Below are 72,089 nucleotides of genomic sequence, written 5' to 3'. Positions count from 1 at the left end.
CTATGCACACAACAATATGTTGATGATGCCATTTCAAAGAGGCATACTCTATTCATCCAGCAGTCCCACCATCACTAATAAAGATCCAAATGACACCTCTAATTGCTCCCCCGATGACTCCCCAAATCTAGATCCCATCGGCATACACTCTATGACTCTGGAAAACCCATACAACATGAAGCAACTCACCGATTTAGCAAATCAGAATAGTGATGGCCTTACCCCTTACAACATGAATCATCCAATCATCCTGCACTCCTTCCTCACGAATGCAAATGACGAGGAGACGTGTGAGGAACAACCTTCTTTATTGTGAGCCCTCACAGGAATGCCAATGGCTCCTGCCCACTCCCTATGGCAACATTCCACACCATGCGGCAGGCTCCACACACACACACACAAGAGGTGGGAAGGAGGTGGGAAGGGACAGAAGACAAGGTAGTCAAGGACAGGTAAAGTTAAGACATTACATCTTCTCCCTTTTTTGAAGACAAGCCAAGAAACTGCAAGGTCTTTGAATCTGACAGGGGAACAATTCTTCTTCTGAGTTACGATAACTAGCACATTAATAGTCTTTAAATCTGACAGGAGGAACAACCATTCTCTTCTTCCGAACAGTGCCATCAGGACTGGTTACACGCCTAGGAGGAGATACATTGATGTGATTCCCAGCAATGGCTGGCGCACTGCTTGCACCACACAGTTCACTGTTATCTGCATTTCCTGAAGATGCTAATCCTTCGTTATATAACTTATCAGGCCCGCTCACTGGTTCTGGGGTACAGCTACTAACAACATTCGATCCATTCCACCACTGACCATGGTTGAGTAGGACAGCAGTAGCCTTGGTTTTGAACACACGCCTAGGCTCACTGTACTTGCTCACGTTTGTTCTTCTTCTAGGATACTTCACTCTCACCACATCGCCTGCCTTCACAGACATCTCCTTCACCACATTCCTAGCATCGTAGTTGGGGCGCTTGCGCTTCTGGCATTTAACCCCCAGACTTCTCATCTTGATCTCTTTTTCTCTGTAATTCTCGTTCTCCCATTTTTTCCAAGCCAAAGACCAATATGGCTGCAATTATGTGATTGCTGCTCTACCTCTGATTAGCTCAAACGGGGTCCTACCAGTGGTGTTGTGTGGACATGTGCAGTATGATCATAACCTGGTACGGAGAGCTGCCTCAATAGGAATGTGATATTTGAAAGCCATTTGGATGGTTTCTTTGACTAGGCGACTGGCCCGCTCTACCTGGCCATTGCCTTGTGGGTGGTTGAAAGACGATCTCACATATTCAATGCCATTATTGTTTATGAATGAAACCAACTCAGAGGATACAAACTGCATATTGTTGCCGGTGACTAAGTGATGCAAGAAACCCTCTCTGCATCACGTGTTGTAGGTTGTGAAACAAACTTGACTTCCATCCACTTGGTACCTGTCATCCCTACAAGGCCTTCGTGAGATAATGTTACAAACCTTTTCCTCAGGGACATCGGTGCCACCAAGGTCTCACCATGGAAAATTATATCTTCGAAAACACTGACGTCTTCTTTGATTTTCTAGTACGATCTAAGTGCCTCATCTAATACTCTTTCTCGAGGTCATCCTTTGACTACATACTTCTTGATTTCAGCAAACACATTGTTACTCTTCATAGCCTCTAACCATTCTGGTTTGGTTAGGGTACCATTGGATTCCTCGTAGTCAAGCAAGCACGCAACAAGCAAGTCATCTTTTTCACCCTCATCACAATTAGATTCACTCTCACAAGGGGCACATGACAAGTAATCTGCAGACACATTTACACTGCCAGGAATGTACTCCATCTAAATCTGATACCTCTGCAACTTTCACGCTAAATTTGCTATTCTTGGAGATGGTCAACTAGAACCCTTTCCTTCTAGTATGCTGACTAATGGCTTGTGGTCAGTGGGGATGGTGAATTATTTGACCCACAGAAAACTTTCAAACATTGTAACTGCCCAAAACACAAGCCAATAATTCCCGCTCAATTACTGAGTATTTTATCTCTGGGCCTCTTAACTTTCATGATGCGACCACAATCACTTTTTCCCCTTTTTCTGTTTTTTGGCTGAGCACTGCCCCTGCCTGATTTGGCTGGCATCTGTGGTCATAATACTTTGCAATTTTTCACTAAACGATTGCAGTGATGGTGATTGCTTGAGTTCTCTTTTTATGACCTTTATGCTTTGCTCGCAGTTATCATCCCAAATGAATTCTGCATCCCTTTTTATCAGTCTCCACTCTCCGCAGTGGTTCAACCTTAGTTGCATGATGTTGTATGAACTTGGAGTGGAATTCACCCATGCCTAAGAGGGATAAAAGTTCTTCTTTATTTGTCGGGTTTGGTGACAAGGAGATTGCAGATATTAAGGGCGGTTTTGGTCGGACTCCATTTTTGTCAATGAGGTGACCTAAGTACTCTACAGTTCCTTGGAGAAATTTACATTTGTCCTGTTGCAAGGTGAGTCCACACTCCTAAATCCTTTGCAGGACTTTCCTTAGCACGGCTAAGTGTTCTTCTTCCATCTTACTGTAAATCAGTACATCATCCTGGAATGATCTCACACCTTCCATGCCACAGAACAGTTCATTCATTATGCGCTGGAAAATGGCAGATGCTGAACATAGCCCGAAAGGCAATCTGCAAAATTGATATGTGCCTTCAGGAGTGAAAAACCCTGTATATTTTTTTGACTCCTCATGTAGTTGTATCTGGTGGTATGCTGCGCTAAAATCTAGTGTTATAAAGATCTTTGCTTGGTCCAACATCATCACCATCTCGTTTATTATGGGAAGAGGTTATCAATCTGCTACCACAAGATGGTTTAGTTCACGAAGGTCGATGCATAAGCGGATCGTTCCACTCTTTTTCTTCGCAAAAACCATGGGCGAAAGACATTCAAATGCATTGATTGGCTGGATTATTCCTTCTTGGCACCAACTTCCCAGAAAGACTTTAACTTCAGTGGGGGCAGATAACGGTATGTTTCTTACAAGTTGTTTCACAGGGTAAGCATTCCCCTTCAGAATGATCTTGTGTTGGAAATCCTTCAGCATCCCAATCGCTCAATGAACACTCCCTTGAATTTCTTGAGAACGGTTTGCAAGTCGTCCTCTTGAATACTAAACACATAGGGAGGTTGGCATGGGTTGATCATCATCTTCAGTTTTTGTTGTTCTAACCAACCGAGAATGTTCACTTTATAATCTACTACAAACATCCTTGTGTTGGGTTTCTTTTCTTTGAATGACAAATCTACTGTGAATACTCCTTCCAGTTTTATTTTGTGTCCGCCATAGGCACCTGGAACTATTCTGCTGGCCTTGCACTTTAAATCATTGTAGGTATGCTTTGACAAGATTGTAATTCTTGATCCAGTGCCCACCAGTATCTCAATATTTTCTCCGTTCACACAGACATTGCATCTGGGCTGATTCTGCACGTCTTCGCTGTTGGTAATGGCCACAAGCAACATCAAGTTTTCTAACAGCTCACTCTTGTCAGAGTCTTTTTCTGATTTGGATTAATGCACTGTGTATATTTTTTTAATGGGATGTTCTGGAAACCTTAAGGAAGTGTCCCATTTTTCTGCATCCCTTGGAGACCTTGCCCCACTCAGGACATTATTTGTTGGACGCCACATGCGTACTGGATCCTCAACGATAACAGCTGGACTTGCCATTTCTGTGCTGGGGGTGTTTCTTGAGTAGTTCATCCGAGTACAATACGTTTTTGACTCTTCTTCATTACAAACTAGATTCACACTCACTTGCTGACTGTCAGGTTTGCTCAGCAACTTCACTCCCTTGGCTGACCTTTCCATGCTCTTAATGGTCGAAATCACTTTCTCCAGGCTCGGGTTTCTATGACAGAATAACTTCTCTTTTGCCTTGACACAAGTAGTGCGCATCACCACTGATCATCACTGATTGCGTATCATTTCATCCATGTCTTTGAATGCGCATGTTCTGGCTAACATCCTTAGCGTTCCAACATAGGATTTGATTGCCTCACTTGGTTCCTGGTAACCGTAGTAGAAAATATATCTTTCCGTTATAACGCTCATAGTGGCAGCCCAGTAATTCTTCTCCTCTTTTTCCACAGGAATTATGTGATCAAACAATCTTCTTCCCTCTGCCCCCAAACAATTATACATCATGGTTTGTTTCCTGGCTGGGTTGTACTCAGTCCCATCAATAACCTCCACATGTTTTTCAACCCACTGAGTCCAACTTTCGGCATGTGGGCCAGGGACTTCCAAAAATATGCTGGCATAGTCACTGTATTCATGTTACTAGCCCTGCTGATGCAATTCCACTAATACTACTGTAAATGTGGCCACAATGTCTTTATAACACTGTTTAGAGTTAGTGTGAGGGTTTGGCACACTTCGGTGTCTGCTTGAAATATCACCCTGAGGACAATATTAATGGAGCCTGAACTTACCAGCAGTTTGCAACTCCTCCCAGGGACAGGCAGAAGAGAGGCAAGGCAAATCTGGAAGAGGCAAGGGGATGGACAGCCAGGAAGGGTGTGGAACTGCTGGTGGTGGGGAGGAGTCGACTGACACTCCTCCTGCCTTGCAGCGCTGAAGAGCCAATTTGAGGAAGGATCGAACGGAAACCATCCTTCACATACTGCCACGATTTACTCCGTAAATGTGGAAGGAATCGTCTGTATCCTCTATTTGTCTCCAGAAAATTGTGTGTAACGACGAGGAGATGTGTGAGGAACAACCTTCTTTATTGTGAGCCCTCACAGGAACGCTGTTAGTCAATGGCACCTGCCCGCTCCATACCTCAACATTCCATGCCATACGACAGGCTCCACGTACACACACACAAGAGGTGGGATGGAGGCGGGGAAGGGACAGAAGATAAGGTAGGCAAGGACAGGTAAAATTAGGACATTACACCATGTCTGAGCCAAATGAGTGACTAACACACATAGAAAACCAAGTAGATAAACTGCTACAGAGTCTCACCAATATTGCAAAGAACCTACACATTCGTTCACATAACACCCATCATCCCCACCACCCCCATTCTTGCAAAATCACACAACCTCTAAGATGAGCTATGACACAGCCATTTAGCTGGACCACAACTCCTATCAACAACGAAGCTCAGAGACCTGAAAGTACCGACCACCACAATTTCTCTGAGTGAAGCAGCAGAGCTAGCCAAGTCTTGCAACCAGACATCTAATAGTCACATCCCCTCCTCTATATTCCAGGTTATCATGGGACAAGGAAGAAACCCCATACTAACGAGAACAATTTCACCACCATCTCACCTCATCAAGAGATCCCCATGACCTACTCCCCCAAGAGATCAAGAACTGCAATAAGACCAAATGCGTGCTCATTGGCTGCAGCTCTGCAACCAAGCATGTAACAGAACTAGCACGAACAATCCTAAATTACAACACGTAATTTTGCATTCATTATAGAAACATGGCTAACTGAATTCTCAAACCCAATGATGGACATGCTAGTCCCACCAAGGTTTTCAATCGTAAAGAAAGACAGGAAGGTCCGCCCCGGTGGCGGCATCACCATTATCCACAAGAATATCAACGTGAGTGAAACTGACAACTTCTCCTAGAATTAATTTAAACAAATCAGCACCACCATAATGTTGAAAGACACATAGCAATGAACTGTCACCCGCTCTACCACACTCCAGGTAACACAATATCCTTTGGCGAACAACTAACAGACATAACACACTGTTCACTCTCACTAACTAAGTAAATCATCCTAGGTGACCACCTCAACCTTCACTGGAATGAAAAAATCAATACTCTAATCCAACCATTAAGTGACCTTCTTCTCAGTAACAGCCTCTTCTAGCCCTGTAAAGGTCAAACCCACAATGAAGGCTCAACCCTGAATGCTATCTTAGCTCATGAAGAAACACTAACCAATGACAGCATCCTCCCCCATCGATTGGTCGGACCACCACATCCTTTTGTTTCACATCAACAAAGCGTCTCCTCACCCAACTTGTGTGCAAAAACACTCCAATAGATGAGAAACATAAGACAAGTTCCTCTACAGGCCCTTGAAGAAATAATTATGTCACTTCTACCCCATCATCAGACAACCTCTCAACAACTGAACTCCCACCCACTACAACTCAATGATGTCCTCCATCTTGGACCAATTAGCCCCTCTGAAACTGAAAAAGGTGAGAACACTCTCTCAAGATCCTTGTTCAATAAAGACCTCAACACTGAAAGAAGACAGTTCAGTACAGCCAAAAGACTCTGGTTAACAATTCCATCTACAGCCCACCTGGACCAGCTCAAGAATGCAGGACATATAAAAAAACAGATCACAAATGAAAAAGCCTCCTTCTTCTGGATACTGCCAAGAATTGCTCTAAAGAGCTTTTCAAAATCATCAATCAACAAACTTCCAAGCCAGCCATAAAAAGTCCTCAGATATCTAAAGCAAGGTCTGACAACTTTGCCATCTTCAATGAAAGAAATCATGAATATCGAGCTCTCCCTTGATCTCAAGCAATCATCTAATGGGAAGCCCCCCCACCCAGATATGAAGGCAACAACCCTCCCATACTCCACAGCCTCTCTAGCGAACATCAGCCCACAGGACAACAATGAGTGCAATAGAACCCAAGCATCCCACATAAAACCGAGAACATGGAAGGGTTTTAGCCCACTTGCAGAGGTGGACATATCTGCCTTGATGGTTACGTCCAAGCCCTCCTACCACCTTGTGGACCCCTTCCCTGGCAAAAAACTCAAGCACGCCCTAACACCCTTCTCGACTAAGAATATAAAGAACTCCCTAAGGACTGGGGTGATACCAGACTGTCTCAAACTCGGGCAAGTAACGTCACTGATCAAAAAAATGGGAGTAGACCCGAATGACCTCAATAATTCCAGACCAATCTTCAATCTCCCCTTCCTAGCCAAAACTCTAGAGAGATGTGCTCTCACACAACTTAACCTACACATCGAAAACATCAATCTCCTGGACCCTCACAAATGGGCATTCAGAAAAGGATGCAGCACAGAAATAGCTATCCTGAACATAGTTCATGACCTATGCAAATCTCTGGATACATACCGATGCTACCTACTCATACTCCTATACCTATCGGCAGCCTTCAACACATTTCACCACAAGCTTTTCTTGGATTCTCTCCAAAAAAGAATTGGTCCAGACTGGTTTACAGCCTTCCTACAAAAACGCACCCAACAAATAAAAATGAGCAATCAGACCTCAGATGTAATGGCAATAACCCGGGATGTCCCCCAAGGCTCTGTCCTCTCAGCCACACTGTTCAATATTTACATGGAACCCCTTACCATCATCTTCAACTAAGCAAAGGTCTCATTTCACTTATGCACAGATGACACCCATCTCAACATGGAAATCTCCTCACTAGAAGACATACACTGATTAAATGCCACCCTCAAAGAAGTCCAACACTGGCTATCTCACAACCACCTAAAACGTAACCAAGACAGAATGGAAGTTATGCTCATATTATAGAAAGAGCAGCCCCCCAAATGGAAGAATGGATAAAATCCATAGATGCCATTAACTGCACTCTAACACTAGCTGACTCTGTCAAATCTCTAAGTATTACACTGGACTCTGAACTGATCAGGAAAGAATAGTGCAAAGAAGGCCTTCTACTGCCTGAAACTTTTAAACAAAATCAAACCCTACCTACCACAGATGGACCTCAACTCTGCCACACAAGCGCTGGTGTTGTCCGAATTGGACTATGAGAATGCCACCCTCACAGGAACTGTTAGATCACACATTGCACCCATGGGAAGCATTTTTAATGCATCAGCCAGAATGGTCATAGGATTAGAAAAACGTGACCACATCTTACTGGCCCTGAAAGAACTGAAATGGCTCCTGATTGAAGATCTCTGCAGCTTCAGAATGACTTGTCTTACCCGCAACGCCCTAGACAGTGGAAAACCAATATACCTTGCCTCTGAACTGAAAAAGGCAGGGCAGACGAGAAACCTCAGAAGCTCAAACACCCTACTCCTCATCCCGCCCAAAGACCACAAACAAAAACCTCTGAGACACTGCTTTTCAAGCGACGCCCATAAAATCTGGAACTCCATACCAGTACATATCAGGACAAACCCCTTCTTCTTAAGCTCACAGAGACAGCTAAAGGATCTTCTCCTCAACCGTCACCACAATTAGCAAATCATCATTAACCCATCAAGACACCATCTCCACCCTCAGTACTCCCTGGACCCTGTCCCTGTTATTTGTCCTCCCCTGTGCCTAAATATTGATACTACTTGTTATTTTGATGTTTGAACATACATTGATGTAAAGAGCTCTGATACCCTCAGGTTCTGCCAGTGCTATGTAAAGCTCTTAAATAAAGAAATAAGGGCCATATGTAGGTAGGCAAATACCGTTACCGAAATTTGGTAATTTCGGCCGTTACCGACCGGTATTTGGATAATGAGATGTAAGTGGACATTTTACTGATTCTGTAATTTACCGAATCTGTATTTTAAGGAATCGGTAAATTACCTATTCCTTAAAATGTCGAATCAGTAAATTACCGATTTTGCTATGTAGGGAGCACTCAAATGAGTGCTTTTCCCCTTTTAGGATTCGTTATTTACCACCAACTAAAAGTTGGTGGTAAATAATGAAAACCTTGGAAAAAGCATTTTTTTTGCTTTTCCAACAGTGCCATGTTGCAGACATACATGCCCTTAGGGCATGTATGACTGCAACATGTGCACCCATACACAATTGAGGGGTGCAACAGGGTGTCAAAGGGACACCCTGCCACCCTTCAATGTTTCCCCCTATTACCGAATCAGGCCCATGGGAATGAATGGCAATTACCGAATCGGTATTTACCGATTCGGTAATTACCGAAACTTACTGATTCGGTAATTTTTTCTGTAAAATTACTTACATCCCATTTGCCTGTTCTTAAATACCGAATCGGTATGATTCGGTATTTAAGAATCGGTAATCTGGGATTACCTACATCGGGCCCTAAGTCTCTTTGCCGTCCTGTGCCTATGGTGTTGTGTAGGAATGACAATGAAAGCACCTCTAATTACTGTCTTCAAGGAGTCACAGAGTAAGTCAATGGCAGTGTCTGGGGTTATCATTGACGTCTAGGAAGGAATGTATTGCTGTGGCAATCTCTGTGGTTACTGTAGTGTGCTGGAGGAGTATGGAATTTAGACGCCAGGTGCCGGATTGCGTAGACTGGCATGGGATGCGTAAAGGTATGAGAATAGGAGAGTGGTCAGACAGTGCAGCCGTTCCTAAGTCTACACCTACCACAGCTGCAGAAAGACATGGGGACATCAAGAAGAGGTCTATGTGGGCGTATGTTTGATGAACTGCAGGATAAAAGGTATATGCATTATCAGTGGGATGCTTAGTGCATTGCACATCTTCAAGCCCTGTATCCCTCATCCACTGAAGTCCTGCTGCAATAAAGGCTCCTGTTTGACATTTTCTGTGGGCTGATCTATCCATAAGGGCATCTGGCACCAAGTTAAAATACACGCCTATCAGGATGTCAGTGTGAGGGGACGTCTGAACCAGACCCATAGTGTCTAATAGGAATGTCTCTTGATGATCATTAAAGGCATATAGCATGGCTTTTGTAAATGTGTATGTTTGTAAAGCAAGGAGGAGAGCGAGCATTCGGCCAGTGATTTCAGTATGTGTCTGTAGAAGCCAGCCTGAAAAGTGGGAGGCTAGGAGGACCGTCACTCCAGCTCATTTCTGAGGCCCAGAGGAGAAAAACCGGCGTTTGAACCACTGAGAGAGTAGAAGGTGCCAGTCCTTCTGGAGGAGATGTGTCTCATGGATGAGACATGTATTGCATTTGGTTTCTTTAAACATGGATAGAAGTGGGGAATTAAGTCCTCAGACATTAAGACTAAGAGTTTTTATCAGGGTGTTGGAAATGGCTCTTTTTTCAGGGTTATCCCCAAACATTTTGCTTCTTCCTCCTTTATTTTTCCTGACCAGTGGTTGTTGGCTATAGGACTCTCTGCACTTTACCACTGCTGATCAGTGCTAAAGTGCATATACCCTCTGTGTAAATTGTTATTTTGATTGGTTATCCATGATTGGCTTCTTTGTTTTACCAGTAGGTCCCTAGTGAAGTACACTGAGTTTGCCAGGGCAGGTAATCCAAATACTACTAGTGGGCTTGCAGCACTGATTGTGCCACCCACCTGAGTAGCGCTGAAAAGAGGTCTCAGGCCTGCCACCACAGTGCCTGTGTGCAGTTTGTTAACTGCCATGTTGTCCTGGCCAGTGTACACACTTCAACAACATAGAATCCACGGGTCCCTAGGTAAACATATATATATACAGACAAGTAACTAGGGCAACCCAACAGGAAAGCACGAATAAAGGAAGTCCTATTTCAGAGGACGGAATCCCATCACCCACCAAGGTGGCATGCTTCATCATTTGGGATCTCTTCTTTTTCAGTGTACACACTTTCCAGGCCTGATCCTTCCCTTTTCTTACACATTGGACACCCCTATAGTAGGCCCAAGGTACCTCCGTGGGCAGGGTGCAGTGTATGTAAAAGGTAGGACATGTACTAGTGTGGGTAACATGTCCTGATAGTGAAATACTGCCAATTTCGTTTTTCACTATTGAAAGGCTATCTTGCCCATAGGATAGAATTGGGAATGCTGTGTAACATGTTTACCTGCATATCTTCCCATATAAGCAAGATAGAACAATGAAATCTGGTACCCCTGAACTTAGAATTTAATAACACATCTTTTAGGAAGGATGGGTTTTAAATGCAGTGTTTGAAAATAGCACTTTTAGAAAGTGGCTATTTTCTTGTTCAACCTTTCTGTGTGCCTCTGCCTGTTTGTGGATTGACTGTCTTGTTTGAGAGTGTCAGGGGCTGAGGTGGCTCCAGGTGTCTGGGTGAGTCAGCACTAGGCTGAATAGACCTATCTGCATTTGGAGTGGTGGGAGGAGTAGCACCTGGGCCTGAATAGGGCTGTGCCTGCCTTCCACAATGCGGGCTTCACCTCCTGTGGTGCGTCTGATGATCCTCGTCCACACTGACAAAGGAAGAAGTTGTGCATAGGCAGAGTGTCCAGGACCCCTCACACATAGAGAACAAATACGTTTTGGGGTATAAATATGAGAGCTGAACTCCATGAAAGTTAGACTCATTTTGGAATCAAGGAGGAACCTTACCTGAGGAGAAAAGCTGAAGAGCTGAAGGAAAAGTACTGCCCTTGCTGTGTGTCTGGGGTTGGCCTGTAGTTGCTATTTCTGCCAATGGAAGGAAACACCTTTACTGTGTGCTGTGTTTCCTGCTTGAAGAAAGGACTGTGCTGTGTGCTTTGTCCTGAAAAGAAAGTCCCCAAGGGCCTGAGAAGAGCTGGCCTCCTGTTTTGGAAACACAGGGAAATAAAAGTTCCCAAGACTACTTTGTGATCAAGAGGAATCCCTGCCAAAGAAGATCAGCTGAAGAGACTGAGGAGAAGTACTGCCCTTACTGTGTGTCTGGGGTTGGTCTACAGTTTGCTGTTTCTACTCAGGAGAGAACTAAAGGACTTTGTTTTGTGCTGTGTCCTCTGCTTGAAGAGGGACTTAGTTGTGTGCTGTGTCCCTCTGAAGAAAAGTCTCCAAGGGCCTGAGAAGACCTGGCCTCCTGTTTCTGAAGTCCCCGGCACAAAAGGACTTCACCCCAGCTTCCCTGAACTTCCTTGCTAGGAGTTCCAGTCTGCCAGGAGGGACTGTGTGTGAGGCCTTTTTGCTGAAGGGGGCTGGAAGGGCGAGCCAATGAGAATAGCGTGAAGCCGCCGCCGCAGCCACTGTCAAATCATCGAGAAAGCGTGTAGCCGCTCCCGCTGTTCACTGTTGCATCACCAGAGAAGCGGGCCGCAGCACAGAGGGTGCCGTCGCATCATCAGAGAACCAAGTCTCAGGGCCATCGCATCGCTAAGGAAGCGCGCTGCTGCTAATCGTTGCCGCGAACCGGAGAAACATGTCGCCGTCACGGAGGGTGTCGTCACATCACCGGAGAAGCATGTCGCAGGGCCTGTCGTGGCTCAGAAAACCACAGAGTTTGCTGGACGGCCATTGGGCGTGCACGCATCGCCACTACGATGTTGCATCGCAGCCAAGACACCATTTTCTCGCATTGCTCCGGATCGTCTCAACGCATCGAGGCGCCATCTTGTCGCATCGGAACCGGAGCGGAGGAAGCATCAAAACATCGCCTTCTCTGTGACCCTTTTGTTCGTTTTTGCATTACGCATCCCAGGTACTTTGTGAGTAAAGTGTCACATTTCATCATCTACAAGTTTATTTTTGTAACAACCTTTCTAAGACATTCTACTGAGTTTTTGTATGTTGGATTTTTGCCATTTTGGTCTTGTGTAGTTTAGATAAAGATATTTTATTTTTCTAAACTGGTGTGGTGTCCATTGGTGGTGTTTTCACAGTGTTACTGTGAGTGTTGGTACAAATACTTTACACATTGCCTTTGGGATAAGCCTGTCAGCTCATGCCAAGCTACCAAAGGGGTGAGCAGGGGTTATCTAAAGTGTGTATCCCCCTCACCTGACTAGACGCATGGGAACCTATATAGGACAAAGGTACCTACCTCTGCCAACTATAGATCCCCATTTAAAACACAGGGTATGGGGGGGTCCGGAGAGGCGGGCTATTAGGTATGAAGAACTAGTCATAGGGCATGTACCACCTAAGACCCCAGAGGAGCAGGAGGATGGCATTGAGTACAACAGAAGTGGATGTGGGAGAAAAGTTGAGGAAAGGGCAGAAAACAATAAGAAAAACAACATAACAATATTGTTCCCACTCCTGGCAACCAACAATACTAAGGAACGAGGGTCTATGTTCCAGACAGCCAATCATCCCTGTAACAAATCATAGAGGAGTGGAGGAGCCCTGCCGCATGAGAGTACCAGCGCCTGGTTGCAACAGTGCCATCCAGACCAGCCAGGAAGCAGGGATTTAATCCTCAACTGTTAACGTGCACCAGCAGAGTTTGACTGATCCAGAAAGCACAGAGTCATTCAATTTCAGTCTCTGGCACACTCTTCTGTTGTTGTTGTTGTAGTTGTGGCAGAAGGGCTGCCCTTTCTTTATGACTTTCAAATGCCAATGGTTTTACAGTTGATGACTTCATGTTATGTGACTGTTGTTTTAATCTGGTGGTGGAGCAAGATGGCGACCAGGGCTTAAGGTGGCGAGTCTCATCTTCTGAGGCAAAATTAAAGCCCAGAACAGATTGCGACTGCAAGAGGGTGCGAATTGTATGGTTTTCTTGGTTCCAAACAAAAAGAAGACGGAAAGGGTGTCCCCATCAATAATTAATCCCTTTTTCACACGGGAAGGCCATGGCTGGCCGCAGTGCTCTATATCTTTGGAGAGTGAGTGGAGAGGGATCCTGGAACATGCTAACCTTTGCACCCTCGAAAGTGATGACAGACAGATCTCAAACAGCAGCCATAATCAGCTCCTTTTGCTTATAATAGTGGAGGCACATAAGAATGTCCTGAGGCCAGCCTTGTGTTTTTTTCTGGTCTTCCCACCCTATGTATGCATTCCAGCAGAATGTCTTTGTCCCCTAGTTTTAGCGTTTCTTGCTTGAAGAGCCGTTTCCGTGAGTCTGCTTGGAGTGGCGCCCTCCCTAATGTGGATGCTGGAGCTGTGTAATCTATTTTCTAGATCTGCAAGGCAGTAGTATAGTTCTTCATTTATATCTTTCAACTCTAAAAGTTCCCGGTTGTGTTCATGAAGTTCTTCCTCCTTTAGATGCTTACCATACATTGGGACCCACATTTATCATATGCCGGCTGACCTGCCCGAAGGTAACGTCCATAGAGCTATTCGGAGTCTCCGGGGCAACCTGGAATTCAGGGGGACTTTACCTCTCTCTTTAGCAGGCAGAGTTGCCTTACAAAAAATGGTGGTTCTCCCTCGGTTATTGTATTATTTTCGAACTCTGCCAATCTGGATACCTGCGTCAATCTTCAAACAACTACAATCCATGATCACTGGTTTTCTCTGGGCAGCTGGCAGGCGACGGGTGGCACTGAAAATGCTCATGAGGCCGGAAGCTGATGGTGGGCTGGCGGTCCCTGATTTCGAGACATATTATCTGGCAGCCCAATTGCAATGGCTTACTCAAGCAGTGGCGCTGGAATTTCGGGGCCCAGCTGAGTGGGATGTAGAGCAGGGCTCAGGTCAGGTGCTGTACTGTATTATTTTACAACAGCCATTATGGCTCCAGACACTCACGAGTGAGCTACAGACGTTTTGGCGGTGTTGGAACAGGAGTCTGCGGACGGTGCAGATTGACTGTCCGTGTGCCCCGGAGATCCCTTTAGTCATGTGCGCAGTACTTCCGCATGGACTCAATTGGACCGCGTTGGCTGATTGGGGAAAACGGGGTCTACATATGGTAGGTGATTTATATGAGCATGGCACCCTCCTCCCCTTTAATGTACTGAAGGATAGATATGACCTCCCTTGTGGGGACTTTCTGCTTCACTCGGCCCTGATTTCGGCTGTCCAAAAGCGTTGAAGAGAAGGGTTGTCAGAACCACAGACCTCCATGTCTTATCAGTATGTGGTAATCGCGGCGGGCACCTTTAAAGCAGTTACGTGCCTATATCGGCGTATGACGTGCAAAGCGCTAGCCCCGCTGACAGTACTCCAGCTGAAATGGGAGGAGGACTTAGGTAGGGAGATCCCAGAGAAAGTGTGGGCTGAATTAATGCGGCGGGCGTGGAAAAGTTCTAGGAATGCCCGATTCCAGTTGGTGTACTTTTTCATACTGCATAGGGCGTACCTTACACCGGCTAAAATGACCACATACTTCGACACTAACACAGCGGGATGCCCGCCATGCAGCACGGAGGGCACGGATTTTCGCCATATGATGTGGGACTTTCCCCAGCTGGGGACATATTAGGAGGAGGTGGTTTCTCTATTGTGTGATATTACTGAAGGGAATTGGAACCCGCTATTGGTCCTTGCTTGCTCCACTGGTTTCCCCACACCTTCAAGACCAAGATCACTAGCAAATTCTTGGACTTAGAACTTCTTCTGGCCAAGCAAGATATTACAGCGCATTGGATGTCTAGGCGGGGCCCCAGCGTTCAGAGGTGGAGGGCTGACCTCCTTAAGTGGGCAGAATGTGAGGGTACAGTCAGATTGCAGCTGGCTCGCAGAGCGAACAGCGATAAAGCTTTAGAGGCCTCAAGGACCTGGGAGGCCCTGGTGATGTTATTGAGGACCCTGGATGTTGAGTTGGATGTGAATTCTGTGACAAGTACCCTGACAGGGTCACCCTGTGGAATATTGATGTATAGATTTCACACCTGGTTGTCTGTCCTGATCATACAGTTAACTATGTCTATTACTGTTAATGTGATGTTCCTGGAGGTGTATCCCATGAGCTCTGTCTTGCCTATTGTTGAACCCCATTCAGATGTTATAATGATGATTGCTTTGAGTGATACGCCGAGGAGGGATGGGGGTGGTATAGAAGGGTGGGGGATTCGTTTTGTTACAATATAGCTCTTCGGTTGCTCATTTCTTATTGACTACTTTTGTAATGCTATTCCATCAGTTATTTGCTTCCCACATGGTGTTGTTCCCTTGGGGTCTGTTACACACTCCTGTTACCTATTGATGAGTATTTTGTAATTGACTGTGAACAGAGACTGATATAGCCCAAGGGCCTTTGTTGGCTTATGTATCATTTGTACGGTTGGATGCGTTTGATTGAAAATCAATAAAAATGTTTAAAAAAAATAATAAAGTTCTTCCTCATGCCAGTCACCGGACTTCTCCAGGGTGTCCACTCATTGCTCCATCTCTCCCAGATCCTGCTATGTCGTGCCTGAGAGTCAGAATGTCCTCTCTCAGGGCCCCAAATAGCTGCTGCAAGAATGTGCAAGTCACCGGTGCCTCAGGTGATAGAGTATCCATGTCGGGGGCTATGTCCTTTGATGAGAGATCGGGAGGAGCGCTCAGGCGATGGTCCATTCTCTTGGATGATAGTTTGTCCATTAGGTCTTCGATGGTGGTGTCATTTGTAGAGCGGTTAGCTGACATAACGTTAGGCGAGGAGCACGAGTTGGGCACTAAATGAGGATATTGGGCAGGTCCAGACGGATAATGCCGGGATGCCAACCCCTTAGATTATAACACTGCACCTGAGGTTAAAGGTCTGCGGTGAGGCCTCAGATCTATTGTGCTGGTACTGTTCTGCACCAGAGACCAGTTCTTGAAGAGGATGAGAGGTGCTACTCTGGAAAACCTCCAATGTCTGTTTCACAGTGGGCAGCAGGGGTGACAGGTCCCACATTGTGGGTTTGTTGCAGGTACAGGGGTATTCATCGCCATCAAGGGCCCAAAGGCTGTGCAAACAGAAGCTGCAGTCCTACAGTTCTGAGGGCCAGGCAGCTCACGTGAGCTGTGCTTCTTTCACCCCCCAGGCCTCCACAGTGTTGGCCTGAAGAGGGGAGAAAAGTCTTAAGCAGCAGGCCTGCAAATCTTCAGCACTCACGTGGGCAGGGGAAATTTTGCTGCAGTCGGCAGGTCAGGCAAAGTGGAGGCCGCTCCCCTGGGGTGTGCAGGGAGCAATGCATGTGGGTCTTCAATCACCTGAGTGGAGCGAGCCTGCTCTTACACCAGTCCTCCTTCGGCACCCCTGTGCTGCACCAGCCAGACACCACCACTCCCGATGGTGTGGGTGGGATCTGCTTGCTGTCTGGGCCACGCTGGAGGCACTCACAGTGCAGGCGCCATCTTGGGGCTCCAACAATCTGGTACCCGGGCTCACCGCCAACAGCTCTCACATATTTTATGGCAATGTTGGGCCAGATTACAGTGCTTTTGGTGTTCAGCATTACATACAAGGCATGCCACCTCCTTCTCAGCTCCTGATCAGGCGTACACAGCTCTTATAAGGCCACATAGAGCAGAGCTCCACAGAAGAGCAGTTACACCACTGTACTCTTGTCCATGGCCCTCCTATGACCACTTTAAACCAAGAAATGACGATCTTCTTGTGAAAATAGAAAGTAACATGGTGGCACCAAATCAGAAGTTAACAAGCAAAGGTTATCCAGGCAAAACCAGGGATTTAAGTCTTAGGTTTCTGTATACAGTTAGGAATTCATATTTTGTTATATATTGAAACATTTATACATAAAACATTGTGGGGTATTCTTAGTATATTGTGCACATGGGGGAAAGATGTTGTGGTGATATAATGTTGTCTATGATGCACAGGAATGTTCACTTTGAGTTCCATATTCTGATATGGAATGTATGCCTTTGAGATGTTGGCAGATGGCTTCCTGTGCTGCAATGAAGATACATGAATACATTTCTTCTTCTATTCTACATCTACCTATAAGATTGTGTGTGTTGTGCTGCATTTATGCCATATTGGCCTCCACACTTGCCCTGCAGGAGGGAATAATGTCCAGGAGTTGTGAGGCCTAGTGTATTCCCAGAGGCTCTAGTGTGTCCAGGTAAAGTTAACTAGGGAGGACTCTTGTGTCTACAAGTTCTCCACTCATATATACATCTCTTCTCCTGGCAGGAACCATTTCACAGTGTCATTTGTTGGTCTAGCTAGAGCTGCAATTATGTGATTGCCATCAGCCTTGCTAAGAGCTGCCACTGTGGATTGGCCCTATCCATATGAGAGCTACAATAGCCTTACTGTCACAAGCCCAGTTGAGGGCTGCAGCTGCCTGATTGGCATAAGTCCAGCCAGGGATCCACCAACCTGTGCTCGAACCAGGACCACGACCTCCAAGCTGCCACTCTGATACTGGGCGTTACCTATTGTGGCCCAGGCTAGACTGCATAAATGCACTAGATGAAAAACCTCGCTACCACGCCTGCACCTATACCTGTACAGTCCACAGTGCAATGTCATCGTGAGGAGGGGTAGAACCACATGCAAACTCTAGGCATATATAAACTGCACCTAAACTGTATTCATGCTACTCTTGATATCATCAAAGAAGGAAACTCAGAAATATATGGACCACCTGGAGGAGAGTAATAGAAGAAGTGGGGGGACATAGCACCTACAGATGCTATTACCTAGAAACACTAACTTATGTGATCATTGAAATGTGTAGCATTTTGTGCAATTGTGATTAACAAATATTCTACCTTGAAAAGACAAGAACTGGGTTGGACATTAAGATTATGGTGCCCGTTGGTTGATTGTTCGTTGTTGAGCTTGAGCACTGCCACTCTTCCTTAATGAGAAGCCTGTGACTGTTCGTCCTCACTACCCTGAAAGTCAAGTGCCAAAGGGATTTTACTTCTCCCAGTATGCAGAGACATAGTAGGAATGGCACTAGGACATCAGTAGCTAATGACCTTAAACCCCACAGTTAAGGACCAATAGCCCATGTCTGCCCCATGGCCTCACCCCAAATGCGGTCTGACATTTTCAATTTGCATAATTGTACAAACTGAACCCCTTCCTTTGCCAGGGTGCTAGTGCACTTCTGCGCCTGAGCTTTTTTTTAAAAATCTGCTTCACATTTTTCAAGCATGTGTACCTCTTTGGTCTCTTTGTGCGCTGTAGTATGTTACACCAGACAGGATAAGGTGTATATTTAAGGTTTATTGCGCAGTATAGCAGAAAGGACCCAGCGCCTGCTGACCAGTCAACCAACTGACTCGGCAGAACCTGGAGTCTAGAACATAACCACAATTCTAGAACATATTACTTAACCATAGAGGTATACAGATTGTAGATACATTGAAAGTTACTGAATCATAGAGTATGTAATTTACAACACATCTATCTTTGCAAACAAACAATAAAATTGAAACATGCAAACTTAAAACAAGCTAGCATAAATAATCACTTAAATAAGAAGGAGGTTTGCGATACCTTTGGACTCTAGGAACAGAGAAAGATGGGGGAAGAAGAGTGTGAGAAGTGGGGATGGTATCAGAAGCAGGGTATGAGAGAGAAGAGTCCAAAGCATCACCAGCTCCATTACACCGCCTGCTAGAGGAGGAAGGAAAAGAACAATCTTTAGAAGAAGAGGAACACTCTTGAGACATGAACATGTAACCACTACCACCTTCTTCACTTGAGGAAACAGAAGAAAGAGAATTGCTAGGAGTAAATTTTGAAGTATCAGAAACAGGCTGTACACTAGCCTTCCCGTTTTTTTGATAAATGGCAACCCTCCTCAAATTCCATTTCTCACCATTGAGAAGCACATAATTAGGAAATACTTTCTTGACCAAAAAAGGTCCCCTAAATTTGCTTAACCCTTTGGAGCATCTCCCTGGTTTGACTTTAACTAAATCTCCTTCCGAAATCCCACGACCCACAGAGGAGGAAGGTAAAACTGGCCTCGAATCAGAAGTATCAGTACTGTTAAATATCTGCTTGACCCAAGAAGGAACAAGCTTCGAGCCAGGAGACCTTCCACGCAAAATTTCAAAAGGAGACTTTGTAGAATTCCCATGGATGGTTGCGCGATGAGCACAGACCATTTCCTCAACAAGATCAGACACACAACCCCCACTGGAGACAGCTAATTGTATTGTCCCTTTGACTAACCTATTGACCCTTTCACATAGGCCATTCCCTTGGGGGTTGTAAAGGGAAGTTCTATGGTGAGACACTCCTGAATGTGACAGGAATTGCTGCATTTTCTGAGAGACTAACTGAGTCCCATTGTCAGTGACAATGACACTGGGATAACCCTCAGAAAGAAACAAGGCTTTCAAAAACAGAATAGTGGTATCCGTAGTAATGTCTTTGACAAATTTGACTACAACCCATTTTGAAAATACATCAACACAAACAATGGCAAAACGCTGATTGATGCTTAATTCGGACATAGGACCAATAAAATCCAAGCATATGGTATGCCACGGTATATCTGGACAAGCAATACGCCCCATGCTACTATTTACAGCCACCTTTAGACGTTTCTCGCCTTCCTTACACATGTTACACTGCTCAACCCACAGAGCAATTTGCGCATCCATTGCAGGCCACCAGAAATTCTTTCTGAGTCTTTGCTGAGTCAGTGTTTGCCCAAGATGCCCTTCATGAGCTATGTCAAAAAGTTTTCGTCGAATACTGTTAGGTGGAACAAATTTGTAATTTCTGAGTAGTATGTCATCTCCACAAGTAGATAATTCGTCTAAAACTTTGACAAAAGGACGAACAGGAACTTGTAAGCAACTTTCTCTCCTAGAGCCCTCTTTGAGAAGTCTCATTACATCCTTAAGAACCTCATCAGTCTTCATTGCATCAATCCACTCTTGGTGTGAGAAAGAACCAACACCAAAAGATGCAAGATCCTGTACCCAAGCAATACTTTCATCCAACAAATCCAAAGTAACATCAGATTCCAATGATTGCTGAGGTAACCTTGAAAAACAATCAGCTTGGAGATTTCTCCACCCTTGAATGTGTTCAACCTGAAAATGAAAGTCTTGTAGCTTTGCTGCCAATCTTGCTAACCTAGGAGAGCCTCTGACTGCGCCTCCAGGTGCAAGAATCCTAATCAATGGTTTGTGGTCAGTTTTAATAACAAAGTTAATTCCCCAAAGGTAAGTGCGGAAATAGTATGCACCCCAAACAGCAGCCAAAGCTTCTTTCTCGATGACACTATAATTTCTTTCAGGGACAGATAAAGTTTTGGAAGCAAATGCAATTGGACGCTCTCTATGGCCATGCTTTTGGATTAAAACTGCTCCCAAACCATATGCACTGGCATCCACCATAAGTATTGAAGGAAGTCTAGTGTCAAAAGGAGCAAGAACGCCAGCTTCACAAATTTCTTTCTTAACTAAACTAAAGGCTGAAACTTGTTCGGGACCCCACAAGAATTTTGCCCCCTTTTTTAGTAGAACTCTCAAAGCAATAGTTTTCTCTGAGAAATTGCTTACAAACTTGGAATAATATTCTATAAGACCCATGAAGGATCTCAACTGGTCCTTGTCACTTGGGGGAGGAGCTAACTTTATTGCTGATAGAAGATCTTTTTTTTTTTTGATTCCTTCCTCTGAAATTTCATGGCCAAGGTATTCAATTTGTCGTACAAGGAAAGAACATTTCTCCTTACGCAAGGTGAGACCAGCATCATTAATTCTATGCAATACCTGTCTGAGGATTAAATTGTGTTCAGGAACAGAACTGCCAAATACTAGGATATCGTCCTGGAAATAGACAACCTTTTTCAAACCCCTGAACAATTCATGAACCATACGTTGGAATACACTTGCTGCTGATATTAGTCCAAACGGTAAGCGTGTGAATTGGAAGATTCCTTCCGTGGTAATAAACGATGTAATATGCTTACAGGACTCGTGTAACTTAACCTGATGATAGGCGCTTTTTAGGTCAAGTTTTGAGAAGAACTTCGCCCCCTCAAGTGTGGATACCAGTTCATTTATGTTCGGAAGGGGGAAAGTATCGGCAACAACACATTTGTTTACTGACCTGAGGTCAACACAGAAACGCAATTTGTTATCAGGTTTCTTTGAGATTACTACTGGAGAAATCCACTCGGACCCTTCAACAGGTTCCATTACTCCACTCTGTAACATTTCCTCTATTAACTGCTTCACATCGCTCCTAATGGCTAAAGGAATTCTTCGAAGTTTGTGTTGAACAGGTATACACCTTTCTTTCAATTTTATCAAGTGTGCATAACCTCTTAGTTCACCCAGTTCACTTCTGAATACAGAGTTGAACTCATTCAAAATGTCGTCTATAGAATCATCCTCTAGCACCATAACTTGGTCAGGAGCCCTTGGATTTATGATAATATATAAGTCGTATTGATGAAACCATCCCAAGATTGGTGGACCATCGATGGACACATATATCTTTCCAATTATAGACCTATTCTTGAAAATGATGTCAGATTCAAAATATCCCAGAATGTCTATAACTTCCCCTTGAAAACCTTTAGGAGAAATATCACTTCTGAGTAAGGGCATATTCGACCAAAGTTCATTGAATGTGCACTGAGGAATGATTGTATGTCGTGAGCCTGTATCAACCATCAATTGTACTTCACGACCATCTATAGTAAACATAGCTTTAGGCCTGTTCAACCTTCGATCATCCAAGTTAGCAATTATGTCAGATTCACAGATCACTAACAATTTCTCATTAATAGAAGATCTGTCATTGGGATAATCTTCTACTACAGCAATTTTCTGTTTATTTTTTGTTTTGCACATTTTTGAGAAATGTCCAAATTTTCCACATTTGAGGCATTCTTTGTTGGCAGCAAAACAGAATCGTGCCTCCGATGAATGTGAATTACTGCCACATCTACTGCAAAATCTGTTTGGAGTTAAAACTTTCTTTGGAAATGTTCTAAATTTACTCTTGACAATAGCAACCGCATCATCAGAGTAATATTGAGAGTCGTGCTCCACTTCTTTGTCTGAGACAACCGAAACTTCTTCTGATTGCCTCTTTTTTGCGTTTTCAATTACTCTGATGCATTTCTCTGATTCTTCTATCACTTGTGCCAGTTCGATAGCAACTTTAAGAGTGGGATTTTTGGCAGCCCACAGTCTCTCCTGGATTTTTCGGCTGCTACATTGGACTATAAGTTGATCTCGTATTAACTCTTCAGCCATATTTCCAAACTTGCACTTTATTGATAATTCTCGTAAACGAGTGACAAAATCATCAATATTTTCTTCTGACCTCTGTTTTTGGGTATAACATTTATACCGATGCATCACCAAATTTTCTTCTTTTGAAAATTTAACTTCTAAACGTGATATAGCCTCTTTGAAAAGATCTGGTATTTCCTCTCCATTAGCTTGTAGCGCAATTGGTAAAAACCTAAAAATTCTCTGTCCTTCCTTGCCAAGAGTACTTAATAAAATAGCTTTTTTTCTTTTGGAGGAGAATTCTTGTCCTTCTATTGCCTCTAGATAGTTATCAAATATTACATACCAATCCTCCCATTGTATAGGAGGATTCCCTGGTTCGTTTAGAAAAGGAGGGGGAAGTGTTATGTTGATGTTCTGTGCTGTGGCCATTGAGGTGGTGTAAGTTCAAAGCTAATTATTTATAAATTTGATAAAAATACCTGACAGTCACTGTTTTTCTCGTCTTGGTGAGTGCTGTGATGAATGCTACTGAAACGCTGTTTAAAACGGTAAAATGTTGTTGCTGTCAGTCTTAAAATGGCCGCTGTGCCACAACGAGGCTTGGATAGCGCTAAAACGAGGCTTGGAGGGCAACTGACGACTGACTTCTCGATGAGGTATCTCCCTTAGAAACAAAAGGGAAACAAAATGGCCACTGACGAAAATGAGGCTTGAGACTCACGTTACTGCTGCGATGTCATCAGCTCGCGGCGGGGCTTGCACACGGTGACGCGTTGCTAGGAGACAGCGGTACTTACATTTGTAAGTCGAAGCTCTTAAATTGTATTTTAAATACCACCAACGAAGGAAGCTTCCCGACGATCTCCGATTGGCTTCCGATGTCACATCTCTCTTCTGCCGAGGATTGAAGACATCACTGGGTTCGGTTTGGCTGGATCCAACTGCCGGAGTTGAGTAAAACTGAAATCTGCTCCTGAGGAGATATCTGGATACCGGAGGACAGCAGGCTCAAGTCGCCAAAATGTAGTATGTTACACCAGACAGGATAAGGTGTATATTTAAGGTTTATTGCGCAGTATAGCAGAAAGGACCCAGCGCCTGCTGACCAGTCAACCAACTGACTCTGCAGAACCTGGAGTCAAGAACATAACCACAATTCTAGAACATATTACTTAACCATAGAGGTATACAGATTGTAGATACATTGAAAGTTACTGAATCATAGAGTATGTAATTTACAACATGCGCCCATACAGTTGTTTATGTTTTGATTGTGCCATGTTCAAGCTGTGTATTGCTACAAACCCAACATCAATATCTCTTTGCTGCCGTAAAATATAATGAAAAAGGAGGAGATAGTCTCATTTTGTAAAAATATTTGTTAAATTCGGGATGGATAGGAATGGATAGGAATAGGTCAATTTTTGCTTGTGTGAATTCCACATTGACACTATATTGACTTCACAGGTTTGGTCTGTTCTTGTAATTTACAAAAAAGATCCTAACAGCACCAGGTTCCTCTCATCGACACAAACGTGCATGTATGTCTGCACACCAGAAAGATTTGGATTTTTTTCAGAGGATATGATAAAATCTAAACAGCATCTGGCCTCCTTGCTGGGGAACAAAACTGTGTGTCTGTACATCAGGAAAGAATCAGACACTGTTTGCTTTTTTTCATAGGCTAAAGGAAATCCTTATAGTTAGCTGAGTTAACTATAACTCACTGATGACATCACATATAACATCACTCATGACATGGTCATTGGCATCACTGATGACAGCACTGACAACATTTCAAATGACATCACTGATGACATCATTGATGACATCATCCCGTGACTGTGAGTGTTTCTAAAACATTTAAGAATGTTACATATATGTGCACCAAGGTGTATTGAGGAATGAGTGTCTGTATGGATGCTTAAGTGGGTGTGCGTGTATAAGTGAGTGATTATATGTGTCTCAGTGAAAGTATGAGTGAGTGAATAATCTTTGTGAATGTCTGTATCAGTCTGTTCTTTGGTGTGTAAGTGGCTGCATGGGTTGGTGAGTAGCTACATGAGTTTCTATATGGGTTACTGATTGGTTATATGAGTGCCTGATTATCTGTGTGGTTGGCTGAGGGGAAGTGTGACTCCCTGCATGGATGTGTGAGTGGGTGATTCACTGGGTGTATGGGTTTCTGAGTGCGTGTGTGAGGGGGGTATGGGTGAGTGAGGGTGCGTATGGCTGTGTCGGCGAGTGAATGGATGTCTCAGTGTGGTATATGTGTGAGTAACTGCATATGTGAAAGGCAGTTTATTTGAGTTATGGAGTATATAAGTGACTGTATGTGTGAGCGAGTGATTGTGAGAGTGGCTGTATACATGAGTGTGTGCTTGTGTCAGTGATTGTATAAGAGAGTCAGTATGTGTTAGTATCTGCATGAATAAGTGAGGTGGTGTGTGTATAACTGTATACGTGTGTAAGAGGCAGTGTGATTGCCTCTCTTGTTGAGGAACTAGGTATGTGAGTAGCTCTATGGGTAAATGGTGGTGTCTGAGTGTCTGTATAGCTGTATGAGTGGATAGGTCAGTGGCTGTATTGGTGTGACTTGGCATATGAGTACCTGTGTGCTTGTGTCAGTGGATGTGTGTGTAGATCTATGAATCAGGGAGTGGGTATGTACGTACTGGTAGTGGTGGGTCTATAGTTTCGAGAATGGTAGTCTGAAATTTAGAGTGGGTGTAAGAAAGCTTATATTGTTGTGTGAGTAGGTGCATCAGACATTAAGTGGATGATGTCATAAGTGGTCATCAGGGATGTCACTGACCATGTAATATGTGCCGTCATCAGCTGTGCAATGCGGGGGCTTGACTTATAGTTGGCTCAACTAACTATAACAGCTGAATTTCTCTGGTTTTGTACGAGTGAAATGTCAGACTAACTATGACGTCTCTCTAAAGTTTGTTTTTTCTGTGAATTTCTAAGGTTTTTAAAATGCTAATTCCTAACTATAATATCCGTGAAATCTGTGTTTTTTTCTGTGAATTTTGTTGTAAATAGCCTTCAATATATCGTAATGCCATTAATGGTATGTCCCACTCACCCCTCCCCACACGTTAAGTTATCATAACCCATGGAATGTTGGTGAGGCGCTCATGTTAGAACGTTGTGTGAGGCTGGCAGCGGTGAGACCAGACGTACAATAAACTGCTCTTCTTCAAGTTCCTGTGTAGCAGCTTTATTCTAACAAATTGGGGGGGCAGCTTCTGGTCTTCCCCCGTTTCTTCAGCGCTGCCGATGAGCCGAGACACCTTTATGAGAAGAGTGCCGTGAGTGATGCTGTCATAGAAAGCGCGTGACTTTAACCAGCGCATGAGTTTTATTGACGCCTCATGATGTAATCCTTGTTAAAGTTTATCAGCGCTGCTTGAAATCTGATTCTGAATGCGGTTATACACCGTAGCGTCTAATCCTGTGACTGGAGTTTCTCCTTTCGTATCCCTTAAAGGGAGGAATCCGGGATCGAAACTCACCCCCAACTGGTTAAATGGAGGTATTCCAGTGTGGGTGGATAGAGATTCTGTGAGAGAGAAGGTGGACCAACATCAAATTGATTACAAGACCAAATATGACCAAAAGTGGGGAGCTTCCAATAGAAATGTCCATGTTGGACAGTGGGTGGTAATCAAAAGACCTGTTATAGGACGTGCAAAAGTGTCCTCTTTCTCCAAACCATTGAGAAACCAGTGTGTAAACAATAACTCTGTGGTTTTGAATGATGGCAGCACATGGAGTATGGACAATGTGAGTTGTTGCCCCAATGTATGTGTTTCATTGCCTGGCTGTGATGAGAACCAAGATGTTGTTTTACCTGAGGTTCAAGTAGCCAGAGAACCCAGAGTACGTCAACCACCACGTTGGCAGGAGGACTATGTGAAATAGCTAGAATGTTTATTTATTTTTGCCTCTCCTTGAGGATATGTTCTATATCTATTGTTGATTTCTCTACAGAGGGAGATGTGTTGTAAATAGCCTTCAATATATCGTAATGCCATTAATGGTATGTCCCACTCACCCCTCCCCACACGTTAAGTTATCATAACTCATGGAATGTTGGTGAGGCGCTCATGTTAGAACATTGTGTGAGGCTGGCAGCGGTGAGACCAGACGTACAATAAAATGCTCTTCTTCAAGTTCCTGTGTAGCAGCTTTATTCTAACAAATTTCTAAGGTTTTTAAAATGCTAATTTCTAACTATAACGTCCCTGAAACCTGTCAGTGAATTTCTTTGTTTTTTTTAACTAGCAGTCATGTTACGTTAGCAGAGTGATGGAGAAAGGGGGCTGGGCCTTTAATCAGCGCTCAAGATTTCAACTGCATAGGACCTACTGGAAGTACTAGGAGGACTTATTGGCCCCCAAGGTCCCTCAGGAGTAAAGCCAACTACCCCTCCTGTTACCTTCAGTAAGCCCCACACAGCAGGATTGCTGAGTTCTGATACTAGGCCACACCCCCTTTGTCCACCACTCTGCAAACACGCCTCCTGGTGTGCTTTTGGTTGGGGGATGAAGTCCCCTTTGCTCCTCCGGGTCCATAGGGGCCAACTAGCCTACCTGTTACTTCCAGTAAGTGCTACACAGTGGGATTGCTGAGATGTGGTCGCAGGCCACGCCCCCTTTCTCCACTACTCTGCAAACGTGCCTCCTGGCAGGCTCTTGGTCGGGGGGATGAGCTGAGCACACAAAGAATCCGGTCTAGAATATTAGGTAAAACTATCAGCAGGACTAATGGGGTCCATGTGTCCGGCCTGAGCTCCACTGCAGTCAGCCTGCACTTGTGACTTTGTCCCAGTCTGGCACAACCAGATAACCACAGTTGTCACTTTGTGCTTTTGGCGCTCTTGTTACTATAAATCTAAAAGTCAATACATCGGGTTGTACTGAATAGATTTTTGTGGTTCTGATATCAATTTATTTATTCAAATATAAAATTCCTTTTTCTAAATTGATTTGGAATTTTTCTTGTGTTGTGTTTTTATGTTATTATTGTTTGACTGCTGCAGAAATACTTTACACATTGTCTCTAAATTAAGCCTGACTGCTTCTGTGCCAAACTAGCAGAGGGTTAAGCACAGGTTATTCAGTGACTTTTGAGGGTCACCCTTACAAGTATTGTGGTTATTGCCTGAGTGGGCCTTCCACCCCCCCTAAACCAATAACTCAATTTTGTACATTCTGATTTGTGAAATGAGTGCTACATCATTCATTTTGGTATTCCCCTCTGTAGGGGAACCTAACAGCACAATTACATCTTCACCACTAATGAATACATACACAAATCAGAGCATGTCCAATATCGTTTAACTATAAATCAGGACCTTCCTCTCTTTATTTTACTGGCAGATACAACATTGAAGGTGACAATTGTACCAAACTATATAACACCTCCTCCACAGTTTTCCATTGTTAACCAAATCTAAACCAGGTCTTCAATAATAAATCAGGGTCCTCTTTGCAAGCATAGAGTTTTAGGGTCTGATTTAGAGGTGGGCAGATGTGGGGCCTCTGCCAAAAAAGGCTGGAATTCCTATCTGCCTTATTGCAAAGTGCATTGATGGCACTGACACTCTAAAAACAGTGGCCGGGACATCTGCCCCTTTTTGGCTGAGGTGCCACTCCACCAAACTCTAAATAAGGCGTCTTAACAGAGGAAATTAGCATCATTTGTGAAAAGTAATAATCTCAGAAACAAAGAATTAGAAAACTCTGAAATGCTAGCTACTACAAATCCCTGTGCTGCCATAAGCTAATGTTCTTAAACAATTCTTATTGCTGCGCTTTTGATTGTAGTGTGCAAAGGTTTATGTGGCACTATGAAGATTCCAGGGCTATGGCGGGGGCTAAGGACAGTCCTCTGTTTTTCCACTATAAAATATGTTTGCATTATTCAAACAATGAGCAGGCCAGAATAGAAGTTATTTCGTTTTTTATTTAAATACAGCCAACTAAACGCGTGCTTTTCTTAATATTCAGGGTATTTTTAGAGTGGCAATGCCAGCATATAGGGCAAGCTTGTTTGTACAGCTGACTTCAGTAAATAATTTCCGACAGAATGAAACAGTGATAGAAAATAGAGAAATAATTGGTGACAGCAGCGCACCGAGTAACAATAAAGTGAGACAAGGTGCTTCTCAGAAGAACTGATTTGTTCCCCAGAGAGCAGGGCTCCGTCGAAATCCTTAGTAGCAAATCCTCCAGAAACAGTAGGAAATGTCACTTTGACTTGTGCAAGTAATATTTTTAAACATTTCAGGATTTCCTCTTTTGCTGTTGCTATACAGCGAGTGCTCCCTGACTGGCTTCCAACGACGGAGCAGATCAGAATCAACTGGAGAGGTAAATCCTTAGCAACAGAAACAGGAGAAAAATACAGAGCCACTGCCCCCAATACAATTGTAAAATGTTGTGCCTAGTAGCAGCTCACAATCTTTTTGAATGTATCTTGACTGTAGAATGTTGTATAATCTCATCTGCTCTGATTCTAAGAATTGTTATCAACCAATTCCAGCAAACAAATCTCGGCAAGCAAAGATTATTTTCCATGACGTATATGATGTATATAAATATTTTTAGTTATCAGATACCTTTATTGGAAGAAATCTAAAAAAAATACCTATGACATACATATGAAAAATAAATGTACCCAGGTATTTGGCGCAAGTGTAGCCATAAACACAGAGGCCCACATTTATTACTACAGTGCAAAGGTCAAATCCATTCTTATTACCACAGTAGAAGACAAATTAATCTCGATCATACTCTTTTGAGTCTCACTGCTTCATGCTATTTCCCAACGCAATAAACAATGCTTCTGTTCTGCATATATGGGACCCGATTCTTCAAACAAGTGAAGATGTGTATCTGCGCAAACAAATGTTTAGATTTTGTTTTCCCTTTGACAATCATTCCCAGAAGTACGCCTGGAAAGACGCACCACTGACAGGTTTCCAGGGGTACTTATGGAATGTCACGTGGCATATTTCTCGAGCCCCCTTAACCCTGTGCGTAATTCTACAAAACCTCGAATTACTCACAAAAGGAATAGAACATACTGTGCAAATGACTCACAAAGCCCTTCATGGCCCTTGTCCATCTTATCTGAGGGCCAGATTTACGCTCTATCAGCCGGCGCGCCATCTCCGCTCGGCGGCCCTTAGACGTCTGGTGGTCCCCAGGTTTAGGAAATCACGTCTAGGTGGTCAGTCTCTGGCTGTTAGAGCTGCCACCATGTGGAATGACCTACCAGACCTATTAAGACATACGACTGGATTGGCCATCTTCAAAAAACTCCTCAAAACTCATCTGTTTCAACAAGTAGTTTAGTTCCTCAGCTCTTTCTGTCATTTTTTCTCCCACGCGCCAGGACAGTCTTGACTAACAGTGCGCGCTACAAATTCATTTATAACATAACATAACATAACAGTTAAGGAGTTTTTTGGTCCTTGCGGGGAAAGTTTTTTCCCTGTAAAGTATGTTTTTCCCATTACCCCCCAGCACCTTTCCAGTGATGTAGGGGTCTGAAAAAAGATTGTGAAAGCCCACAAATGTGCATGTTTGTGGACATCACACACTTACAATGTGAATAAAGCAATGTAACACCCACTTCCCACCACTGGTTTGGGATTTACTACTGCAGATTTCTTCACCCTCGTGGCAGAGAAATCTACTATTTTAAATGCATGTAGACAAACACACAAAAGGTGATGGAAGGAATGCTTGCAATAGGTCCCACCACCAGCAATCGCTTGAAGTAGCATTCCAACCTATCAGTGGCGCAAGTGGTAGCTATTTTACTGAAGCATAACTGCCAAATTTTAGTGGATTCTTGGATTTTAAATGTTAGTTTTTGTCTAATTTCATCACTATAAATATACATATATATTGTTTAGCCTGTTCTTTTGGCTATGTTGTAGAGCATTGTGGCTGCTGTGCATTATGTTGAAAAGTTATAAAAAAAGGTGTTAAGCATTTTTGTTACCTTTAGACAAACGAAGATGACATTATATACAACAAAAAAACCTGATTAGGAAAAGATTTTAACATAAAAAATGTCTTCTAGTTTTGTTGTACTTGCACTGCTGGCAACTTCTTCCTGCCTGTTCTCATGCTTGTTTGTTATAAAAAAAATTGTTATGGTGGAGCGGGACATAAATAACGAGGGAGTGAATGTAGCAGCGGACGAACACTAGGGAGAATCAACAGAGGCCAGATTCCAAGGGCAGACTGACGTGATGCTTAGGTGGTGCGCTGATGAAAAATGGTGTTTGGTGCTTAGATGTTGACACTATATGGTGTGGATTGGAGGTACATTGTGGATTGTGGAGTTGTGGATTTGAAATATGTTGTTTGGTGTGTAATTATGCGGTGTGTCTTGGAAATGTGTTGAGTTGAATTGTTTGACACGGAACCGTGGTGTTGAGTGAAATTATGTTTATGCTTAGTGAAATTGTGCCATGGTGTGGAGTGCATTTATGTTGATTGGCGGTAGGTGGTATAGAGTGGTATAATGTAGAGTGTATTTAATTTGCTTTGAGTATAGTGTAATTTTGTGGTTTGTAATTATGTGGTACTGAGTGGTATGTAGGGTGTATTTATGTTGCATTGAGTAGAGTGTAATTATGTGGCGTGTAACTATGTCACACTGAGTGGTATTATGTGGAGTGCATTTATGTTGCATTGAGTACAGTGTAATTATGTGCCGTGTAATTATATGGCACAGTGTTATCTGAAGTGTATTTATGTTGCATTGAATAGAGTGTAATTATGTGACGTGTGATTATGTGGTACTGTGTGGTATTATGTGGAGTGTATTTGTGTTGCATTGAGTAGAGTGTAATTATGTGGTGCGTAATTATGTGGCACTGAGTGGCATTATGTGGAGAGCTGTGTGAGGTGTGAGGGACAGATCTGAGGTGCACTAGGATATTTGTGAAGCATAAGGGACAAGGGCTATAAGTGCTGGCAAATGAGAGGAGAGGTAAAGGGGAGATAATGAAGTGATAGAGCTGTTTACACTCAGGGTAAATTAAACATAGTGGTGAGGTTTACAATAGAAAATTGTCATGAAAGCAGCAAACCAGGAGCGAAAAGCACGTAAACAACCCAGTGTTAGCAGTGAGCCCTATGCGGGCCTTGCTGAAAGCCAGAGCGAGACAGTGGGTAAAAGGAGGAGCACCAGGCACTGTAAGGACCAGTGAGGCAGAGTCATGTGGAATGAGGCAGAGTGGGAGATGCTGTTACACAGCTGAGCCTGAGTCCCTGGTCTCTGAAATATTGGCGTTGAGAGGACGATTGCTCGACATTGACCGGATAAATACATGCTCTATATAGAGATGAGTGACTGAAGCACAAAGAAACTGCTCGAGCTCTTTACACTTCCGGTGATTTAAACATAGTGTAAAGCGCAAAGAAGCAGGACCGTTAAGGTTTACAATTTAACATTATTATGAAACAGGAAACCCGGAGCAGGAAAATAAGGTGGAAAGAGGCACCGTAAGAAACAGTGAGGCGGAGTGAGGTGGAATGACGCAGAGGGGGGGATGCTGTTACACAGCTGAGCCTGGGTCACTGGTCTCTGGGATGTCAGTCTTGTGAGGACGATTGCTCCATATGGACCTGATCAAAGATGCAACATACCAAAATGTCTCATGGTAAAAGAGAGCCCACATCAACATTTGTATATACATTATGTAACGTGTAGGCACGCATGTCGACATTATTTAGTATACTAAAAAAAAACAAATGTGCCCGCCATTGTTGCTAATTAGGAGCAGCCTGCCACTAGATATATAAAAGCAGGCACCTGCTGTGAAGGACAAGTAACCTGAGACAGGAATGCAGCCTGCCCTCCATCTGGCACACTGTGCACACCAATTGCTAATTAAAAAAACAGATGGCATCTGGTCGCGCTCGCTCCCAAGCTCCCTATGCCAGGGGAGAGAGAAGGCGGGACATGCACCCACCTTTGGCCTATTGTGTGCTGTCTTTCTTAAAAAGACGCATGCAAAGGCCAATAGCGGGTGACAAAAAAGAAGCACGCACACGAGCGTGTGTTCCAAGTTTAAAGCCCTTACTAAAGCTTCGCAGAGCAGTGAATGCACGCTGGCTCAGACGAGACCTAAAAAGAGACCTGCACTCTCGAGTGAGTCTATCAATTTCTATAATCCATGTCATAAGAATTAATTAAGAGACGCGTTTGGGCATTCTCCATGCCATTCTCAATCTTAAATAGTGTCCATTGTGATTGCGCTGTTTATATATATATATCTTTCAGTGATCAGGAGCGCAAAATCAGAAAGATTATAAATAGGAACTGGCCCATTGTTTTATCTGATAACATCCTGGGGTTCTTTTTACCACAGAAACCAACTGTAACTTTTCGCAGAGCGCGCTATATGGGCGCGGTTCTGGATCAACCATGTCCAGAACTAAAAGAAAAAGCGAACTGGTTACAATCTGCAGGTGGTTTTCGAAAATGTTCCAGTTGCCGTGCCTGTAAATTTGGGGTTATTAAAACCTATTACACTACCCCTTTCAGTGATAAGGCAATTGGAATAGTTGGCCAATACACCTGCAAGACGGAGTTTGCAGTATATGTCCTAACGTGCACCTGCGGCCTCAATTATATTGGTAGTACCAAGCAGCAGGTGCACGTTAGGATTCTGCAACATCTGCGTGCAATTTTGCACAGTGACCCCAGTTACCCAGTGGCACGCCACTTTGAAATCAATCATAATAAAGATATTAATTGTTTGACATACTTTGTTGTAGGGGCAGTGCCTAAACTACGAAGAGGCGGCAACAGAGAGTTGAGGCTCAGACAGCTCGAATCGAACATGATCTTGGAATTCGATAGCAAGTGGCCGAATGGCCTCAACAACACTGAGGATTTACACACTTTTCTGTAGGCCGGTCCTTGAGTGACATTTCTTGATCTTGATTTTGTTCTCCTGTAAATTAACATGATGTATGTCGCCCTTGGTAGTCAGGTTCCCTGTTACCAAGGGATGTGTAATGCCAGTTGTTAAGGTTTAACACTTTGATATATGTTTGTTCTGTGAGCCTTGGCTAGTCAGGATCCCTGTTAGCCAGGGATCGTATGCTATGCAAGTATCAACCCCTTTGTGTAAATATATTTAATCTATAATAATCTTTTAATATATCCAATTTTAACACTATTTTACACACATGGTGTTGTTAGTATCACCTTTTATCACTTTTTTATGATGAACCCTGTTAATAATATGAAATGTTTTTTATCAAGCTTTTATCATACAGAATGAGACTTTTGTCCGTCTCTGTAGTTAGCATGGGATAATCGTTTCTAAATGCAGGTAGTTTTATCAGGTATTATGCACTTTTTTCCTTCCTTTTCTTGGTAATATATTGTAACATTTATGTGATTATTTGCACTATTGGACATGCACTGTTTGGAACTATTAAGCACTGTACACTTTATTCACTGGACTATGCCCACCCCTAAAATAGGTTATTGACATACAATGAATAAGGGTCTGCATCACCCATGAAATCTAGGGTGTTTGTATGTGATAATACTGAAAGAACTTGAGCAATTAACGGATTTATCCGGTAATATTTTTTATTGCTCTAAAAATCACAATGATCACATGTCTAATACAAGTATTTATATTATTTATATAGCTTGTTTGCACATGTCGCGATAAGAAGTATGTCTATCATATCTATGATCACATGATGTGTGGGAGGGGCCTGTACCAGTGATCACTCGGCATTATAAAAGTAAAGATGTAACAAACAGTTTTGTGCATGTGAAAAAGGGCTTGCAGCCCGAAACGCGTTATGCATTTCCTGCAACAAACATCTAACCTGGATCATAGGACTGTTATCTAATCTGGTGGTCCGTCTCCTGCTTGGCGCTTCGCTGATCTGTGTGGTTGGAAGTGACGTTTTGGAGTTCCTCGTGAATATATATATATATATATATATATACATATATATATATATATATATATATATATATTATGCTCCGGCCAGAGGAGCATTACAGATGGCCCTGCTGCAGCAAGCGACCTGGAGATTTCACTGGCACATCTTCGCTGGACTCAGCGATGTTATTACTCGGGGTACCGAGAGCTCCAGTGTCCACCTCCCAGTTCAGGACAGCACGGGTGGAGCGAGGTATCATACCTCCAACAGGACGCTGTAGCCTACGGTTGTCCCTGCCTACATTGCCTACCTGGACTTCGAGGTAGCAGCGGACCGAGGGGACCAAAGGAGGAGTTGGTGGACTTTGGCAGATTTCGGTGAACAGCCTCACTTCCCTCCTGCACCAACTGGACATTGCTCCTGTGAGTCTATCACACATCCCCCACACCGCCGACCCAGATGCACTCACTCTTTGCATTCTGGGAGTTGGAGTCCGTTCGTTGCCACTTTGCCACGGTAACCAACAGGTGAGCCAATTCAGCTAGGGGGAGGAGTGTCCGGAATTTTTACTTCAAGAAGGCACAGGAATGGGACTATTCAAGTGAAAGTGGTTCACGCAATGCAAAGTGCTGAGGAAGGCACAACGCCAAAATGCATACGCCACCATTGCATTGCTCTGTCTGCTTAATAAATCCGGTTTTTCTTTGGAATCCCCTCTGGCCTCTGCCCTTTCTTGTTTGGAGGGGAGTTATGCGATATATATATAACACAGCAGTCTACAATATAGACTGCCATGGAACAACGTCGTAGGAAATCCTTAAGGTTTCCGTAGTAACAGAGCACCGTCAGCATGTAAGCAGGGACTCAGCGAGACTTCAATTACCAGCATGCCGGCTAAACGTCACTCAAGATGTCCACTAGAGGGCCGGCCAAGCGTTACAAAAACTCAGAAGTTCCCCCTGACACACCCTGAATCACCTGGGCTTACCTTTGAAAAAGTTCACAGCAGGCGAACGAAACGCGTCAGGAATCACAGCTGCCCATCTGTACTATTCCAGTGCCACAGGCAAGGTGTTGGAAGTGCGACTCCACTTTCCTTCTAGGAGGAATATTTTGCTGCATACAGAGCGGCGGGTCCTGCCGCAGAGACACGCACTGCCTCCAAAGAGGGCCGACAGTCACCCGAACTTGGACCAATACTTTGGCTTCGGAAACGAATCACAGGGTGGTCGGCAGCCGCCAAGCACCAGAGTTTGGAGAGGATCCACAGCAGTCCTACAATATAGACTGCCATGGAACAACGCCGTAGGAAATCCTTAAGGTTTCCGTAGTAACAGAGCACCGTCAGCATGTAAGCAGGGGCTCAGCGAGACTTCAATTACCAGCATGCCGGCTAAACGTCACTCAAGATGTCCACTAGAGGGCCGGCCAAGCGTTACAAAAACTCAGAAGTTCCCGCTGACACACCCTGAATCACCTGGGCTTACCTTTGAAAAAGTTTGCAGCAGGCGAACGAAACGCGTCAGGAATCACAGCTGCACATCTGTACTATTCCAGTGCCACAGGCAAGGTGTTGGAAGTGCGACTCCACTTTCCTTCTAGGAGGAATATTTTGCTGCATACAGAGCGGCGGGTCCAGCCGCAGAGACACGCACTGCCTCCAAAGAGCGCCGACAGTCACCCGACCGTGGACCAATACTTTGGCTTCGGAAACGAATCACAGGGTGGTCGGCAGCCGCCAAGCACCAGAGTTTGGAGAGGATCCACAGCAGTCCTACAATATAGACTGCCATGGAACAACGCCGTAGGAAATCCTTAAGGTTTCCGTAGTAACAGAGCACCGTCAGCATGTAAGCAGGGACTCAGCGAGACTTCAATTACCAGCATGCCGGCTAAACGTCACTCAAGATGTCCACTAGAGGGCCGGCCAAGCGTTACAAAAACTCAGAAGTTCCCGCTGACACACCCTGAATCACCTGGGCTTACCTTTGAAAAAGTTCGCAGCAGGCGAGCGAAACGCGTCAGGAATCACAGCTGCCCATCCATCTGTACTATTCCAGTGCCACAGGCAAGGTGTTGGAAGTGTGACTCCACTTTCCTTCTAGGAGGAATATTTTGCTGCATATATATATATATATATATATATATATATTACCTACTGGCGGTCGCCAGTAGGTATATATAGTTAGGATTTTTTCTCTATGGGATTTTTGAAAATTCTATGTCTAATAACTTTGGCGTTTGCGGACGGAATTGGCTGAAATTTTCAGGAAAATGGCACATTTTGTTTCTGAGCAGCCCTTGAAAATTTGGGGGGGGTTCGTCAAGGGGGGGCCGAGAAAATAGGGGGGTCCCAAAACGTGTTTTTAACATTGAGTTTTCCATAGGGCGGTTGGCCTCACTTTTAGCTCGAAGGGCTGAATGGATTTGCACGAAACTTGGCAAAATTGTAGGGACTGGTAGCCCGATGTGCCTTTTGTAGGTCTCAATATATGTGCTTCAGTGGATTTTGAGAAATTAACGTTCAAAAAAAGATATATATCTGTAACAGCGGACCGGGCAGCGCTCCAGTTCGCGTACTTTTCCCGCAACGGAGCTTTGTGAAGCGAAGCTGATTGGTTCTCCGGCGTCTGTAAACATTCCAAACAGTCCGTAGCGGCCGCCATCTTGTCTCTCGGTAGGATCGAGAGACAAGAGGAGGCCAAAGCGAAGGGGCAAATGACCATAAGGGGGCATAGTAGATCCTCGCTGACCCCCTAGGTTTGATGTGGAGGTTTTAAAAGGGCCCCGCGGGGCAAAAAAAAAAAATAATAATAATAATCGAACGGCTGAATGGATTTGCACGAAACTTGGCAAAATATTAGGGACTGGTAGCCCGATGTGCCTTTGCTAGGTCTCAATATATGTGCTCCAGTGGATTTTGAGAAATTAACGTTCAAAAAAAGATATATATCTGTAACAGCGCTCCGCTTCGCGTACTTTTCGCGTTACGGAGCTTTGCGAAGCTGATTGGTTCTCCGGCGTCTGTCAACATTCCAAACAGTCCGTAGCGGCCGCCATCTTGTCTCTCGGTAGGATTGAGAGACAAGAGGAGGCCAAAGCGAAGGGGGAAATGACCATAAGGGGGCATAGTAGATCCTTCCTGACCTCTTAGGTTTGATGTACCATTTTGCCAAGTTTGGTGTAATTCCGTTCAGCCATTCAGGCTGTAGACGTATGTAAATGTCCTATGGAAAATTGCATGGGGAAAACACATTTGAAAGTGTTGAAATTTAGAACCAATTAAAATGTTACTTTGGTTTTGTATTTGTGTGTGATGAAAGTTAATTGGTTATGTATATATGTCAAATGAGAGGAAACCACAGCCATTTTGTGATACTACTGTCTGAGGTACATTTGTGAGGAATTTTTGGTGGTGAATTTCTGGTGTTTGATTTACACAGTACTAACACTTCTCCTACTTTTAAAAAGGTGAGTTGTTAATTTGTAAGGGGAACTATGTTGTACACTTGAAGATAATTTGAAAAATGTTTTCTGTTATTTATTTGCAGTCCTTCTGTTATACTAAATACTTGATAAAGTTAGTTTTATATTATGTATTACTAAAAACGATAAATGAAAGTGATTATTTTTTTCTGCAATTTACAGCAAGCAATTTCAAAATAAAATGGCTCACAATGAAGAGACCGTGGCAATTTCTTTTGAATTGTCCACTACATTGATTGAAATTGAGAGCACCAATAATGAAATATTGTCACAAGGAGGAGATGACTTGTATGATTCCATTAGATTGATTGAAATGGACAGCACCAATAATGAAATATTGTCACAAGGAGATGACTTGAATGATTCCACTACATTGATTGAAATTGAGAGCACCAATAATGAAATATTGTCACAAGGAGGAGATGACTTGTATGATTCCATTAGATTTATTGAAATGGACAGCACCAATAATGAAATATTGTCACAAGGAGGAGATGACTTGAATGATTCCACTACATTGATTGAAATTGAGAGCACCAATAATGAAATATTGTCACGAGGAGATGACTTGAATGATTCCACTACATTGATTGAAATTGACAGCAGCAATAATGAAATATTGTCACAAGGAGGAGATGACTTGAATGATTTTTTTGATCAATCTGTTGATGGCGAATTTATCGAATGTTTGGAGACCATAGAGTTACAAGAATCATCATTGCAGTCTTTTTTAATGAGGAAATTGCTGATGAGGACATGTTACTAGTTCTTTCAAATTTAGAAAATTCTGAAGAATAAATTTATATTTAGAAATCAAAAATTGTTTGAGACATTATTCATTTTTATTTTTAATTTATGAGGTTGTAGCGAAGTGATTGTAGTATAAAATGAGACTTATAGTATAGAGTGCAACATTTTTATGTTACATGGTAAGTTTACTCATATTTACTTCCCTTCTGCCACTATATTATCTCCAATGTGTATTTTACATCTCTTCTTCATCTCCGGCCTCCTTTCTCTCACTGTGTGTCTCCGATGCATCTTATCGCTGCTATTTTGTGTAATTACAGAAGAGAGTAAAATAAAATAGTTCGGAACGTGAAAAGGGGGCAAAGTAGAGTACCCCTCACCCCCTAGGCCTTTTTAGGCGGTCCCAAAAGGATCAGTTTCTGCTTTCCTGAGAGATTATGGTATGAGTTCCATATACCACAATAATTTGCATTACAACATGCAAGATATCTATCTCCTATTACCAACTTTTGGAGATATTCGCGCTAAGCGCGAATATCTCCAAAAAGTAACACCTGCCCTGAGCAGTTCTTAGCCATGTTATCCAATGGGAGGTGGATAACATGGCTAAGAGCATTAGCTCGGTAATGCATGAATATCGCTGACTTTTTAGCGATATTCATGCATTGCGGCCGTTTATTATCGCATTTGCGATAAACCTTGATAATAGCAAGGTTTATCTTCGATAATTTCTGATGATGCTTAGCGGTAAAAAATTTGTTGGTAAGCATCGTTAGCGATAAATATCGCTTAACTTTGGTAATATGCACCAACGTCTGTTAACGTTCGATTCGAAGGAAATGAGGAAGTGTTGAAAAACATAGTCTGCGCCATCTTGCCTTTTTTGAAATGCCACACTTTTGTCGTGCACGGCAGCCATTTTAGATGCCTTGACCAGACCCACTCTCTGCACGCTGTCGATTCGTAGCATGGCTCCCCACCCTCGCAAGCATCTTCCCCAGGCACTGGTCACCCCCGCTCTCTGTCTTATGCATCGGCAATAAACCTCCCCCCATCTGCGCTGCTCTTCCCTGAAAATCACACTCTGTGCCCGCCCGACACCTCCCTTTCGCCCTATTCACTACCGCACCCTCTGACACTCCTCTTCCTCTGTGTCCGATTGTCCAGGCTATCACCTAGCCCTGCAGATGTAGTTTATGGCCCCAGCTGTAAAGAATCACCCCTCTTCAAAGGAGTTATAGTAGATCACGGCCCACACCCGATGAGATCCGTCACACCACACGTGTTCCTACTATCTGAAAACCATCCTGTATTGTGATTGGGGAGGGGACCGAGCCTGAAGCGGAAGATTCCAGGAATGACTCTTTGTACATCAAAGTTTTTACAATTATGTGTCACATTAAAAATATATAGCACTCCAACAAAGTAGTAGGAATATAAAACTTTAATAACATATAAATATATACAACAAAACAAAAACAGTAAAAACATTTAAACAACGAAGAGACCGTGGCAATTTCTTTTGAATTCCTGATGAGGACATGTTACTAGTTCTTTCAAATTATGAAAATTCAGAAGATGTTGCCTGGGGGTGGGTCGTCAGTAGCAGTCTGTTGTGCGAATAGTTCCAAGGCAGCAGAACGCGCTGAAATCTAGATGGCACGAAAGTGATGTCTAGTAAGTTGCCGCCCAGCAAATAACGGCGTGGGGCGCCGCGGGGTGAGTGAGTCCAGTAGGCACCACAGCTATTCTTACTGGCATTGCAGAATTACTGCTGGGGACAATGCCTGTGCTGTAGCAGGGTCACAGCAGAAACAAAAAGGATTCTGTTGAAGATGTTGTTGGTTTTCAATTTGAAAACAGTTCTGGTGTCAACTGCTATGCTAATGTAGTGGTTAATGTTTTGTTTTCTCTAGAAAATGTAAAAGAGGGGGAGGCAGTCCAAAGTTCCGTTAAAAGGGCAAAGGAAAGGATCGGTGGTTTGAACTATCAGTCAAAAAGGGGAGGGGGTGCAACAATTTTTCCTACCGGGTCACACTGTGCTTTCACCGGAACTGAGGTCTGCAGGATTCTAGTAATTCAAAGTGAGGCTGGCGCCAGCATGGGAGCGCCGACGTCCCGCGGATACAGTTTCGTCACTCCACGGGCGATCATGGCAGTCATTCCCCATCGGGGGTCGGAGACTCCAGCGGCTCCTCTAGAATCTTCAAGGTCGTGGAGGACTACGGTGGTGGAGTCAACCAGTGACCGGGCCATTTCTTTATGCTGGGCCCGCTCTTGCCAGGTCGACCGCCATTTTGAGAGTTCGGTAGCTACTGGCGATCGCGGGGTCAAATGAGCGGACGGGCTCCACCCTGCCGGGCGAGACGTTGCAGCATGGCCACAGTGGAAGAACCCTTTTCCGGGCGCCTGGAGCGCTGAGGGTGCAGCTGGGAAGCCTCCACCTGGGGAGGCGGGAGAGGCCTGTTCGCACCGTCTCTCCCTCCCAGTGCACCCCACGGCGTCTCGCTTGAGATTTGTTATGGCCGGACCAGGCGATGAGGACGAGGGGGGGGGGGGTCGGAGGCATGTGCAAGACATCCCCCCCCAGTGTTGTCGCAGCCATTATTCAAGAAAGAAGAAGTGTCCCGTCCGTCTTCGGGCCGGGCTTCCGGTAGATGTCGGCCGGACGCCCCTGGCTCTGGCCCCATGAACGGGTTTCTTGGTTTATCGGCTGCAGCCGGATCCCGTCGGCCTCGGCCCCCCGACCGTTGGTGGCCGGACCGGAAGAGCATGTGGCGGGACTACCTGCAACTCTCAAGGGCCACCGCGGCCGGACTGGGAGAGAGAGGGGAGGGTCGAGGAGACATTCCCCCCCCCTGCAACTGTTCAGCGTTGTAAAGGCAATCCCCTGGCCGGGTCCCGCTGGCCTCGGCCTCTCCTCCGGCTACACCCTACGTTAGGATCTCCTGGCCGAGGCGTGGCAGCAGGACCCGCCTTATATGGGCTGCTCCCGGCTGGGCGTAGCCGCATTCCTGCCCCACCTTGGAAGTTTCCAGAGTGGGGGCGGATGTTCTACTGACTTGCATTTTCCCTAGTCTATCGATTTTTTTGGCGTGGCAGGCGGTGGGACAGCGAGGGGTGATTTGGTTTCTCTTACTGTTTTTCTGGTCTCTCACCACTGGCTTATTTTAACGTTTTCTTGTTTCTAGGACATTAATAGGTTTTATCATTACGTTATGTTATCGTTTCTTTGTTCGTTGTTTAATAAAAGTTCATGTTCATCAGTGGCCTACTGATTTTCGTTTTCCTATTCTTTTCTTTCCAGGTTGTTTCATGCTAAAGTTTCTGTTAACAGGATACAGTGATCACTTCGTTATTATTGCATATGTCCTTTTCACTAGGGGTGCTCTCTGGTCGGGCCAGATGACGTATCTCTAGTAAATGGTCCGGGTGAAACAGGTGCATCAATCAGTGGGGAGTAGATAGGCATGACAGATTACAACGGGGGAGAAAGGTCCGCATTACGTACCCTTTCACTATTTGCAAAGATTTTCCTACGTATATTTGCAAACAGGGAATACCTCCAAAAAGAACCAATTCCCAAACAGTCAATGTTTGGGGAAACAATCAATCAATGAGGAACGAAATAGGCACGACGTGTTAAAGGTTTGCGTTACCTACCCTTCACTATCTGCAAAGGGAGAGAGAATATTCCTATTCTTCCTCGTTTGCAGGCAGAGAAGATTCTTAAGAGAATCAACTTCGAACAATTCAATGCTCGATTCAAACAATCAACAAGGGGTACTGTGAACACAAATGAACGCCGCTTATGTACATACACATTGGTATTATCAACAGGTTGTTCCTAATGTTTCTATTTTAGGGAGGTCAAAAAGAGATCCCATTAGTGGCCTACTGATTTTGCTCGATTCCTTTTGTTTTTTTACACGATTTTTCGCTATCTGCAAAGACTAAACAGAGTATTGCGACTCCGTGCTTGTTTGTAAATAGAGAATGAACCAAAGAGAACAATCAATCAAATGGAGAGAGAAGCAGGCACGACGGATTACAACGGGGGCAACGGGGGCAACGGGGGCAAAGGCCTGCGTTAACTACCCTTCACTATCTGCAAAGAGAGAGTACTCCTAATAGAAATGAGGGGTGTGGGGCAGCATTCAAAGCAGATCAGTGTGCATAAACACGAAAATGTTTTTACTTACCACGTACTTGACATTCGACAGCTTATGATATTTGCTATTAAAAAACCATTGAAATTCACTGAAAAAACCATAGGTTATAGACCATATATAGTTAGGAATTAGCATTTAAAAAACCTTATTTTACTCACACAAAACCATTGAAATTCCATATATAGTTAGTTGGACTAACTATATATCGCGCACCCGCAATCCACTGCTGATCATGTCACATATTACATCATTCATGACATGGTCAGTGACATCACTGATGACATCACTGATGACATCTCAAATGACATCACTGATGACATCACTGATGACATCTCATTTGACATCATTCTTGTGCTAATACGATAAACCTCTTCAGACTCTAATATAACCTTAGATACACTCAGTGTATACAGACACTCACACACTGCCACTCATCCATGGAGTTACTCACACACCCAGTCAGTCATGCAAAGAAACAATCTCACCTCCATTTCTTCAACTATACAGTTAAACACACCTTACTTATTGAAACATATACTAACACATATTTACTCTCTTATACAATCCCTGATACAAGTTCACAATGATCGATACAACCACTCACTCATTCAGTGGCTCTCATGCACAGTTATTTATATATGCCAACTCTCACATGTACTGTGTTTAACATATGTACTTACTATGACATGTAGCATTGAGATATCCATTCACTCATCAATACACTCATGCACACAGTCAACTGCCCATGTAGCTGTTTCCACATGCAGTCTTGAACTCATACACCTAGTGAATAAACTGCTCACACATCTATGCATAGAGTCACACACCTTCCAGCCACCCCCACACAAACTCAATCTCCCATAGAAATACTTGGGCAACCAATTAATAACACATATAGCCTCTCGTATAGCTAATGATCAACACATGCAGCAGTTTACATCACAACAGACATAATGATGCACAAATTAAGACAGTTTAGTCACTAACCCATGCATTCAGTGAGACACATTTAATCACTCACTCATACAGTCAGTCACGCACCTACTAAATCCTTCATCCAGACACTTATACATCCACTCATTCTTCAATATGTAAGACATATTTTAACTTTACAGAAACATACAGTCACTGGATGTTGTCATCAGTGATGTCATCAGTGATGTCATTTGAGATGTCATCAGTGATGTCATCAGTGATGTCACTGACCATGTCATGAATGATGTAATATGTGACATGATCAGCAGTGGATTGCGGGTGCGCGATATATAGTTAGTGCAACTAACTATATATGGAATTTCAATGGTTTTGTGTGAGTAAAATAAGGTTTTTTAAATGCTAATTCCTAACTATATATGGTCTATAACCTATGGTTTTTTCAGTGAATATATATATATATATATTACCTACTGACGGTCGCCAGTAGGTATATATAGTTAGGATTTTTTCTCTATGGGATTTTTGAAAATTCTATGTCTAATAGCTTTGGCGTTTGTGGACGGAATTGGCTGAAATTTTCAGGAAAATGGAACATTTTGTTTCTGAGCAGCCACTGAAAATGTGGGGGGGGTTCGTCAAGGGGGGGCCGAGAAAAAAGGGGGGTCCCAAAACGCGTTTTTCCCATGTTAATTTCCATAGGGCGGTTGGCCTCACTTTTAGCCCGAACGGCTGAATGGATTTGCACGAAACTTGGCAAAATTGTAGGGACTGTTAGCCCGATGTGCCTTTGCTAGGTCTCAATATATGTGCTCCAGTGGATTTTGAGAAATTAACGTTCAAAAAAAGATATATATCTGTGACAGCGCTCCGGGTAGCGCTCCGGTTCGCGTACTTGACGCGTAACGGAACTTCGCGAAGCGAAGCTGATTGGCTCTCCGGTGTCTGTCAATATTCTAAACAGTCCGGAGCGGCCGCCATCTTGTCTCTCGGTAGGATCGAGAGACAAGAGGAGGCCAAAGCGAAGGGGCAAATGACCATAAGGGGGCATAGTAGATCCTCCCTGACCCCCTAGGTTTGATGTGGAGGCTTTAAAAGGGCCCCGCGGGGCAAAATAAAAAATTTGTTTTTTTTCGTGGGGTGCGCCCGGTACGCGTAACGGAAAGCGGACTGGGGAGCGTACTACAAGGAAACAAGAATGATTGACTTTTAACTTATTGTATGTTTATAGACTTTTTTTTTTTTTCTTTTTTTTTGCTGAGTGACGTCTCGGCCTATCTCCACGGGATGCAGTCCCTACCATCTCGGCGTTTAAGCCCAGGGGGACCGGTAGTGTGGGAGAGATAACGTCTGTTAACGTTCGATTCGAAGGAAATCAGGAAGTGTTGATAAACATTGTCTGCGCCATCTTGTCTTTTTTCAAATGCCACACTTTTGTCGTGCACGGCAGCCATTTTAGATGCCTTGACCAGACCCACTCTCTGCACGCTGTCGATCCTTAGCATGGCTCCCCACCCTCGCAAGCATCTCCCCCCGGGGCACTGGTCACCCCCGCTCTCTGTCTTATGCATGGGCAATAAACCTCCCCCCATCTGCGCTGCTCTTCCTTGAGAATCACACCCTGTGCCCGCCCGACACCTCCCTTTCGTCCTATTCACTACCGCACCCTCTAACACTCCTCTTCCTCTGTGTCCGATTGTCCAGGCCGGTCCCAGGCTATCACCTAGCCCTGCAGATGTAGTTTATGGCCCCAGCTGTAAAGAATCACCCCTCTTCAAAGGAGTTGCAGTAGATCAAGGCCCCCACCCGATGAGATCCGTCACACCACACGCGTTCCTACTATCTGAAAACCATCCTGTATTGTGATTGGGGAGGGGACCGAGCCTGAAGCGGAAGATTCCAGGGATGCCTCTTTGTACATCAAATTTTTTACAATTATGTGTCACATTAAAAATATATAGCACTCCAACAAAGTAGTAGGATTATAAAACTTTAATAACTTATAAATATATACAACGCAACAAAAACAGTAAATACATTTAAAACATTTTTTGAAAAAAGAAGCAACAATGGTCAGTAGCTGTGTTTTGTGCGAATAGTCCCAAGGCAGCACAACGTGCTGAGTTCTGGACGGCACCCAGGTGATGTTACCTGGGTGCCGCACTGGTTTTTGGTATCCTACAATGCAGCTCCGAAAAATGGCGTGGGGCGTCCCGGGGGGTGCGGGGGGAGGCCTCGTCAGTAGCGGTCTGTTGTGCGAATAGTCCCAAGGCAGCAGAACGCGCTGAGATGTGGATGGCACCCAGGCGATGTCCAGTAAGTTGCCGCTCTGGTTTTGGTATCCTACAATGCTGCTCCGAATAACGGTGTGGGGCGCCCCAGGGGGGGGGGGGTGAGGCGGCGTGAACGGGCCTCCCCAGGTGGAGGCTCGTCTGCTGTAGTGGGGCGCCCCTTTACCGTTTCAGTTGCCATTCCGCCCGCTTTTGGAACACTGTGCCAAAATCCGCCATTCAGCTGAGTTGTGCCCACTCTTGCGGTGCAGCGATAGGCGGCTGCCACAGGACTCTCAAAATGGCGGCAGGCTCTTTCCTTTTTGGGCCTGGTCCACTGAAATGGCCCTGGGACACCTTGGAGCTCTGACGCTTGTCTGCTAGGTCTTGGACCCCATTCTCGAAAGCGTCCCCTCAGCCTTGAAGATTCTACAAAAGTCTTGGGGGCCCCCGACTCCTGCAGGCTTCCGGTGGGGAGCGGCTGCCATGATTGTTCGCGGAATGACCACGACGGAGCCACGAGATGGTGGTGCTTTCATGCTGACGCCAGCTTCAGTCTGAAACATCCAGAAACAAGGTGGGGCTTTCATCGTTTGGGAAAAAAAATGTTCTAATCCAATGAAAAGTGTTATTTTTAGGTCATATGATCAAGCCTTCCATCATTAGGAAACCAAAAGTAAAATGAACCAATGAAAAGTTTTATAAACAAGTCACATGACCTGTTATGCGGCATAGGGCTATAAAAAGCGTAGAAAATCCGTTGGCACGTGAGGCGGTGTCAGTAGCGGACCGATGTGCGAATAGGCCGAAGGCAGCACAACGCGCCAAGATCCGGATGGCACCGAGGTGGTGTCCAGCAAGTTGCCGCACTGGTGTGGCCATCCTACAATGCTGCGCCGAAAGTCGGCGTGGGGCGCCCCGTTGGCCTGTGAGTTCGCGTCAGTCAGTGGGGGCTGTTTGAGGATCTGAATGCATTGGAAAGCAATGTGATGCTGTGCGTCGCCCCCAAGATGGAGGTTCCTCGGCTGCAGTGGGGCGCCCCTTGGTGTTTCACTCGCTATGCAGCTGAGTTGCGTGTGAGGCGGCGTTAGTAGCGGACCGATGTGCGAATAGGCCGAAGGCAGAAAATTTGATGTTAATAACACACTATCATAGACATAAAGGAAAGAATATGACCTACTACCACAGGCAGCACAACGCGCCAAGATCCGGATGGCACCGAGTTGCTGCACTGGTGTGGCCATCCTACAATGCTGCGCCGAAAGTCGACGTGGGGCGCCCCGTTGGCCTGTGAGTTCGCGTCAGTCAGTGGGGGCTGTTTGAGGATCTGACTGCATTGGAAAGCAATGTGATGCTGTGCGTCGCCCCCAAGATGGAGGTTCCTCGGCTGCAGTGGGGCGCCCCTTGGTGTTTCAACGCGCCAAGATCCGGATGGCACCGAGGTGGTGTCCAGCAAGTTGCCGCACTGGTGTGGCCATCCTACAATGCTGCGCCGAAAGTCGGCGTGGGGTGCCCGAAGGGGGGGGGGGAGGCGGCGCAAACGAGCCTCTCCCGCTTCTCCATGTGGAGGCACTTCATCTGCAGTGGGGCGCCGAGATCCGGATGGCACCGAGGTGGTGTCTAGCAAGTTGCCGCACTGGTGTGGCCATCCTACAATGCTGCGCCGAAAGACGGCGTGGGGTGCCCGAAGGGGGGGGGGAGGCGGCGCAAACGAGCCTCTCCCGCCTCTCCAGGTTGAGGCACTTCATCTGCAGTGGAGCGCCGTCTAGCTGAGTTTCGCCCGCTCTTGCTGCTACAGCGACAGGCGGCTGCAACAGGACTCTCAAAATGGCGGCCTGTTCTTTGGATTTGGGCCTGGTCCACTAAAATGGCCCTGGGACACCTTAGAACTCGGACGCTCGAATTTTTTTTCCTTTCCTCTACATGCAAAAAAGGTAAATGCCCGGTACGTTACCTGCCTCATCTGCCACGATGTACTCTCCAGAGGAACCGAAAAAAAATATAGTTATGGTAATTATACCATGCATCGTCATATGGAGAGGTGGCACCGATTAATTATAGTGCTGCACAAAAGAGAGATTTGGAGGACAACCCCCGACCTGCCAGTACATTCACCAAAGAAGTGGCACTGACAGCATCAGAGGCAAGGGAAACGGTCCCAAATATTCAGAAGAACTTTGGAAAGATTAAAATGACATGTTTAGATTGTGGCAAATTAATTTCATGTGGACAGATGAGTGTTACTCTAATAAATACAGCATATGAACATCATCATAGTCGATGGTTGGTGGAGACATTTTGACTATATCCTGGACCTGCCTGTCCTCGCCCAAAATGGCGCCGGAATAAATGAGACTCGTAACTCCTTGTTGTGTACTGGTTGCACAACCTTGATATCACGAGATACGTATGCAGTTTTGAAGCACATGGCCGGCGGGGACGAGAATTGATTGAATATTTCGACATCCCTATTGATATTAAGTTCTGATGTGTTATTGATTACTGTATTATTGAAAGTTTGAATTAACTTCACCCATGGTATTTGCCCGCAAATGTATATCTAGATTATTTTATTGTAACTGGCCCTGTCGTATTTTAATTATAAAATGTACGTCCACCGATTCCGCAACTGTTAGACACCTTAGTTCTTGCAACCTAATGGCCCGCTCGTTACGTTCCTCTACAGTGTAAATGTCTCTTCATCATATACGATTACAGTTTGCTCCGTGGCCGGCCCACGTGGTTATAGGCCCGTATTTGTATACTGACATTTTCACAATAAAGGTTTTTAAAAGAAAACATGGTAGTAGTATTTACATTGGTAAAGTTTTTAATAATAGTCACTGTTTTCGAATCAGTAAAAGGCAAGTGAAATAAAGCAGTCCAATTACATGAAGGGTAAAAGGTATAATACGCAGGAACGCAGTAAAGATAAATGGTCAAGGGCTGTTGTGTTTTCTACTCCTGCAACATAAAGTGATCAATAAGAATCTGATATTCAGGCGTATCGGCGACTAAGACAGCAGGCCGAGCCTCTTTTGCTCAACGGCTCCGTCATGGGACGAAGAAACGCCCTTTTTCTCGAAAAAGGAATATATTTTACTTGCAGGACAGTTGTAAATTTTCCGGGAAAGTACATTAGCCTGGAACATTATAACATATATGTTTAAAAAAAAATAATGTTCGAAAGTAATAAAAAGTGTAATTTTTAGGTCATATGACCAAGCCTTTCATCATTAGAATAAGAAAAGTAAAATGAACCAATGAAAAGTTTTATTAACAAGTCACATGACCTGTTATGCTTACGTTACGCGCTGCGCGCCGCGCCCCGGATCGCTTCCGGGAAGCTGCGCTTCGCGCACCGGAGCACTTCCGGATGCGCTAACGCGGCGCGTCATATGATGCATTACGCGACAACGCAGCTCCAGAATATAGTCAAAATGTCTCCACCAACCAGCGGTCGGAACACAACCCCTTTCAGCAGGCTAAATAGTTCTGTTAAATGACAACAGAAGGGACAGGCAACAAGAACCATCAGTCAAAGAGGGGAGGGCAAGTTCTTCTCTACCGGGTCACGTTGGGGCGCTACCGGAACTGATCGAATTGGTAGTCTACAGTGTTTCTGGATGTTTCAGACTGAAGCTGGCGTCAGCATGAGAGCACCACCATCTCGTAGCTCCGTCGTGGCCATTCCACGAGCAATTATGGCAGCCGCTCCCCACCAGAAGCCTGCGGGAGTCGGGGGCCCCCAAGACTTTTGTAGAATCTTCAAGGCTGAGGGGACGCTTTCGAGAATGGAGCCCAAGCCCTAGCAGACAAGCGTCCGAGTTCCAAGGTGTCGCAGGGCCATTTTAGTGGACCACGCCCAAATCTGAAGAGCCGGCCGCCATTTTGAGAGTCCTGTGGCAGCCGCCTATCGCTGCACCGCAAGAGCGGGAGCAACTCAACTACATGGTGAGCGAGACGCTGTAGTCGCAAGAGCGGGCGGTAAACAGCTGAATAGCGGAAGAGGCACAGTGTAGCAAAAGCGGGCGGAATGGCAACTGAAACGGTAAAGGGGCGCCCCACTACAGCGTGTCTTTAGGTCAAACGGATTGTGGGACAAGGTCAAGAATGGAAGAGTCACCAAAAGGCAAAAAGTTCCGCTTGACCCCGGGAGCCGGCCACCTATGTCGGGGGCGATCTCAGGCCACACCAGGGCAACACGACTTGGGGAGGGGGCCGGAGCCAAGCGCCCCCTCCGAGTCCGCGCCATCACACCGTCCCTCGGAGGCCTCCGTCAAGCGGTTCAGGGAGGTACCGCATCACATTGTTTTCAAATGCAGTCACGTACTCAAACAGCCCCCACTTACATTGAGAATAGTGAAGCTGTAGCAGGTGCAAATAAGCTTCAGACAGTCTAACAAGCACTCCTCAAAACTTTGAACTATCAGAGTGCATGAGTTTCATGCTCGATCGATTGAGCTAGCCGGATCGGGCAACAAAAAGTATAAAATAGTTATGTAAATAGTTATTTAATAAAATGTTTTACCCTGTTACTTTGCTGGTGTGTTGTATAGATTTGTAATATTTGCATAGAGTTTATCGTTATTTTGGGCGGGGTGGGTGGCGGAGCCGAGCTGTCTTGCAGCCATCATGGTGTGGAGCTCAGTTCATCTCACTAGTTTCGTATTTCTCATGAGGGGTTGTTCCTAATGTTTCTATTTTAGCAAGGTCAAAAAGAGATCCCATTAGTGGCCTACTGATTTTGCTCGATTCCTTTTGTTTTTTTACACGATTTTTCACTATCTGCAAAGACTAAACAGAGTATTGCGACTCTGTGCTTGTTTGTAAATAGAGAATGAACGAAAGAGAACCAATTCTAAAACAGTAAATGCTTGGATAACAATCAATCAAATGGAGAGAGAAGCAGGCACGACGGATTACAACGGGGGCAAAGGCCTGCGTTAACTACCCTTCACTATCTGCAAAGAGAGAGTACTCCTAATAGAAATGAGGGGGGGGGCAGCATTCAAAGCAGATCAGTGTGCATAAACACGAAAATGTTTTTACTTACCACGTACTTGACATTCGACAGCTTATGATATTTGCTATTAAAAAAAGATTGAAATTCACTGAAAAAACCATAGGTTAGAGACCATATATAGTTAGGAATTAGCATTTACAAAACCTTGAAAATTCACTGAAAAAACCATAGGTTATAGACCATATATAGTTAGGAATTAGCATTTAAAAAACCTTTTTTTACTGACACAAAACCATTGAAATTCCATATATAGTTAGTTGTACTAACTATATATCGCGCACCTGCAATCCACTGCCGATCATGTCACATATTACATCATTCATGACATGGTCAGTGACATCACTGATGACATCACTGATGACATCTCAAATGACATCACTGATGACATCACTGATGACAACATCCAGTGACTGTATGTTTCTGTAAAGTTAAAATATGTCTTACATACTGAAGAATGAGTGGATTTATAAGTGTCTGGATGAAGGATTTATTAGGTGCATGACTGACTGTATGAGTGACTGATTAAATGTGTCTCACTGAGTGCATGGGTTAGTGACTAAACTGTCTTAATTTGTGCATCATTATGTCTGTTGTTCTGTAAACTGCTGCATGTGTTGATCAGTAGCTATATGAGTAACTATATGGGTTATTGGTTGATTGCCTAAGTATTTGTATGGGAGACTGAGAGTGTGTGTGGGTGGCTGGGAGGTGTATAACTCTGTGCATAGATGTGTGAGCAGTTGATTCACTAGATGTATGGGTTCAAAAGTGCATGTGGAAACACCTGTATGGGCGGTTGACTGTGTGCATGAGTGTATTGGTGAGTGAATGGATATCTAAGTGCTACATGTCAAAGTAAGTACATATGTAAAACACAGTACATGTGAGAGTTGACATATATAAATAACTATGCATAAGAGCCAGTGAATGTGTGAGTGGCTGTATGGATCATTGTGAACTTGTATCAGGGATTGTATAAGAGAGTATATATGTGTTAGTATATGTTTGAATAAGTAAGGTGTGTATAACTGTATAGTTGAGGAAATGGAGGTGTGATTGATTCTTTGCATGACTGACTAGGTGTGTGAGTAACTCCATGGATGAGTGACAGTCTGTGAGTGTCTGTTTACACTGAGTGTATCTAAGGTTATATTAGAGTCTGAAGAGGTTCATCGCATTATCACATGAATGATGTCATCAGTGATGTGATCAGTAATGTCAAATGAGATGTCATCAGTGATGTCATCAGTGATGTCATTTGAGATGTCATCAGTGATGTCATCAGTGATGTCACTGACCATGTCATGAATGATGTAATATGTGACATGATCAGTAGTGGATTGCTGGTGCGCGATATATAGTTAGTACAACTAACTATATATGGAATTTCAATGGTTTTGTGTCAGTAAAAAAAGGTTTTTTAAATGCTAATTCCTAACTATATATGGTCTATAACCTATGGTTTTTTCAGTGAATTTTCAAGGTTTTGTAAATGCTAATTCCTAACTATATATGGTCTCTAACCTATGGTTTTTTCAGTGATTATATATATATATATATATATATATATATATATATATATATATATATATATATATATATATATATATATATATTCACTGAAAAAACCATAGGTTTCAGGCCTTATACAGTTAGGAATTAGCTTTTAAAAAAACCTTGCAAATTCACTGAAAAAACCATAGGTTTCAGGCCTTATATAGTTAGGAATTAGCATTTAAAAAACCTTGCAAATTCACTGAAAAAACCATAGGTTTCAGGCCTTATATAGTTAGGAATTAGCATTTAAAAAACCTTTCAAATTCACTGAAAAAACCATAGGTTTCAGGAGTTATATAGTTAGGAATTAGCTTTTAAAAAACCTTTGAAATTTACTCAAAAAACTATAAGTTTTAGTGGTGTTATAGTTAGCTGGACATTTTACTCATACAAAACCATTGAAATTGCTCCTATATAGTTAGTTGTACTAACTATATTTCGCGCACCCGCAATCCACTGCTGATGATGTCACATATTAGATCATTCATGACATGGTCAGTGACATCACTGATGACATCTCAAATGACATCACTGATGACATCATCCAGTGAATGTGGTTTGCTTCGTTATTTAAATATGCATTATATATATAGCAATTTGCATTGAAGAATAAGTGGATATATATAAATAAATATTTGGATGGAGGATTTAGTAGCAATGTAATTGACTGTTTACTTGACCAATTTATAATGTCTCACTAAATATAGTGGATAGTGACTAAACTGTGTGAATATCTGTATCACTTTGTCAGTTGTTGTGTAAACTGATTCTACAGTTGGTTACTAGCTATGTGAAAGTCTATATTAGTTATTGATTAGTTAACTGAGTATTTGTATGGGAGTGTGAAAGTGTGTGTGGTTCGGTGGGGGGTGTGTGACTGTCCAAAGATGTGTGAATAGTTGATTCAGTAGATATATGAAGTTAAAACTACATGTTCTAACAGTTGTTTGGGTGAGTGAATATCTTTATGGGTGTGGTGATGAGCAAATATATTTCTCAATGGTACAGGTCCAACAAACTAGAAAAATAAAAGGCAGTGTATGTGTCAGTTGTATATAAATAAGTATACATAAGACACAATGATTGTGTGAGTGACTGTATGGATAACTGTATACTTGTAATAATGATTTTATATTTCACTAAGTATGACTTACTATCTAAATGAATAGAAGAAGTGGTGTTTGTATAAGTGTTTTGCTAAGTAAATATGTAAGTATGATCCATTGTTTGCATAAGTGAGTAGGATGACTTCATATGTGAATAGGATGTTTGCTGTTGTTTAATGTCGATATAGATGTATTAGTATTTTTGATAGTGTTCTATTGTTCATTGACAGCATGTATGAGTGAATCCATAGGTAAGTGATTAGATGTGTGTATAGATCTATGAATCACTGAGTGGATTTTTAGATACTTGTATTGCTGTGACAATAGATTTAAATATGATACTCTGTATTTTACAAAGAGTGATGAAAAATTGTAATAGTGTATGAAAAGGTGTATGTGATTGTCACATGGATGATGTCATCAGTGATGTCATCAGTGATGTCATTTGAGATGTCATCAGTGATGTCACTGACCATGTTATGAATTATCTAATATGTGACATCATCAGCAGTGGATTGCGGGTGCGCGAAATATAGTTAGTACAACTAACTATATAGGAGCAATTTCAATGGTTTTGTATGAGTAAAATGTCCAGCTAACTATAACACCACTAAAACTTATAGTTTTTTCAGTGAATTTCAAAGGTTTTTTAAATGCTAATTCCTAACTATATAAGGCCTGAAACCTATGGTTTTTTCAGTGAATTTGCAAGGTTTTTTAAATGCTAATTCCTAACTATATAAGGCCTGAAACCGATGGTTTTTTCAGTGAATTTGCAAGGTTTTTTAAAATGCTAATTCCTAACTGTGTAAGGCCTGAAACCTATGGTTTTTTCAGTGAATTTCAAAGGTTTTTTAAATTCTATTAGCGGATAACGTTTTTATATATTAAAACGTTTTTTAAATCTCAAATGCCTGCTTTGCTAACAGAGTTTTTAAGCACAGGCTCTTTTGTCTCTGGTGGTCATCTACCTCTCTACCTCTACACCTCTACCTCTCTACCTCTCTCTACACGCACACATATACACATATATATATATGCATATATATGCATATGCATTTATATATATGTATGTGTATATATATATATATACATACATATATAAACATATATAATCTGCATATCCATATAAATACAAATATAAATGCATGCATACATATACATATATGCATACATATGCATGTTATTTACATGAAAGTTTTAAAAACACTAATAAAAGCAAAGCTAAAAAGCCACCTCATTACAAACAGAATGGCTTTAACTTAAATGAGGGCGAGATCTATTGCATTTTCAATGCTTGTTTGGTTCCATCAAGAAGGCATTCAGATGTGTCACACATTTGCCATAAATTCTGAATGTTAGCACTCTAGTTGCTCATTAGATCACTGTAGTAAAGCTACTGCTCACCAGGGAAGTCTGCTGCTGGTATTCAAAGTGCATGTTCCAGTCTGCATGTCAGAATTTCTTTAATGAAATAGAAGAGGATTTGAGAAGTCACTCAAAATGTGCCCTAATTTTTCTTTCTTCAGCACTAATCATAATTTCTATGGCAAAATGACCCCCTCATTTTGTTCCTTTGCAAATTAAATGTTTTAAGTGTTAACACTTTATTCCAATCAAGATGACTTCAGGTGTGCCATACTTTTGTCATAAGTAAGACTGTTAGCGCTCTAGTTGTTCTTTAGAACACTCCGGGACATTCTGTCATTGGGCTATAGTTGGGCTACATCTGGCTGATATTTGGGCTACATTTGTTTTTTTTGTCTCTGGTGGCCATCTTTGGGCTACATTGGGCTACATTGGGCTACATTGGGCTACATTGGGCTACATTTGGGCTCTAACATATATATAGCCCAATGTAGCCCAATATATATTTTTTCAAAGTTAATTTTCGTAAAAACCACTGGAGCACATATCTTGAGACATAGCAAAGGCACATCGGGCTACCAGTCCCTACAATTTTGCCAAGTTTGGTGGAAAACCATTCAGCCGTTCGGGCTAAAAGTGAGTCCAACCGCCCTATGGAATTTAACATGGGGAAAACACGTTTTGGGACCCCCCTTTTATCTCGGCCCCCGCTTGACGAATCCCCCCCCAACTTTTAGGGAAGGACCGGAGCGCCGCGAGGCAAAGTTAAGGAAAATTTCAGGAAGATTCCTCAACCGGTGCCAAGGTTATTCCCAATAGAATGTTGCGATTTCCCTATGGAAAACAATCCTAACTATATATACCTACTGGCTATCGCCAGTAGGTAATATATATTTATCTCTAATCTACTGGCGGTCAACAGTAGATAGTTATAGTTAGCATGTTGTTTGCATTGGAAGGGTGTTTTTCGACCTGGCAATATCTTTGGCGCAGTTTGCGGAATCTTCACAAAATGTGTCAAAAAAGCTGACAGTAATTATTGTTGGGTATGGAAAGGTTCGGGGCGATCCGTCAAGCGGGGGCTGATAAAAAGAAGGGGTCAAATTAGTTGCTTTTCCAGTATTCATTTCTATAAGAGTTTTGAACATGACTACAGCCTGAACCGCTGGACAGAATTACACTGAATTTGGCAGAAGGGTAGCTCTGGTCACATGGATCACATTTTCAGTTATTTGATGTAAATCTGTTCAGAACTCTGATTGGCTGCCAACACTTTAACCAGGGAGTGCTGGCAGCCATTTTCGGACTCGGCTTCAGCTAAGTCCCAAAAAAGAACATGACAATAAAGAAAAGAGGGCCAGGTTGGTCTGGGGGGCCCTAGCAGGCCAACAAAGAACTTTTTTTCAAATAATTCTCACACATTTTAGGCAAAAAATTAAAAACAACACAAGCAAACAAGCACGAGCACTGCTTACATTTTTAATGACACTCGGAATTATGCAGCAGTAGCCGTTTTCCCCATGGAAAAATCCAATACAGCTGCAAACATCTTGGATAACTTTAACAACAAGGTCTTTGAATGGCTGCAACCCAGAAGGCTTAACATTGGCTTTGTTGCCACGGATAACTGCAGTAATATATTTAAGGCCATGATAGATGGTAGCCATTTCAGGGTCCTGTGTTTGGTGCACTGCATCAACATCATTGTACGGGACTTTCTCCAAAAAGAAGACCGAGTCAGCTACTTACTGTCTACCTGCAGAAGAATCTGCACTCATTTCAGCTATTCTTTTAAAGCCCAGAAGCAGCTGAGGATCATTCAGCGTGCTAATAGAATGCCAGTTAAAGTACTCTTACAGGAGGTTCCAACAAGTTAGACCTTAACTTATTACATGGTGTAACGTATATTTGAGGAGTACAGAACAATGAATGAATATGTCATGCTAAGCGGGTATGCATCTGTGAAAGGCATGATCATTGAGCTGGACCAATGGGGCCCAGTCAAATGCCTAACTGAGAGGCTGCTTCCTTTTGAGGTTTTTACATGGTAATTCATCAAGGAAACCAGTTCCATGGGCCAAGCTATCCCATTGTTGCATCTGCTACAGGAACTGCCAAAGGAGGTATCTGAAATGTACGCAGGCATGAACAAAAAAAAAGATGTGCATGAGTTGGTGGAGAGCTTAATCCTTCTCTTGGCTGTTAATACAAGAATGCAAAAAGACATTGTGTCATCCATACATTAGATCTGTGCCACAATTCTTGATCCACTGTACCAACAATAACTGGCCACTTTCATTCCTTCTTCAGATGGGGATGTTTCAAACTACAATATGTGGAATGCTAAGCAAGATCTAGCAAAAGAATGGATGGTTCTTAGAGGCCCACTCCCGTGCAGATGTTCTGGGGTGCAGCCTTCAACTTCCATAGAGCCTTGAGAGCATTGCTGTTTGCTTAAGGCAGCCAAAACCAACAACAAGAACACAGGATCGCCCCCCAAATCTGCATTTGATTGATAAAGATAGGGCTGAAGTTCAGTGCAGAGGAAATGCAAAAGAGATCGAGCATGGTGGAGCAACAATGACTATTGAGGAGATGGTCCAGGCCTATCTGGATGAACCAACAGAGGTCTATCTGGATCAAAACTCATTGGTGTATTGGTATGGGAAGCGGCACCAATGGCCAATGGTCAGAAGGCCGGAAATAAAGTATCTGGCCTGCCTGGTAGCCAGTATGTCTGCTCAGCATGTGTTCAGTGCAGCTGGTGCAGTTGTCACAATGAGAAGGACCAGTCTCTTGCCCCAAAATGTAGAGAGATTATCCATAATCAAAAAGAATCAGCACTTTATACAACTGAATTACACATGTGAAGTATGAGAGGAGGAGGATGAGGCTGATTCAATCAATCACTCAATCAGAAATTTGTAAAGCGCACTACTTACCCGTGAGGTTCTCAAGTCGCTAAGAGGGAGGGGGAGCTGTGCTAATGCGTGAAGAGCCAAGTCTTGAGGAGTCTTCTGAAGGCGAGTAGGTCTTCGGTCTGCCGTAGGTAGGTAGGTAAGGTGTTCCAGGTCTTGGCGGTAAGGTAGGAGAAGGATCTACTGCCGGAGGTTGTTGGTTGGATGCGGGGGACGTCGGCGAGGGCGAGGCTGGCGGAGCGGAGCTGGCGGGTGGGGGTGTGGAAGCTGAGTCTGCTGCTGAGGTAGGCTGGTCCGGCGTTGTGGAGTGCTTTGTGTGCGTGGGTGAGGAGTTTGAAGGTGATCCTCTTGTTGACGGGGAGCCAGTGTAGGTTTTTCAGGTGGGGGGTGATGTGGCTGCGGCGAGGGACATTGACAATCAGTCGGGCGGAGGCATTTTGGATGCGCTGTAGTCGTCGTAGGTGTTTGCTGGGATTCCGGCGTAGAGTGCATTACCGTAGTCCAGTCTGCTGCTGACGAGGGCCTGTGTCACCGATCTTCTTGTTTCGGTCGGAATCCACTTATAGATCCTGCGGAGCATGCGGAGGGTGTTGTAGCAGGAGGAGGAGACGGCGTTGACCTGTTTGGACATGGAGGAGGAGGAGCCGAGGATGAATCCTAGGTTGCGTGCGTGGTCGGTGGGTGCCGGTGCTGTTCCCAAAGTTGTCAGCCACCAGGAGTCATCCCCCCAGGCCGCGGGGTTGGGTCTGAGGATGAGGACCTCTGTCTTGTCTGAGTTCAATTTCAGATGGCTGCTCCTCATCCAGTCGGCGATGGCCTTCATTCCGTCGTGGATGTTGGTTTTGGCGGTGTGTGGGTCCTTGGTGAGGGAGAGGATGAGCTGAGTGTCGTCGGCGTAGGTGATGATGTTGAGGTTGTGGTGGCGGGCGACTTGTGCGAGGGGGGCCATGTAGATGCTGAACAGCGTCGGGCTGAGGGAGGAACCCTGGGGGATGCCGCAGATGCTGTTGGTGGCTTCAGATCGGAAAGGTGGGAAGCAGACTCCCTGGGATCTGCCAGAGAGGAAGGATGTGGTCCAGTCAAGGGCCTTTTCTTGGATACCGGCTTCTTGGAGGCGTGTTTTTAGAGTGTGATGGCAGACCGTGTTGAAGGTGGTTGATAGGTCCAGGAGGATGAGGGCTGATGTCTCGCCGTTGTCTAGTTGGCACCTGATGTCGTCTGTGGCGGCGATTTCGGTGCTGTGGTTTCGTCTGAATCCGGATTGGGACGGGTCCAGGATGTTGTTGTCTTCGAGGTGGCGGGTCAGTTGTATGTTGACGATTTTCTTGATGACCTTCACCGGGAACGGGAGCAGGGAGATGGGCCTGAAGTTCTTGAGGTCGTTGGGGTCCGCCTTGAGCTTTTTGAGGAGGGCGTTGATTTCGGCGTGCTTCTAGCTTTGAGGGAATGTCGCTGTTTCGAAGGAGATGTTGATGCCCTTCTGTAGTTGGGTTGCGATGGCTGCGTCTGCTTTGTTGAATATGAGGTGTGGGCACAGGTCTGTCGGAGAACCTGAGTGGATAGAGTTCATGACCTTGCATGCCTCGTCATCGCTGACGCTGGACCAGGAGGTCAGGCGGTTGGCGCTGTTGGTGTTCGGAGTAGGGGTGAAGTCTGGCGAGGTCGGATCGGTCGTGGTGTTGAAGCTGTCGTGGATGTCAGCGATTTTGCAGTGGAAGAAGATAGCCAGGGAGTCGCAGAGTTCCTGTGAGGGTGGGATGTCGTTGGCGCTGGGGTTGGAGAGTTCTTTAACGATGCGGAAGAGCTCTTTGCTGTCGTGTGCGTTGGTATCCAGGCGGTCTTTGAAGGAGGACCTCTTGGCTGATCTGATGAGTTGGTGGTGTCTGCGGGTGGCGTCCTTGTAAGCTGTGTAGTTGTCCGGTGTATGTTCGTGGAGCCATTTCTTCTCCAGTTTCCGGCATGTACGCTTGGTGGCTAGTAGCTTGTTGGTGACCCAGGTAGCTCTCTTGCTGGAGTGGCTGTTGAAGGGTTTCTTCAGGGGGTGAGGGTGTTGGCACAATCGTCGATCCTTCTGTATGAGATTGAGGGCTGAGGTGTCTGAATTGGTGGGGTCGGTGGATGGGTTCTGGGAGAGGGTGGTGATCAGCTGGTCTTCGGTGACTTTGCTCCAGCAGTTGCGAGGCAGGTGTTGGGTGCGGTGGTGCGTGGTTGGTCTTTTGAAGGTGAAGTGGATGCAGCGGTGGTCGGTCAAGTGGGGTTTGTGGTGTGGTCGAAGGTGAGGTGGGTGCTTGTGGCAAAGACGGCTTCTAGCGCGTGGCCGGCGGCGTGGGTGGGTGTCGTGACGAGTTGTCTGAGGCCGAGGTTGGCGAGGTTGGCGATCAGCGTGGTGGAGTTGGCATCGTTGTTGTTCTCGAGGTGGAAGTTCAGATCCCCAAGAAGGATGTAGTCCATGGAGGCGAGTGCGTGGGTGCTGGCGAGGTCGGTGATGGAGTCACTGAACTGGGCCCGGGGTCCGGGGGGGGTCTGTAGACGAGCGTTCCTCTGAGGGCGGGGTTGGGGTCGGTGTGGATCCGGAAGTGCATTTGTTCGGCGGTGTTGAGGGTGTCATCTGCGTGGGTGGTGACCTTGAGGGTGGACTTGTGGACGATGGCAATTCCTCCTCCGATGCCATTGGCGCGGTCTCTGCGGGTGATCTTGTCAGACTCAAGTCATGGCATTGTGTTAGCTGACAAATTTTTGGTAACCACCTGAGTTTAAGGACAAACTCTACTTCTCTGGCTATTGAGTAGGCCTGGGCCACCATTAAACTTTCTATTGCTGCACTGCTTTAAAAAATAAAAAAATTGAAAACAGGTACATACCTAGGGGAAATTTATATTATTTTGTCTGTTTGTGTCTCACTGACTAATGCAGTACCACCGTTTTAGACACATGTATGGCCAGATTCGGGTTGGACCAGTGAGCATTGAAGAAGCTGCCCCTCCCCCCGTTCCCTTCAAGGACATTGGAGAGACAATGCCTGCCTCCATTCCATGTCTATCCTTTCTTTAATCCCCTAGCAGGACTGACCCAGCATATTTGATTTACAAGACTGGCCAATGTGTGTTTTGTGAATCAAAGAGGATTGGCAATGTACCACCATGCTTGAATTGGAACAGGTAAGTAATTCACCAATGAGTAATATATGAGTGATTGCTGTTTGTGAGTGTTGAGATGATTCATGTAGTGGTATACAGTGAGAGTGTGTTTGTGATGATTACAATGTTGGTGGTCTAATGGGTGATATTTTTTTTCCTGAAGGTGATTTTCGTCTTTGACATTTAGCAAGATTTGTTTGCCAGGTCCACACTGCTTTGATTTCTGGTTCACATTCCTCAAGACCCAACCAGTCCATTTAGGTAACAAAAATGAATCTAGTCTACACAATAAAGTACTCAATGTTTCTCTTGTTGTCTATCAACAGCATTGCACTACAGGTCAATCTCTCTCATTTGGGGCGTGACTGGAGTCAGTACAAAGTTGGAAATATTTATTGCTCGGAGTCAGAAGGATGATGAAAGGACTCAGGCTGTGACTACTCCAACAGTTGCCAGAAGACGGAAGTTATCAACTTCATAGAAACCAATGTGGTGATGACTCCAAAAGCCCCACTCAACTCTGTGAACTGGTGAGAGGTGCGTTGATTACTTGATTTGGGAAATACAATGCTGCTGAGTGTGTGTGCTGGCTGGTTCAAATTTTAAACTATGATGTTGGGTGCAGGGCTTGTTGTAGGTAACTGGAGACAGACATTTGATGATGTCACATCATCACATTATGCACGCCCTGGGCTAAATGTTCTGATGATGATCATGAAAGTTGCCAGTTTGATCAGACCTATACATGTAGCCACTTGTCTGTGATTGTTGGTTGTTGTAATTGCTCTTACTTAATTGATCACACATTAGTCATAAAACAAATGATTTCAAAGGCAAATGCTCTTGCTTTGCTCTCAGTCTTCTTGGTACACTCCTCATGAAGCTTACCTTCTGTCCCTCTCCTTCATTATACAATAGCATTTCTTTTTTACAATCCGCAGGCCTCTTCTCCTGCACAACAGTCGAAAGCCCCATTTTTTTATTTCTGGTTTTTGTAAAGCGCGACACTCATCCCATGGGATATCACGGCGCTGTGAATCAAAAGGAGACTACTGAGGACTGTGCTGGGGAAATTAGTTTTTAGGAAAGAGGTGAGTTTTTAATTTTTGGCGGAATTGAAGGTAGTTTATGGTGTGTCTGAGATCTACAGGTAACTCATTCCACCTTTTGGCAGCCAGGTATGAGAAAGCGCGTCCGCCTGTCCTTGCCTTGTAAACACGCTTAGATTTAGCCAGGGCCAGGTGATTCGATCTTAGGTTCCTGTTGGGGATATAGAACTCAATTTTTCCTTGGAGAATAGTGGGGCCCGTTTTATGAAGAGCTCTGTGTGCGTGACAGAGTAGTTTGAAAGTGGCCCTCTGGCGCATCGGTAGCCAGTGAAGTTTTTTGAGGCATGCGGATGCCGAATCTCGCCTGCCTTTGTTACATACCAATTTAGCCGCCTGGTTTTGAAGGACCTGTAGGCGGGAGAACAGTTGTTCGTTCATCCCTTCGAACAGGGCATTGCCATAATCCAGGCGGCTGACTAGGAGGGCTTGAGTGACTGTACGTCGACAGTCCATAGGTATCCAGGCGAAAATTTTTGCCAGAAGTTTGAGTATTGCGAATCCTTTACCCCAGAGTGATCGTATATGGTCCTTCATGGACAGGGCGTCGTCCATGATGATACCGAGATTTCTGGCATGCTGTTTCGGGATGGGGGCTGATCCCAGTGATGGTGGCCACCATGTAGCGTTCCATGTGAGTTTAGCTCCTCCGAACAGTAGTATCTCCGATTTGCCGGCGTTTAGCTTTAAGCAATGGTTGCGCATCCAGTCTGCCATTTCGGAGAGACAGCCATGTAGCTTTTCTTTTGCTGTCTCCGATCCTTCATCCATTTTCACCATCAGCTGTGTATCGTCGGCATAGGAACATATGCCGATGCCCCACTTTCTTCCAATGTTTGCCAGGGATGAAACATAGACATTGAAGAGAGTGGGGCTCAGTGAAGCCCCTTGTGGGACTCCACAGCTGATGGGGTAGGGTTTTGAATGGAATTGGCCCATGTGATCTGCTTGGCTGCGATTGCTAAGAAATGATTTAATCCAGCTTAATGCTGTAGCTTGCACTCCTTTGCTTAGAAGGATGTTTAAAAGGCAATCGTGTGACACCGTGTCAAACGCCGCTGACAGGTCGAGCAGTATCAGAGCCACAGATCCCCCTTGATCTGTGATGCATCTCACACCGTCCGACACTGCCAGCAGCGTTGCCTCGGTGCTATTGTTGGCTGTAAAGCCGGTCTGGGTGGAGTCCATGAGTGAGTTATCTTCCAGGTATCGGGACAGTTGTATGTTAACCAGTTTTTCCAAAGCCTTGGAGAGGTAGGGGAGCTGGGAGATTGGCCTGTAATTCTCTGGGTTGGAGATGTCGGATCCGGCTTTCTTCAGAAGGGGGGTCACGGATGCGTGTTTCCAGGCTTCCGGAAAAGACGCAGTGGTGAGTGATTGGTTAAAAAGTTTGGTGATGGAAGGGCAGAGCGTTGGTGCAATTTTGGAAAACACAAAATGGGGGCATGGGTCCGCAGGAGAGCCCGATTTAATTGTTTTTAGTACCGATAGTACCTCGTTTTCGGAGAATGTTTGAAAACTCGTTAGACATGGAGAATTGCCTGTGTCTGGTTGGGAATTGCCATTGTCTGATGTTAGTGAGTTCTCGTCAGGGTTGTCGGATAAAGTGGAGGTATGTGAAGGGGTGAAGGTAGAGTATATTTTATTAATTTTATCCACGAAGAAAGTGCTAATGCGTTCGCAGGCCTCGGTTGAAGGGGAGAGGGTTTGTGAGGTACTGGATGGATTGCTAAGCTCCTTTACAATTTTGAACAGTTCTTTTGTGGAGTTTTGGTTTTCGTGGATTCGTTGACTGAAGTATACTTTTTTTGCGTCTCGGATGGCTAAGATGTATTGTTTCCGTTTGGTGACATAGTTTACTCTGGTTTCCGAATCTTTTGTTTGTCTCCATCGATGTTCGGTTTTTTTACATTCCCGTTTGAGGCTTTTAAGGAGAGGGGTGTACCATTTTTCCCTGGTAACTGTTTTTTCCCTTAACACCCGCAGGGGCGCTAGTTTGTCTAGCGTTTGGCGAATTCCAGTTTCTAGAAGAGTGGCGTTACTGCAAATGGAGGAGTCGTCACACAGGGTGACATCTGTCTCAAGGAAATGGTTTTGAAAATTGGAGTCATTGATAAGTCTCCAGGCTCTATTGGTGATGGATGGAATGGGTCTGGGCTTCGCGGGTTTACCGAGGAGTTTGAATGAGAAAGATAGCATGGAGTGGTCAGACCAGGACAGGGGGAGGATTTCCTTCATAATGGTCGACTCAATGTTTGTGAAGAGAAGATCCAGGGTGTCCCATAACACTCATGCTTACCTTACCGGACCACTCCAGCCAGGCAGGAACACAAGATTGACGGACAAACCAAGAAGAAACAGATGCACTGCCCAATTTGGCTAGACAGTATACATTTTCTTTTAATAATAATTTTTTTTACAACTGTATGTGTTCGCTTCACCCCTACATGTTATGTATTTACTATTTTTCAAACCTAGGTGACTGAACATTTAGATTTATAATGATATAATAACTTGGGTCTCTCTGAGGCTGAAGGACTGTTTGCAATGCAATTAAGTTTATTGTGTTGTTGTCATTCTTTTGTTTTTTCCACAACAAATTGATGATGGTTGGCTGCTCATCGCCCAGATGAATGTTGTCTTTGTGTAGTGTTTGTCATATCTTTCCCCAAATCCCCTTTCTCATCCATTCATCAAACCCCTAAAACCCCTTTCCCTGGGCTGTGTGATTTATAGAGGTGTGACTTAATAATTTACGCCATCAATCAATCACACACTTGGTGGGGTGTATGTGGTGAAAGCAATCCCAACTCAGTGCAGGATCTTTAGTTCAATGACCTAAATAATAGCCCACACTAGCCCCATTTTCCCACCCACACATAAAACGTGGTTGATATTTTAGATATAGAAGAACATCATTCATCAGCATCATCATTCAGGCATTGTGCTGCTTAAACGCTAAGCCTTGCTTTCTCCAGGCTTTGAGCTCACTTCACAGCTTGAATATTGTGTAACTTTAGCTTTAATTAAAATACTAGCTTGCCCTTGCTCTGAATTAATTAGTTTTTTTTTTTGTTTTTTTTCTATTTATTAATATTAATTTTTTCCAACAAACTTTGTGTATCACAGTACATCCACCTCGGAATATAGGTTAAACATAAACGTAAACATTTGAGCTTATGAAAAAACAACATAAATAAACAAAAAGGTAAGGTTACCAACAATCTAGATTGTCCCTTAGGTTACATGTCTCTTCAAAAAAGGAACATAAACGAGAAAAAAAAAAAAAAAAGAATTCACAAAGCAAAATACGGCAAGCGTAAGAGTAATATCCAAGTATAAAATAAAGAGTATGTGTTTGGAATCCAAATCATTTACTCAGATCATCTCTAATCCCTCCTTCCATCTCCGAATAGGGTCCTAGATTCTCAACCCAAGCAGCCTCCCTCTCTTACCTCTCCTTGCATATATTGCCTTTTCTAAATTGTAAGCCGCTAGCAGGCTTGCTAACCATTGCTGAAGCACCGGGGGTCTGTTGTCTAGCCAGGCCCTAGCTGTTGTTAATGTATAAACGGCCATAGCTACAAACATAAATTCACGCTCGGGGATGTCAGGGTCTAGCCTAAGCCCTAATAATATCAAAGTTGGTGAGAGTGCAATTTGAGTTCCTAATAGACTACCTAAGAACGCCTCCAGACCCTGAATCAACGTGTGCAGTTGTGGACAAGTCGCAAAGATATGTACGATATCTGCCTCCGGGAAGTTGCATCGTGGACAAATAGTCCCTGAGGTGCTACCCCATTGTGCTAACCTGGCAGGGGTATAGTAGAGAGAATATATTGTTTTGTAATGTTGGGCCTGAAGCGGGGCTGAGCAGAGAATAGTGCACCATAACTCCAACAACTCCTGGAACCAATATGTTTTGATACCCAGTCTCTGAGCCCACTTGTTACCCTGCGTACAGAGATCGTCCGGTTTTCCTGCAGCTAGACACTCATAGAAACCCCTAATAGTGCAGTCACCCCTTTTCCCTATTCTCTCAAGAATTTAGTTATTACCAAAAGCTGTGAGGCCACGCTGCTTAGTACTCAAAAAGCTTCTAACTTGTAAATATTTTAAAAAAACTCCTACTATCTATATTATATCTGGCGAGTAATTCTGTAAATTGAACCATCCCCTCTAGCTCCATAAGATCACCAATCTGTACTATTTCTTTTCCGGTCCACCCCCCCATAACTGCATCTGCAAAGACTGCCTGCGGGAAGGATCTATTTTTATATATACGCGTGTATCTATTGAATCTCCCCAGCCCATATTTTTTTAAGAATACAGTCCAGATCTTAACGGCAGCAGTAACTGTCTTGAACCTAGTCCTTTTGAAATATGAAATATGCAAAATCAGTACAGTTTAAGAAACAGATTTCAACCTCTGCTCCCAAAACAACTGCATAGACTTCTGTGGAGGAGCTGGTGATCCTTTGGTCTACTCCACCGCCTCCGATCAAACCCTGCATATATTGCAGTGCAGCCGCCCAATAATATAGCTTAAAGTCCGGTGCCCCCCAACTACATCTGTCTCTTGGGAGGGAGATGAATCTATATGCCCTTCTGGTTTTACCCTGTGCCCAGATGAACCTGTTTAAAATTAACTCTAATGCGTGAAACCATTTATTCTTAAAATATAAGGGGATAGTTCTAAAAAAATAAAGAAATTTGGGCAAGATTATCATTTTGATCACATTAGTACATCCCACTAGGGATAAATGTAGGTTATTTATTCTTTCCAAGTCTAGCTTTACCCTTGATATCAGTGGGGCGATGTTCAGTTCCACGACCCTATCTAGTTCTGCAGATAGCACAACCCCTAAGTATATTGCTGCATTGACTACCCGGACATCATTGCAATCTGAATGCGGGTTTTTAACAACCTGAGTCTTAGACCTATTAATTTTATACCCTGTAACCCTCCCAAACCGTTCAGCTTCGAGTTCCACCTCCCTGATTGCTATAGTTGGACTCGAGGTTAAGATGGCCACGTCATCCGCGTAAGCCAAAGTTTTAAATTCCTTACCACTCACTTTTAATGGGGGGATATTGATATTAGCTACTAGACTACGGAGCAGTGGGTCCATATAGAGTGCAAACAGCAAGGGAGATGAGGGGCAACCCTGCCTAGTCCCCCTACTAATCTTGACCGACGTCGAGTGCCCTCTATTGACTCTGATTCTGGCTGTTGGCTCCTTATATAACGACTGGATAGCCTTTATAGAGCCTTCTCCTATGCCATACTGCTTCATTACGACCCAGAGGTAATCCCAGGAGACCCTATTGAACGCTTTCATGGCGTCTAAAAATAATACTGCCATAGGGTCGCCTGGGATCGTCGCAGCGTCGAACAAGGTAATAACTTGTCTGACATGCTGGGTAGTACCTTTGCCTGGAATAAAACCATGCTGGGATGGGTAACCATGCTCTCAATAATTCTTGCCAATCTCCTAGCTAATATCTGCGAAAAAAAATTGCGTCGGCATTCATTAGAGTAATTGGCCTGTAGGACCCAGGAACTGATGAGGGTTTCCCATTCTTCAGGATTACCATGATGTCCGCCCCCCCCCCATGACATTGGAACTGACTCCCCTTGCTGTGCCTGAGTTAAAGTAAAGAACATATCTGGAATAAGCACACCTTGAAATACTTTATAAAATTCCACAGGGATCAAGTGGGGCCAGCAGCTTTTCCAGAGGGCAGACTGCTCAAAGCTTCTACGATTTCCTCCACTTGAAATGGTCTATCTAGGGCCACCTTCTCCTCCTCAGGGAGGGAGGGTGCTGGAACATTACCTAAGTACCCTAATATATCCACCTGTTCATTTCCATTATCAAAGCTATAGAGATCGGTGTAGAATCGTCTAAAGACTTCCCTCACCTCTTCAGTTTGTGACACGAGATTACCCTGTACACCTGTGATCTCCTTGATATCTGATGAGGAAAGCCTCTGTCTAGGTCGAATGGCTAGTATATGGCCCACCCTTTCACTCAGTTCATACGCATTCTCCTTTTTGATTAAATAATTCACTGCAGCTTTGCTAGCGATACACTCTAAGGTTTCTGACTTAAGAGCCACAATTTTAAGAAGCTGCTGTTCTAATGGTGCCTGCAGTTGGATGCCAAGGTTTTACTCTTCTTCGGCTTTGATCAAACTTTTGATTAACTCCTCTACCCTCATCTTCTCCAACTTCTGTTTATGAAGAACATAACTCAGTGTCTCTCCCCTAGTACTAGCTTTAAAAGCGTCCCATACAATGCCTGGGTCTGCAGTTCCTCTGTTCTACTCCCAGAAATTCCTTATCCAGACATTCATATGCTTTATATATAATATATTCCTTATGCAAAGCCCTCTCGAAATTCCACTGAATGTCTTGCCTACGCCCCTGGCCCTCTTTAACTGTTAATATCAAAGGATTATGATCCAAAATAATCCGTGGCTGCTTTTCAATCTGTGTATCGCCAATCATAGAGTTAGATAACAAAAAGTAATCTAGTCTGATCAAAACTTTATGGGGAGCCGAGAAGAATGTGCTACCTCCTTTAATGGATGTAGTTTAACCCAAGGGTCTATCAAAGAGTTATGCAGTGCTAAGTCAGTCAGCGCTCTATGTATTCTCTTCTTCCTCCCTGTATATTGCCCTCCAGTTTGAATGAATGAGCTTAACGGGTCATGGATATTAAAATCCCCACAACAAATTATGGGTTCCGGCCAGTGCGCCAACTCTGAATCTAAGAATTGAAACACCTCTGGGTCATCCTCAGTGGAGCCATAAATAGAAGCCAGCGTGAATTTCTCCCCTTTGTAAGTTAGCTCCAGCAACACCCACCTACCCCATTGATCTTCTTTCTTTCTATCCACCGTAACTTTTCTGCTTTTCCCCAACTCCTCTAGTCCTTGATCCCTGTTTAGAATTTGCCAATAGCGAAAACCCCAACTGTTCCAAGAGGTACCCCCTTGCACCCTCAATGTGTGTTTCTTGCAAACAAAGCAAATCCAAGCGGAGTGGTTTTAACAATGCAGCCAATCTCATTCTCTTATTGACATCATTGAGTCCACATATATTAATTGTCGCAATTCTACAGGTCATTAAAATATAACAAATATGTAGCCAACCAATACAGACGATACCTTAAACATATTCAACATATTCAAACTCAGAAAAAAACAAATCAAGTTATACCATAGAAGTTGTGCCATGAGTGCTGTACTGTGCATCCTGTGTATGATTACTCTCTCCCCTCTCTGCCCCCGCCTTCCCCCCCCCCCTCTTCCCCCCCTGGCCCCCCTCCCACCCCACCCTCCCCCCTTCCTACAGGCAAATAGGTCACTCATGACCTATGTGTGACAGCTTGTGAGTGCCGTGGTCGCCGCCCCCCCTCCTCCGTGTTGCTCCCTCGTGTACAGGCCTCATGCCCTAGATTCTGGAGTGGCGTAATCAGCTGTCTAAGCCGCCACGGTCTCTCCACAGTGACGTGGCAGAAATCGGGCCGTGCAAAAAAGGATATCCCTTCGAATGACCGCCTAGCCTCTGGTTTTGCTTTGTCCATTATATCCTGCCTAGCGAGAAAATTGCCAACATATACAAGGATGGCTCTAGGTTTTGTGTCCTGTGAGGCCCCATGAGGTTTTCTCTGTACTAGGGGAAATCGATGCGCCCTTTGTACCTCACTTTCCCAGTTCCATATCGTGATATCTGGGAATGCTCCCTTTAACAATTTAATTACAAATGTCCTGGCATCCTGTCCCTCCAGCCCTTCCGCCACCCCCAGAAGTCTTATATTGTTGCGCCGTTGGCGATTTTCTAAATCTTCCATTTTCCATCTCATGTCCTCTGATATTCCTTAAATTCCTGCCACCGACTAACGTCATCTTCCAATCTGCCAGTCCGTTCTTCTACGTGAGATACTCTATCTGCCATTTCCTCGAACAGTTTATTCATTTTTCTCATGGAGCTCTGCATTTTTTTTGCCGCCACTTTAGCTCAGTGGCTCTCTGATCTAGCCTCTGGGTGCATTTGTTTTAGGGTTATGTATAGCAGATCCAGTGACGCGGTTTGAGGAATATTTTCCGACTCCTTTCCCTCAGTCTGGGCTCCCTCAACTGCATCCTCTTGATATAGCAAAGAGGTCGCTGAGTAATCCCAACAAAGCTTTGAGTCAGGGCCTTGCGCAGGGGGGCTATGTGAGGAGTTCGTTTTGGATTTAGCCCTTTTCCTAGACTTTTGTAGAGTTTTGTAACCTGGTGGTGCTCTCTGCACTGAGGACTTTGCTGCGACTTCTGACCCAGAGTCCGACGTTAGAGATAGGCTACCTTCCCCCTCGCTTGAGAGGTAAGAATCTGAGTCTTCCTCAACTGAGTAGAAGCGTTCAACATCCGGCGTACCTGGAATACCCCCACCAGTAAGGACTAAATTACTGTGACCCTGCCGGCCTCCATCGGACCTGCCGAAATGTTTACTCCTCCTGTGGGTATACCATTGGCCCCTTCAGAGCAGATTTCTAGGGCTCCAATATTGTTGGTAATCATCCCTGCCTCCTTACTTGCAGGCTGGGGTTGTGTATTCATTGTAACTCCAGCTGGGGTCTCCACACGTTTGTCCACTGCTGCATCTCCGTCTGTGTGTACAGCAGCCTCTCTTCCGTGCATGTTCTGTCTCTGCCCGGCAACCAAGTTCCCCGTGACTTTGCTTCTCTCCAAGTTACTTTCTGCTGTACCGCTTGTTAGTGCAGAAAGCTCCGGTACCTTTGTTGAAAAAGCCTCTCGCAGTATTGGCTGTCGGAGCGCGGGATCTTTGGGAGCTACAGCCAGAGATTTCAACCCGGTGCCGCCGCTTACGATATCTTTTGCAATTCCTTGGGCTTGCATCTCGCTCCCTACGCCATTGCCATGAGACGACTGCGCTTGCCTTCCAGCATTCTTCCGTAGTTGAGATAGAGCACGTGAAGCCGGCGCTGGTACATCTTTGCTCTCTCTACCGGCGTTCACGGGTGGCGGTCGCTTTGAAGGATCCCCCTCCTTTAGCTGCCTGATCCCCTTCGGTGCCATCGCGGAGCCGCCTTTGTGGATCTTCCGAGAAAGGGAGATGAGAAGCCGGATCACGAAAGCTTTCCCAGCCCTGCACAGCCAACGTACTGGAACTGAATGAGGTAGGAAAGCTCAATAGACCTATTCATATTGCCTTGTGGTCAGATTATTCTTGGGAGGAGAGTGAGCTGATGCGACCCTCCGCTGCAATCAGTCAGCGGCCATCTTGAATTAATTAGTAATGCTTGTTATATTTTCACTAACAATGCATGCCAGCCTCAGCAGGATGCAGCTGAAGTTTCTGACAGAAATTGAGAGGAGTGGCAGCAGTGATGGAAGGACAGTGGGCAGCCACCAGCAGGCTTATGGCACCGGTTTTGAGAGGCTGGAGGCGCTGGGGGCTGACTGGGGCCCAGGGCAGCTGCCTCATCCAGCTCCTGGGCCACCAGCCGCTGGTACTTTGCCCATATGGCCTCCAGCTTCTGCTGCTGCAACCGGGCTGCTACTTCGTGCTGAGATGGAAGACACGCAGG

This window comes from Lissotriton helveticus, chromosome 8 (genome assembly GCF_964261635.1).
Source record: "Lissotriton helveticus chromosome 8, aLisHel1.1, whole genome shotgun sequence".
NCBI classification, from domain to species: Eukaryota; Metazoa; Chordata; class Amphibia; order Caudata; family Salamandridae; genus Lissotriton; species Lissotriton helveticus.
This window is presented reverse-complemented; position numbering follows the sequence as displayed.